The sequence below is a fragment of the Physcomitrium patens genome, chromosome 9 (assembly GCF_059467195.1).
Source record: "Physcomitrium patens ecotype Gransden chromosome 9, ASM5946719v1, whole genome shotgun sequence".
NCBI lineage: Eukaryota > Viridiplantae > Streptophyta > Bryopsida > Funariales > Funariaceae > Physcomitrium > Physcomitrium patens.
The window spans coordinates 7,074,325-7,146,413 of record NC_143418.1 but is presented as its reverse complement, the minus strand read 5'-3'; the positions used below and the strand labels follow the sequence as shown (position 1 = coordinate 7,146,413).

The window sequence follows — 72,089 nt, the reverse complement described above, 5'->3', positions numbered from 1 at the left end:
GATTTTAGGTAGGTTTGGATAGTGATTTTTGAATCTTTGTATGTTCTTGCGAGTCATATCAATGTACCAAAGTATACAATGTAGTATTTCTTAGACTATTGTAGCCAATTCTACTACTTACGGCATGTTGGGAATAAATGACTATAGATCTTAATATGTGTTTGTCATAGATGCATCATAATCATATCACAATTACTATCTTTATAGATCAATTCTTGAAGCAACTTCCCTAGACCATAATGCACTTGGATATTGATGCTACAACATTGTTCTATTACATGTTGTCCTATTTGAGAATGCATCAAGCATTTGATTGGAGAAGGTAGAATTTTGTTTTATAAATATCTATAAATCCAAATTTATTTTGTCCTTATAAGAAGAATACAATTTGAATTTTAATTCAAAAGTGCTTGAATCCAATACAAAGCACTCAAAAACACTCTTCTTAGTAGTTTCAACCATACATAAATTCCAATTGTCTTTTTACTTCAATAATTAGGTAATTTTGAACTTTCTTTAAAAACCTTAATATTAATTAGCAAGCTTTAACAAACTGTAGCTCGTGATTTAATCATTCATTTAGAGTAAAAATTTGCACACAAATGCCACTACAAGTCTTTTATGTTTTTAGTAAGAATTTACTTCAATTCCACTTACAAATTGTGAAAAAATGCCCAAAAACCATATTGATGTTACTTTGCTGCCAACTTAAAAGTTGATGCAAATATTCACGGAATGATTTCTCCTTATCGAATTATTAAATTTAATTCAAAATTGGTCTACAGCTTGATCTTTAAGTCTTCCAATGCAATGCCAAGTTCACCTTGATCTGACTAATAGATCTTTAGATATCATAGAAACCCTATTCAACCTAAAACTGCCAACTTCTAATATATTCTTGTATCAAAACCCAGATATCTCTCAATAGCACAGTTGGATTATTACAAAATTTTACATACACTTAGCACACCTAATTAACCAAGCACTTTCAAAATTTGAATTATAGATGTGACACTAATTTTACAAACTAGCCGACAGTGTTAGCTCTAACTTCATTACATAAATTCCATATTGCCAATACAAACTCTCACTTTCAACAATAATTTTTAAGTCTAAACAAATCCTACCAAAATCAACCTTATGTCTTTAAAACAAGCTCTAACCTAACTCTTAAATTCTATTCTTTGATCTTCAAATACACACCTATTTTGTCCTAAGTGGTAGTTTCAATGGCTAGAGGTCTGAGTTCAATCCTATCTTATAAACGGTCGACCTTTGGATATCAATCTAATTTATTTTAAGGATTTTTTAGCCCAATCCTATCCTCAACTTAATCTTAGTATCAACTATATTAATTATTTACCTCTTCTAACTTGATTTTATTAATATATGGTCTTTTTAAGGTAATAAAAGAGTCTCTACAACCTAGAAGGTAAAAGTACTAATCAACCTTGAATCTACTAACTATTAAGAGAAGAAAATAATCTAAGAAGCTTTCATAAAAGCCATGTTTAGATACCTTGAATTATTATTAAATTAAGATAATTAGATATTATTTAATAATTTAATATGATTATAATTTCATTATATAATCATATTACATTATGACATCCACATCTTCTTAACTTGCGCATCCTTCAACATGTGTCAATGAACCATCTGTCATTATTGACATCATACCATCTCTTTATTATTTTTATCAAACCCTTCATTTCTATTGTCTTCTTCAAAAATATTGATATCATCAGTATAATCCTCCATATTGTTTTTTTTATCTCGTCTTTTGAAAATCTTCACTTGCTTCTAAGCAATAAGTATCTTCAACCTTGTACCATCTAACTCCTTTAATGAATATGTGGTATTATTATAAATCATTATTATTATATATGATCCAAATCAATATTTTGAAAGCTTTTGCAAAGTACTATGTTGGTTATCTAGATTATTGTCATAAATAAGTACCCAATCACCATCTTTAATTACTCTAGGTCTCAATCAATATTGCTTATTAAATCAAGTCTTATTTCCTAACCTTGCCTTTTGTAACCTTTCTAATGCTAGTCCCATATCTTCTAATCTTTGTTCAAGTTGTCGAATTCTAGTAGCTAATAATTCCTCTATCGTCAATCTATCTTCCCATAGTAGCATATTCTAAGTTGGCACATGTTCTTTAATTGGCATAATTAGTTTTTGACCTGTCATAAGTTCCATTGGCACATATCCTATCATTGAACTATGTATTGTTTGATCAGCCTATAATGCATAAGATAGAAGTCAAGGCCATTCTCTCACTCTTCCATTACAAGTTTTAACTAATGTTTTTACAATTAATAGATATCTATATTTACTCTTAGCATTCTCCTCTAGATTATAAGCAATATTCAATAATAATTTAATCTAACATCTCTTAAAAAATTCACGAGCTTCATGTGCATCCAATTCTCTATAATTTGCAGTGATCTTTTCTACATATCTATAGCGACAAATAACATCCTCAAGTAAAAACCTAAAAATTTCTTTTGTGGACTTTATCCTTAGTGTCTTTCCTTCTATTTGGTTTGATAAATCTTCACAAGCCAAAACAAAATATCTCATTTGCCATAGTTCTATTGGCATAATAACCAAATCCACAATCTATTTAAAATGAATAGCCAAGGGATATATCAAATGTAACTCATCTTAAAATCATATATTTGAATACATCTAAAAAAATACACAAGATTCTACAAATAAAGCTACATCTTGGTACATATTCTTCTACCAATATCGTTCCTTCAATTTAGTAAAAGTAGCCCAAAATCCTCTATATTTCCTCTATAGACTATCATGAAACTACTTAAGTAGTCTTTGTTAATCTTTCTTGGTACCTACTATTCATCGTGGCATTCCAATATTTGATTTTGGCCTCTTCAATAGAAATCTTCCTTATCATATGAATTTATATGTTTTTTTCTTAATCTATTTAAATTTTTCAATTCACCAATTAGTACGCTTGATTAATGTATTCAAATAATGTTTAATATCCTATAATTCTTTCTCATAATTTTCTTCAAGAAATGGCTTATCTTCTTTGTTCAATTGTACAACCGAATGAAATTTTGTATCTACATCATCAACATCCTCAATCATTTCATCTTTTCTATCATATATTACTTAAGTTAAAATATTTGCTATCAAATTGTCTTTCCTCACAACATGTCTAAATTTTGGAATTAATGACTTGATATAAGCAATCCATCTCAACATTGTAATATCTTGTATTGTAGAATTGGTAATCATTCCAAGTAAAGGCAAATAATCCATTTCAATTATCACCATTGCCCCAAACAAATAATCTTTTTCAGCTTTCATAACTGAAACAACTCTCTATAGTTCTCTTTTTACCTATGAATATGCACATTGTCGAGTACTTAAAATCTTAGCTCTAAATCGTACTACAAATCTGTATCCATTTAAATCATCTTGACCTATAGCCTATCCAATGGCAATTGAACAAGTATCCATTGTAAGAATCATTGGTCTATTGGATTTATTCAATTTTTCTCAACACTGGTGGGGATGTCAATAATTTCTTCAATATTTATATTACTTTAATATGCTTTTTTTTCCCATTTAAATTGATATTCCTTATATAAAAATTCATACAATATATCTGCTATGTGAGCACGATGAAGAATCCAAATATGATAAAATACACATACACTTAAAAATCTACAAACCTCTATTAAAGAACTATAATCCTCTTTCATTCTTCCAATTATATCAACTTTAGTTGGATCAAATTTTTTTCTATAAAATCTACATAAATGTCTAATAATCACGACCTCTTATACTATAAATATAGATTTTATATCCAATAATATAAGATAAACTTTTCCAAGCCAAATTAGTATTTTTTTATAATCTTGTATATGATCTGGAATATATTTGCGACACCCCTTCTTATCTAAAGTTTCATCCTTGTCTTCTTCTTTGCATCTCTTTATAGAAACATCATCTAAAAAAGGTATAGTCTTCTTAGGAATAAAATCTCTCAACACCTTTTCATCATGTTTATCATATGTGCAATTGAGTTAATTGCACTTTGAGAAAGAGTATACATTCTAACTAACCCAAGTGGTGTTCTTATCATTGTCATATCTTAACTCCCTTCTACAAGTTGAAATTAGTCATAGCCCAAATACAAATTATTAATTGAATAAATTATCCATCCTGCAAATGCCTTAATAAATTCATCTACTATAGGCCCAATTCTTGTATTCTTAATAATTATTGCATTCACTAGTTGCATATCTTGAATAAATCATAATGATCCATTTTTCATAGGTACTATAAACTATTGACTAGAATATGATGCAAAAGAAGGCTCCAAAATCTTCATCTTCATTTTTTCTTTTAATAATTCCACTAAACTTGGTAAATGTATCCTTGGTACAAGAATTGGCCTTAAATTCCAAGGTACATGTGGTACAAAGAAAATAACCATAGAAATTACAATATTTGGATTTACACATCTAATTTCATAAGATTCAAAGGTAAATGTTCTACCTTGTTTTGCCAACATTTCTTTGAAGTAAATAATTTCCTCTAGCAATAAAGAACCATCAAAATTAATCTTCAATTCTTCAAAAGTCTCTTTAGTGAATTTGTATCTAATATTCTTTGGATCCCTCAAGCTCCTTTTCCTCGATGCTTCTTCCATTTATTCTTTAAAATCTCATGGCAAAGATTCAACAATGGATTTTACCTTCTTATTTATAATCTTATATTTTATCTCAACTATAACCTCTAGTGTTTGAAAAGATTCAATCATATCATATATTTCTCTTAAATGAATTTTTGAGTGTAAATTTCACTCCTCAATTCCAATTACAAGATGGCTTTAATTAAGATTTATTTGTAAGTGGTGGTGTAAAGTGAAAGAATTGGCAAAAATCAAGAGGAACAACCATAGTACAAGTGAAAGAAATGAAATAAAGTAATCACAATATCCAAAAATAACTCATAGTTTTTTCATTAGATTTTTATTTAAAAAAATAAAAATAAAAAATAAAAAATATATATTTTTAGATAGATAATTTTTTTATACTTTCAATGACATAAAAATCATGTAATTCAAAGTTACTATGAATAAGTTATGATAGATTAAAGATAGAATATAAATAATAGAAAAATTAAGTAAATAAGTTTTACCTCAAGGATAACTTGTTTAAGAAATCAAACGTTGTTGTGTTGTAATACGAGTATACCGTGAAAATATAAAGAAAGGGGACTTTTATTAATGTTCAGTTACCTTGAATGTTAGGAGCAACGACCAATTCTAGTGCAAATATTGAGAGGCCAGGGTCAGTACCCCGTTACAGTCAGCTGGGGCATACTGAAATGCTCCGTTCGATTCCAATAACAGAAGTCAGCAGAAAAGAAAAGGACCAATTCAACGACGGATGAGCCTGGTTCAAAGAGCCAATTGGATCAAATTTCAAGACATCCAATCTAAGTCCTATTACAGGCCTCTTACCCAATATGAGACCTGACTTGGTCGGGCAACCCAATGCGGTCCAATTACGGGAACATCCAGGTCTTACTACGAGCCTCTTAGCCAATATGAGATCTGAATTGGTCGGGCGACTCAATGTGGTCCCGATTACGGGGGTTCCGATTCCATTTCAGGTTGTTCCATCCTTTGTGCCATTTCAGGAACGTCCTTTCAGTAAAAGAATCTCTTAAAGGTAAAAATGGAGGAGAAAGCTCTGACGGCGGGAGCCAATTCCAAATCCAAGACAGAAGATTGAAGAAATTCAGAGGCTAGGGTTTGAAAGAGGGGAGAATTAGGGTTAAAGGGGAGGATAGGTTAAGAAATGGAGAGGAGAGAATAAGGTTTTTGAAGAAGGGTCGGAGAGCTAGCTTCATGCTTCGGGCGGGGAAAAAAGACAGGGAATTGGGATTTTTTTTTCTTCATAGGGTTTTGGAAAGACCGAGGCAATCGTTGTTGAAGTCAGTGTTGTAATGGTGAATTGGGATTTTTAATGAAGTAGGTGTGATTACTCTTGACAGTTTTGTGAAATCAAAGTTACGTCTGTGATTGAAGAATTAAAAGGGTGTCTATAGGATTGAGTATGCGGAGTGAATGAAAATTTTTGGGTTAATCTAACAAGACAGTCAGTGGATATAAGGTCGTGAGTATAAAGCGGTATCAGAGATTAGCAGATTGGGTTGTTCGGGGTTTTTTGTAACGTCTAGAGACCTACCGGCTGGGGCAAAAAGGATTTCGGCGAGTAGTCGAAGGACATCTGTATAGATTTACGATATATTCTTATAGTTGTTTATATTTCAACAGTCAAAAATCGAGAGACTGCTTGAATATTAGCGAATCTCCATACTACCTTCTACAACCAGACACCCAGCGTATTCTCGAGCAGAAAAGTACGTAATATGACATAAAGTGGTGAATCCGACATAAAAGCTTGAGGTAGAAGGTATTGGATTTCAGTTGATTTTATTTTTATTTTTATGGAGAACGAAAAATGAAAATTTTGAAGGATCTTTGGGAGGAGGTTCTAGAGGGGATTCTTCTAAAGGACAAGGTATGCACATGGATTCGTTTATTGCTAGTATGTTTCAAGCCTTCTCATTATCGATGCAGCAACAGCAAAGCAATGATCGAAAAGAAGCTTTGGCAACCAAAGCATTGCAAGCAGTGGTCAATAAAATTAATCAATTTGATGGAAGGAATATTTCAAGGTATTTAAGATGTTATGTTCATGAAATGGAATTAAATCAGATTTCTGAGAAGAAAATGGTTGAATTATTTGGACTTGCCATAATACCGGAGATAAGAGACCATATTACATCGATTACGGATCGTTATGGAAATTTTTGGGAGATTTTTTCACATGCATTGAAAGACAAATATTTCTTCGAAGATGCTGATTGCGTTACTAAGAAGCTGTTTCTGGAATGGATTGAATGGCTTAATAAGAATTTTCAAGCAACAGAGCTACTAAGGGAATTTGAGAGGAAGTACTCTCAATTATCGAAGGTAGAAAAATTGACATTGGAGCCGAACAAAGTTGATCTATTTCTTCAAGCTGCTGATGGAGAATTGCAAGAGAAATTAGAACTCCTTCTTGAAGACAAAGAAGAAGATGAAGGATTGACAACAAAGTGAAAGAACGTTGAAGATGCGATGGGATTGCTTACAAAAAGAGAAAGGAAGAAGGATAGGAGCAATATTCCGAAACCAGTACAAGCATCCAAAGCTCCAATACGTACAACACCACCAACAATGCCTACAGTTCAACCTTCGACATTCTTATCAAAGAAAGCAGATATGGAAATGGAAGAAATTATATGAGGAATGCGAGATCTTCAAATCAAATTGGCAAGACTTGAAGAGAATACTTCTACAAACAATTTGAAGAATGTTTCAAAACAAGGATATGTACAAAGATGCATTTGGTGTGATGATGCTTCACACACTAGGAAAGATTGCAATGAATTTAATAATATGATACGGCAAGGAATTATTTGCTGGAAAGATGGGAAGATAGCATTAAAAGATAGGGAGGATCTTCTTCAAACCAATTTTGGCAAGGGAGGAATGAGAGCATTGGTTCAAGATTATTTAAAGGAGCATAAAACAGCAGCACGAGAAAGTGCAAGTTATGGTGCTAGAGTAGATGATGACCTTGGTAGAAGAACGGAAACTAGCGAGTTTTGGGCTTCTGCCATTTCTACAATGTAAGAAGGGAAATTACCTCGAGAAGCATTACTGAGGACTGCAGCTACAATACGAGGTGCAACAGGTTGAAAGGATGGTGTTGAGTCTCTTTCAGTTCATGCATATATTGCTAAGAGCCAACATGAAGCTTTGATGGAAGAAAAGAGATGAGAAAATTTTGATGATACAAGAGAAGGAAATTCTTCTAAGAGGCAAACTCGAGGAGACAAGGCTCGGGAGGCAGCTTCACAAGAATTGCCTGTAAAAGATACCTCAACATCATTGGAAGAAAAAATAAGGGAGACAAAAGATAAGGGCAAATCAATTGCTTATAAACTACTTTCTGACATTTAAGAGGCAACAAATTTGAAAGGGGTGTTGGAAGAACGTATATTAAATGCTAAGGTGGAATTCACATTGAAAGAAGTTTTGGAAATTGCAAAGAAGGAGTTTCATGATGTTATCATTGACAACATTAAGCGAAAGAGGCAATTAATGGATAAAACTGGAATGAGTAATGCTATTGATGCAAGAATATATAAAAATGAAGAAGAGGTTGATATTGGTTATAAGCAACTAAAAAATGAAAAGAATGGGTATAATCAACGAGTACATTTCGAAGATAATAGTGATAAGAAAATGGAAACTTTGAGCCATTATACTCGAAAGCATTGGACACGGGCAACTATAGAGGTATTGGTGAAAGTAAGAGATATAGAAGAACCAATTGTTGCTTTAGTCGACCATGGTTCTGAAATAAATCTCATGTCTAAAGATCTTTATAAGAAGCAAAAATGGCCAATTGACATAGAACATGGATGGGCAATACGAGCAGGTAATAACACACGGGGCGAATTATATGGAGCTTGTCCAGATGTCAAAATTTGGATTGGGGATGTTGCGACGGAGCAACATTTCTTTGTTCAAGATACAAGGTCTTATTCGTTGATTTTAGGACAACCTTATATTATGGCAACACAGATGGAAACAAAATTACTTGACGATGGTTCTACTTATGCAAGGGTACGTAGCGAAGATGAGAGGAAAGCTGTACAATTTCTAACAGTACTTCCTAACCATGAACGGAATTGAGATAGGTTGAGGGAGAAACCATTGCCAAAGATTGTTGAAGGATTTAAGGATTTTGGAGAGGTACCACTATAAAGCGAGATTATGGAGGTATAAAAGAGGAGGTACTCTCGCCAGATGAAGGTGCCTTTGATGCGAGTTTTATTGGTATTTTGGAGAATGGAAATATCATGTCTAAGAAAGTTAATGATTTTAAAAAAAAAGAAAGAAAAAGATTATATAATATTGAAGGAGAATTATGCAAGTTAGGTACATTGCAAGATGATGAGAGGATTTTAGGTATTTATGAAGAAAATAGACTAGAAGATTCATTGGAATTGATTACATCTATTGAGTTAGGGGATAATGATAAGATTGTTGAGATTCATTCAAGAGAGATTTATACCATACTTGAATCTTTTCAAGCACCAGAAGTCACTATAGAGACAAGATATAAAACGGCAGATAAGAAGATAAAGCCTGTTGCCGGACCATTATTAGAAGATTCTAAAGAACAAACTGAAGAAGCATCAAAAGAAGCAAGTTTAAGAGATCCAATGAGTATTGGACATCAGTTTACTAAAGAGACTTTTGAAGAATTGAAGATTGGTTCTGATGGTTCTTTATTGCGAGAGGAAATTACTTGCTTCAAAAAGATGTTGGCTAAACAAGGTAGATCGTTTGCCTTTGAATCTCATGAAATTGGGTGTGTAGATCCAAATATTATAACACCTATGGTTATCTTCACTGTATCGTATGTACCTTGGAATCTAAGACCGATTCCAGTACCGTGGGTACATTTACCTAAATTGGTGGAACTATTAAAAGAAAAGATAAAGATGAAAATATTGAAACCCTCATTTGTACCATATTCTAGTCGATGGTTTATGGTACCTAAGAAGAATGGGTCACTACGGTTTATTCAAGATATGCAACCGATGAATGCAGTAACTATCAGGAATGCATGAATTGGACCTATTGTGGATGAATTTGCTGAGGCGTTTGCAGGAAGGGCGATCTATTCAATGGGTGACTTGTATTTAGGTTATGATCAATTTCAACTTGCCGAAGAAAGTAGAGATATGACGACGATGAGGACACCACTTGGATTGGTTAGAATGTGTACTATTCCTCAAGGCGCGACCAACTCAGTTGCGCATATGATGAATGGGATGAATAAGATATTGAGAGATTTTATTCTGGAAAAGACTATGCCTTTTTTGGATGATGTTCCTATAAAAGAGTGCAGAGAAGGAGACAAGGATGAAACTTTAGATTCGAGGGGGTGTCGCAAATATATTGTTGATCATATACAAGATTGTGAAAAGATTTTAACTCGGCTTGGAGAAGTTCATCTTACATTATCGGGTATGAAGTCCGTATTTGAAGTACGAGAGGTTGTGATTGTTGGACATTTATGTGGATCTTACGGAAAAAAAATAGATCTGACTAAAATTGATGCAATTGGAAGGATGAAAGAGGATTGTAATTCTTTAACAGAGGTTCATAGGTTTTTAGGTATATGTGTATTTTATCGAATCTGGATCCCTCATTTTGCTCACATAGCGGATCCATTATATGAACTGTTACACAAGTGCTACCAATTTAAATGGGAAGAAAGGCATATTTAGGCAATGCAAAGATTGAAGAAATTATTGATGTCACCTCCAATATTGAAGAAGGTTCATTATAAGTACAATAGACCAGTGATTCTTACTGTGGACGCTAGTCCAATTGCCATTGGATGGGCTATGGGCCAAGATGATTCAAGTGGGAATAGATTTGCAGTTCGATTTGGAGCTAAATTTTTAAGTATTCGTTAGTGTGCATACTCGCAAGTCAAAAGTAAACTTTGGGGAGTTGTTTTGGCTATGAAAGCTGAAAAGGACTATTTGATTGGGACAGTAGTAGTAATTGAAACAGATTGCTTGCCATTGCTTGGAATGATTACTAACTGTTCAATGCCAGATATTGCAATGTTGAGATGGATTTCTTATATTAAGTCACTAAATCCAGAATTTAAGCATGTTATTGGGAAGGATAATTTAGTAGCAGACATGATATCTCGAGCAAGATACGAGAGGGAGGACGAAATGATTGAAGACATTGATGACGTCGGATTGAAATTCTATTCAATATCAAATCTCAACAGAGAAGACAAGCTATTTCTTGAAGAATCTTATGAAGGAGAATTATTGGATATTGGTCATTACTTGAATACCTTGATTAAGCAAGGGAATTGGTCTACAGAAAAATTCAAACAAATAAGAAAAAAAGCATATGGATTTTTGCTTCAAGATGGATTTTTATGGAAGAGACCAAAGAAAGGAATTGAGATGCCACAACGAGTGATAGGCAAAAAAGAAGAAAAACTAAAATTATTAAAGGAGTTCCATGATAGTTTATGGGCAGGACATAGAGGAATCTGGGCTACTTTTGCTAAACTCAAGGAATGATATTGGTGGAAAAATATGTATCGAGATGTGCTCTCATTTGTAGAATCATGTGAAATCTGTTAATGGTATTCTAATATCCGACATCGAGATGGTCTTCATCCTACGTATCCTTTGGCTATTCATTTTAAATGGGTTGTTGATTTGGTTATTATGCCAGTTGGGTTATGGCAGATGAGATATTTGGTTTTAGCTCGTGAAGATTTATCAAATCAAGAAGAAGAAAGTGCATTGAGGACAAAATCTACAAAGGGGATTTGTAGATTTTTGCTTGAAGATGTCATTTGCCGCTACTGATGCATAGAAAAAATCATTGCAGATCGTGGAGAATTAAATGCACAAAAAGCTCGTAAGTTCTTTGAAAGATGTGGAGTTAAACTATCACTGACTACTACTTTTAATCCGGAAAGGAATGCAAAAAGCTAATGCGGTCACCGACCGATTATGAAAGCATTAGTTAAAGTTTGTAATGGGAAAGTTAAAGAGTTGCCACGGCTTTTGTCATTTGTATTATGGGCTGATCGAACAACACATAGTTCAGTGATATGATATATGCCAGTAGAACTTATAACAGGTCGAAAATCAATTATGCCGATTGAAGAAAAGGTACTTACTTGGAGTATGCTACCATGGAAAGATGGATTGGCAAGAGAAGAACTTTTGGCTATTAGGATTCGACAATTGGAGCAAAGATCGGAAGATGTGCAAATAGCATTGGAAAGGTTAAAAAGCGCAAGGTTACAAAACAAGGCGCGATTCGATAAGCAACATCGATTGAGACCTAAAGCAATCGAGGAAGGTGACTGGGTACTTGTTTATGACAATAGTCTGGATAATCAACATAGTACTTTGCGGAAATTTTCAAAACGTTGGTTTAGACCATATGTAGTAACAACTGTTCATGATAATGCGACTTACTCATTACGGGAGTTAGATGGTACAAAATTAAAAATACCAATTGTAGGGAAGCGAGTAAAAATATTTAAACGAAGACACACGGAGATGAATATGGAAGACCTTAATGAAGGTATAGAGATTCCACAACAAGAAGATGAAAGTGATTTAGATAATGAAGGTGACAAAGACGAACTAGACAAAGACGTAGAGGATATATTCTAAATCAAACAACAATTGGATAAATTGGTGTATACCGGAGAATGTATAGGTTTAGAGGGGTTGGATGTCGTGTTGTAACACGAGTATACCGTGAAAATATAAAGAAAGGGGACTTTTATTAATATTTAGTTACCTCAAATATTGAGGGCAACGACCAATTCTAGTACAAATATTGAGAGGCCAGGGTCAGTCACCCTGTTACAGTCAACCGAGGCATACTGAAATGCTCCGTTCGATTCCAATAACAAAAGTCAGCAGAAAAGAAAAGGACCAATTCAACGACGGGTGAGCCTGGTTCAAAGAGCCAATTGGATCCAATTTCAAGACATCTAATCCAAGTCCTATTATGGGCCTCTTACCCAATATGAGACCTGACTTGGTCGGGCAACCCAATGCGGTCCAATTACGGGAACATCCAGATCTTACTACGAGCCTCTTAGCCAATATGAGATCTGAATTGGTCGGGTGACTCAATGTGGTCCCGATTACGGAGGTTCCGATTCCATTTCAGGTTGTTCCATCCTTTGTGCCATTTCAGGAATGTCCTTTCAGTAAAAGGATCTCTTAAAGGTAAAAATGGAGGAGAAAGCTCTGACGGCGGGAGCCAATTCCAAATCCAAGACAGAAGATTGAAGAAATTCAGAGGCTAGGGTTTGAAAGAGGGGAGAATTAGGGTTAAAGGGGAGGATAGGTTAAGAAATGGAGAGGAGAGAATAAGGTTTTTGAAGAAGGGTTGGAAAGCTAGCTTCATGCTTCGGGCAGGAAAAAAAGACAGAGGATTGGGGTTTTTTTTTCTTCATAGGGTTTTAGAAAGACCGAGGCAATTGTTGCTGAAGTCAGTGTTGTAATGGTGAATCGAGATTTTTAATGAAGTAGGTGTGATTACTCTTGACAGTTTTGTGAAATCAAAGTTACATCTGTGATTGAAGAATTAAAAAAGTCTCTATAGGATTGAGTATGCGGAGTGAATGAAAATTTTTGGATTAATCTAATAAGACAGTCAGTGGATACAAGGTCGTGAGTATAAAGCGGTATCAGAGATTAGCAGATTGGGTTGTTCGGGGTTTTTTGTAACGTCTAGAGACCTACCAGCTGGGACAAAAAGGGTTTCGACGAGCAGTCGAAGGACATCCATATAGATTTATGGTATATTCTTATAGTTGTTTATATTCCAACAGTCAAAACCAATAGACTGCTTGAATATTAGCGAATCTCCATACTACCTTCTACACCCAAACGCCCGGTGCATTCTCGAGCAAGAAAACACGTAATACGACAACGTTCGAGCCTCACCAAGGCTCACAAGTAGTATATATTGGTTGTCTAAAGAGGCCTTGAGGCCTTAGTCTTATCTTCCTACCTATATTCAAAGTGCTACAATCCATATGGGAATTGTGCACCTCTCTTCCTACAAGGACTATACTGGCTGCTGGTCTTCCTATTTTCTACTAATAAAACTACTTTTTTTGTATTTTTGACTTCACCATGGTATTTAAAAATATCCAACTAGCCTAGATACTCTATATAGTCTTCAAATCTTGCTTCATTTCTTCATAATGGCTCTCAAGGTGGTAAAACTCAATTTTACCAAGGTCTTAAAATTTTTCTCTAAAAATTCATAAAAAATCATAAATAAATTCTAAATAAATGCTAAAAAAATCCTTTAATATTTCTATAATATTAATATTCATATAAGTCTATATTTTTCTATCTTATTTATTTTTTATAATAATTAAATCAATTTAAATCTACTAAAAATCCTATTTTCTATATACATAATTTAAAAGACATGAAGTTCTTTTTTATGCTTTTTTTAACTATTAACTAATCATTGATAGGATTTTTGTAATTTATACATGTAGGTATGAAGCTAATATAGACATTGGTCTCAATTACTAATTATTAATATTTAATAATGAGTGAAAATACTATACCAACTAAAATAATTACCTCCAAGACTTATCAAGATTCTATTTTTGTAAATTTTCTTTTAATAAGACTTTTATACTTATAAATACTTCTAAATTCTAATAAATATGTAAATAGTCAAAAAGACTCTCTAACCTTAATATTTATCTCATTAAATGACTCAATATTATATTTTTAATCAATCCACCAATTATGATTCAAGGGTGGGACTCACAGAATTGGTATAATTTTATCATTGTTACCTAATTCAATAGAAGTAATTTATTCCAAAAGATCCTCCAATCTATTTTCTTCATAAATACCAGTAATCTTTTTATTATCTTCTAATATACTTAATTCATATAATTCTTTTTTAATACCTCATAATTATTTTCTCTTTTTTCTTTTTAAGTCTTTAATCCTCTTATATATAATACTTTCATTCTCAAAAATATCAATAAATCCTCCATCAAAGGTACCTACATCTCATGAGAGTACCTCTCCTTCTGGACTTCTATAATCTTACTTTATAGCAGTATCTCTAAAAAATCCTTAAATTCTTCAACAATCCTTAGCAATGGATTTTCTCTCAATTTGTCTCAATTCCGCTCATGATTTAGATGCATAATAAAAAATTGTACTACCTTCCTCCTATCCTCACTACAAATTTGTATATAAGTTAAACCATCATTAAGTATCTTTATTTCTATTTGAGTTGCAATAATATATGGTTGCTCCAAAATAAGAGGATAAGACATATCTTGAACAAAGAAATTTTGCTCCATTACAACATCACCAATTCAAATTTTCACATCTAGGCAAGTACCATATAACTCACCTTCTATATTATTAGATGCTCGTATTGCCCATCCATGCTCCATATCAATTGGCCACCTTTGTTTTATGTAAAGATCCTTAGACATAAGATTTATCTCCGAACCATGGTCAATCAAAGTAACAACTAGCTCATCCATATCTTCAACCTTCACTAATGTCTCTGTAGTTGTTCTAGTCCAATACTTCCAAATATAATGACTTAAAATCTTTCTATCTTTATTACTTTGATTATCAAAACATAATCTTTGATTATGACTCCTCTCTTTACTTGTTGATTGTTTGTAATAATTGTGAAATATAACTTCTTCACTCTCATATATATATGCATCAATAGCATGATTCAATCTAGCTTCTCCCATTAATTACCTCTTTCATTTAATATTGTTGATAATGACATCATCAAAGTCTTTCTTGATAATTCCTAAAATCTCTTTTAATATAAATTCAATCTTAGCATTGAGCACATGTTCTTCAAGCACTCCCTTTAAATCTGTTGCAGCTTCAATATCAGAGAGTAGTTTGTAAGTTGTCAATTTACCTTTATCTTTCATCTCTTTTATTTTTTCTTTCAATATTATTGAAGTATATTTTGTGAGCAATTCTTGTGAAGCTATTGCACGAGCCTTATCTCCTTAAGTTTCCCTCTTAGAAAAATTTCTTTATCTTCTATCATCAAAATTTCTTCTCTTCTTATCTTCCATTAAAACTTCATATTGGCTTTTAACAATATATGTATGTACTGACAAAGCTTCTATAAGATCCTCTCAACTCGTAGTACTATAAATTATTACAATTTTTTTCAATAAAGCTTCCTATGGCATCTTCTCTTTTTGCATTATAGAAATAGTAGAAGATCAAAATCCAATTGGTTGAATATTTCCAAAAAAAATTTGTCTGCAATCATTATCCACCTTAATTCCATAACTTGTAGCTTCCATTGCTGCAATCCTATGTATTGCCAAAAAAATCTTAAATTAATGCTTTTATACCTTCTTTATCAAAGTTGGTTTGGAGAAGATCACCAATATCTTTCAATTCAATTTTTTCATCTTTTCAATAAACAATGCCTTGTTATATTACCTCATCAAATTCACCACAATCTTTTTGAAAATAAAAATCATCATGATATGAGATACATCTTTGCACATATCCTTATTTAAAAGTAGCTTTTGAACTAGTTGTAGAAGTCTTCTCTACAAGCCTTGTAAATTTGATTTGAAGATCCTCTATCCCACGTACAATCTCTTGAAGTTCCATATCTTCTTTCTTTGGTATAGCTAGTGGAGGTTGGACAATAGGTACAATCAATTGTATAGTAAGCATTGAGGTCTTTGATACTTATACCACTATTCGAGCATCAATCCTATTCTTTTTTTTTTTTTTTTCTTTTGGCAAGCAATCCAATAGCATCTTCAATAGCCCTCTAGTTTATTTTCAATCCATCATTTTCTTCCTTGTCTTCAAAAAGAACCTCTAACTTTTCTTGTAATTTTCCATCACTAGCTTCAAGAAACAATTCAACCTTATTTGATCCCAATATTAACTTTTCTATTTTTAATAATCAAAAAAATTATCTTTAAATTTTTTTTAATAATTTTGTAGCTTATATATTCTTGTTAGGTCGTTTAATCCATCCCAAGAATGATTTCTTGATAACTCAGTCAGTATCTTTGAAAAAATACTCATCCTTCAACGCATGTGAAATTACCTCCCATGAACTTTTAAATTGCTCTATAATAGACCTTATATGCTCCCTTATCTCTAATATTTTTTTTGTGATATAAAATGGCTAATAGGTAAAAATGTGAAGAAAATATAATATTTTTGAAGATCTTATTTCAAATATATTGTAACAAATTATCTTAGTAAAATAGATAATAGTCAAAGAATAGAAAAATTAAAAGTATTAATACTACCTTTTTGTAAAATAGGCTTCTATTCTTTTTGTAGGACCACAAATAGAGCAAAATAAGGTATATTAGAAAAATAAAAAATATAGACACCTTTGGAAAGAATTTAAGAATAGTTTGTAGTAAAAATTACCTTAAAAATCCAAGAGTTGATACTCAGAGATGACGAGTTATCAACTAGGGTCGAAATCAGACCCCAATGCACAAAACTAAGTCTTGACAATGATTTTGGAGTTCTTTTGGAGATCAAAGAATAAGATCTAGGAGCTGACTTAATAAGATTTCTTTGAACATTGATTTGGATTGAGTTGAGTATATATTGACTTTGTAAGAGCTTTGCAAAGTTGGGATTTGTTTTGGATGACTTTGGATTTATGAAATAAAACAAGTGATACTTTTTGGAGAATTTTGTAAGTTTGAAAATAGATCTATAAGTGAAATTTTTTGGATTTGTAGGTGTAATTATGCTTGATGTGTGCTGTGAATTTTGATTTGATCAAATGGTTAGATTGAAAGGCATGAAGGTTTTTGTGGGTTATAGTCTTAGAATTTAGGATTTTGAATACTATTGAGGTTTTCTTAAATATCTATCAATCTACCGATTAAATTGAGGTATTTTTTTTTTTTTTTTTTTTTTTTTAATAGAGGAAGTCAGCTTAATTTCTAATAAGTGAGTAAATTTTGGAAGCAAATTAAAAATTTAATCAAGAATAATTGGCTTTAATAGATTGGCATCAAGATTAGAGAAGGAGGCCGACTGACATCTAAGAACATTTTTGAGGTTATCATCTATTTAGTAATTTGGATCATTTTTAATTTTATTTTACTTATTATTAATTTAATTTTTAAGAAAAAAATAAAATTTGAGTTAAAATCAATGATTCATTCATTAGTTATTGAAGTTTAAATTTGCTATAGGAATTATTTGGAATTGATTAGGATTTTATTTAAGATTAATATTAGGATTTTGAATTGATTTAAGATTTGGTTAAGGCTAGGATTTGATTAGGATTAGGATTAGGATTTTAGATTTGATTATGGTTAGGATTTGGTTTAAATTTGTTTAAAATTGGACTAGAATTTATTTAGGATTTAGTTAGAACTTATTTATGATTTGTCTAGGATTTGATTAGGATTTGTTTATAATTTATTTAGGATTTGATTAGGATTTGACTAGAATTTTATTAGGATTTTTTAGAATTGATTAGGACTTATTTAGGAGTTGATTAGAATTTGATAAGGATTTGATCAAAGTTTGACTAAGGTTTAATTAAGATTTGACTAGATTTTGACTGAAATTTAATTAAGATTTTTATTTTAATTTTTTATTAAGATTTATATTTTAGTAATTTTTTTAAAATTTTCTATGTAATTTTTTTATAATTTATTTAAAAGATCTCTAGAAATTCTATGTATTTTTTATATAATTTCTTTGAAATTTTAATTGAATTTGATTGATGTTTGATTATATTTGCTAATCTTTAATTATAATTTATTTAAGAATTTATTAGAGTTTTTAGGACTTATTTTTGAAATTTTCCTTTTATCTTCTATGTCCAGATGTTCGGTGCTTTCTCAAGCCAAACACTTTGAAATACGATATTGTACTGTAATTGCTTATAATATGTAAAAATTAGTTAGAATATATAATATGTTCATAAGTCTTGGTATATGTTAAAATGATTAATAGATTAATTAAAAGAGAGTGGATATAAAAAAAATTATTTTAAATTTTATCTATTTTGATTATAGTATTTATAAAAATTATAGGACCTAAATGTTTTGTATGAAGCCTTGAGAGGAGATTAGAGCCTAAAGAAGAAAATCTAAACTAGTAGGAGGCTTATTGGGAGGGATGAAAGCAAGACATGGTTGGATGAAGACAAGAAATGAAGATCTTCATTCCTATTGGTCAAAGGCCATGCCTAATAGGCTTCAAAGAGGCTACCTAAGGTCTTATTAGGAATTAAGATTTCTTTTTTGAGGTCATTCGAGCTTTAAAGGCTAGGATCAAAAAATTCAGGTTTTTGATTATGGATTGGATGCGAATTTTGTGTGATTTGGAGTTCTTATGAAGGAGTTCTTGGCGCTCAAAGTTAAGGTGTCAATTTCATACCTATTGTCACTCTTTGGAGCATAACATATGTTTACGGAGAACAACAAAGGATCGGCAACTAATTTTGGAGAGAACACTTTTTTTACTAAACTTTTCATATATTATTTGATAAATTTAGAGTTCGGATAAAGAAGTTATAGAGAGTTAAAGTCAGTGCATCCAAATCAAAGGCAATGAATAAGTGATTTTGTTCATAGTATTAAATGGAGCCATATCTTGAGTTTTTGGACGAATTTTTTTCTTAAACCTTTTTAAAAAGATAGATTATTATGTGAAGAAACTATAAATATAAATTTTGTGTCATTTGAGTGTTTATTTTGTGAGATATGAAGAAAATTGCACATAAATGTATAAAAACTAGGGTTTGAAGCTATTGTTAGGATTTTGGTGATAACTTAAGATCTGCAATGAATTTGCAATTGAAATTTGTTGTGGTAGTTTTTAAAAGTACATCAATACTTCATGTAAAATTTGAATGTGTTTGAATGGTTCAATTGGAAGATATGAATTTTTAAAGTTCAAGAATAATATCCCATGAGGATATTAAAGGATTTAGAGGTTTTATCATAGTTTGGATGATTTGGGAACTTAAGACTTATATATTTGGTGTAATAGTACCTAAAAGTATTATATATATATATATATATAAAAATTTGGTCTTTCTTATCTCAAGTCTTGATTGAGCAATCAGTGGCAACCAAGAGCCTAATGCTTTCTTATAGCAAACTCTCTCTACTCTGATAACAACACCATAGCAAGCTCAAATAATTGAATCATCTCCTTCTCAAAAATGTGATTCAATTTTATTTCCTGCACATAATATCTCAAATATTTGAAAATAATTCTCCCATCAAATTGATCAATCTTATTAACCATCGCTTGTAATGCTTTGATTGCCAAAGCCTTTTTGCAATCATTGCCTTCTTGTTGTTGCATAAATAATGTAAATACTTGAAATATTTTTGTACTATTTGGATCAAAGTACATATCTTTTTCATTAGTAGAAAATTCACTAGAAGCTCCATTTGAAGATCCTCTTGCAGTTCCATCCAAAATTCCATCAAAGACACCAAATTCAAGCTTCTTGACTTCTTGCGCCATCAATTTCAAATAACCACAAATATAATCCAATACCTTACATCCCAAACTTTCATGTCAGGTTCACTACTTATGTCATATTATAAATCATCCAATTTGGAAATGCACCGAGTATCTGGTTGTAGAAGGTGTAATTAAGTTTTATAAATATCCACAAATCTAAATATATTTTGCCCTTATAAAAAGAATATAATTTGAATTTTAATTAAAAAGTTCTTAAATCCAATACAAAGCACTCAAAAATACTCTTCTTAGTAGTTTCAATCATACATAAATTCCAATTGCCTTTTTACTTCAATAATTAGGCAATTTTGAACTTTCTTTACAAACCTTAATCCTAATTAGCAAGCTTTAACAAATTGTAGCTCATGATTTAATCATTCACTTAGAGTAAAAATTTGTACACAAATGCTACTACAAGTCTTTTATGTTTTTAGTAAGAATTTACTTCAATCAAACTTATAGATTGTAAAAAAATGCCCAAAAACCATATTGATGTTACTTTGCTGCCAACTTAAAAGTTGATGCAAATGTTCAGAGAATGATTTCTCCTTATCAAATTATAGCTATTTTATATGCAAATGTTCACGGAATGATTTCTCCTTATGGTTGATACTAAGATGATATCAACCATATGATAAAATAGCTATCAATGGCAATATATGATCTTCAAATACACACCTATTTTACCATATACTAAGATGATAACAACCATATGATAAAATAGCTATCAACCATATGATAAAATATATGATAAAATATATTGCCATTGTTGAGTGATTTCTTAGTCTTTTCAAGTAATATAAGAGTGTATTGAAGATTTTATTATTGAAGATTCATGTCTTTAATAAAAGAATAAATAATTTTTATGGTAATTTAATTAAATCCTTGATAATCTACACACATCCACAAAGGTCTATCATTTCTTTTTTAAAACATGATAAGAGCTCCTAGTGAAAATTTTGAATAGTATATGAAGTTTTTAGTCAAGCTCTTATCAATGTAGTCCTTGAGTATAGCCATTTCATTTTGCAATTAGCAATAGGTTGGTCCAAATGGTAGTTGAGCTTTTTCTTGAAGATAAATTGAACAAGCATATGATCAATGCTTCAAAAGAATATTTTTATTTTATTTTTCAAAAATGCCTTAAAAATCTTGATAATAATTAAGAATATTTTTTAAAATCTTTTCACCATCAAAATATGCATGGCATTATTATGATATAATACAGTTAATAAATAAATATATATATATATATATATATATTATAAAATATATTATTTTAAAATATTATAGCAATTTATCTTTAAAATATAGATAATAGTCAACAAGATAGTAAAATTAAAGAATGCTAATATTGCCTTTTTAAAAAATAGGCTTCTATTTATTTTTCAAGGCCATAAATAGAGAAAAAAAATAGATTAGGAAATTAAATAAGGTAGGCATACATAGGAGGCAATTAAGATTAGATTTTAGCAAAATTTACTTCAAGAAGCTAAAAATTGATACTTAGAGAGGATTGATTGTCAACCTAGGTCGAAATCAGACCTTGAGGCATAAAACCACACATCTATAGTGATTCTAGAGGTCTTTGGTAGATCAAAGACTAGGATTTGATAGCAATCTTAAAGAGAGATTTTTAGGTATTAGTTTTATATCAATTGAATCAATATTGAGTTTTCGAAGAATTTTCAAAGTTAATAATGTTCTTGATTATTTTAGTTTTTAAGAAATAAAAGCATTTATACAAATTTGAGAGTTTATTAAGTTTACTAGTATTCATATTAGTTGATTTTGAATAGTGTATTGGTGTGCTAGTTGTAAATATGTATGCAAATTTTGAAATCAATCAAACAATAAGATCAAAATGTATGAAGGTTTTTGTGGGTTGAAGTCTTAGAAATTGGAGTTTGAGGATTAGTAAGTATTTTTAAGATCTTTAGTGATTTTTCAATTGGATTGAAGTGAATTTTTTTTATATAGATACTAGACTCAATTTCCAACATTTTAAGTATATTTTGAGAGAAATTTAATAATTCAAGCAAAAGATATTGGCATTAGAAGTTCAATATTTAGATTGGAGTAGGAAGCTACCTAACATCCAATAGGATTATCTTGTATTTCTTTCAATTCGTAAGTATAATTGATTTCATCTTTTTTTCACTTATTTTTAATTAAGTTATTAAGAAGTTTGCAATTTTTGAGTTGATATCAATGACTCAATTATTAGTTGTTGAGGTTCGAATTAGCTATTGGATTTGATTTAGGATTTGTTTGTGGTTTGATTAGGGCTTAAAATTAGGTTTAGAATTTGATTAGGAGAAGGATTTGCTTAAAATTTGGTTTAAAATTTGATTAAAATTTAACTAGGATTTATTTAGGATTTATTTAGGATTTAAGTTTTTATCAAGATTTTACAAAGATTTGACCTAAGATTTGATTAAGATTAACTTAGGATTTTATTTAGGATTTGATCTAGGATTTGAATAAGATTCAATTAAGTTTGTATTAAGATTTTTATTTTTATTATTTCTTTAAGATTATTTTTATTTTTTAAAAATATTATTTTTATATTTTTAAAAGATTTCTTATTATTTTTCTTTGAAATAAATTCTGGACTTTTTTGTGTCTATTTTCTAAATTCTTTTAAGTTAATTTTGAATTAGTCAAAGTTCAATGAAGATTATTGAGGTTTACTTAATGTTATTTAAGTCTCTATTTTACTTAGTAGTATTTTTTTTACATTTCTATTTACCTCCCATAATTAGGTACCTAGTACATTTTTAAATAAGAGTTTATATAATACAACACTAGTACATTCTAAAATAAGATAATATATAATATGATATAAATCATAAATCCAATATGAAAGTTTGAAGTGGAAGATTTTGAATTATATTTGCGGTTATTTTGAATTAGTAGCACAAGAAGGTAAGAAAGTTGATTTTGGAGTTTTTGATGAAGTTTTGGATGGAGATTCAAGTAGAACTTCAAGTGGAGCTTCAAGTGGATTTTCTACTAGTAAAAAAGGTATGTACTATAATTCAAATACTACAAATATTTTTTAAGTATTTATATTATTTATATAATAATAATAGGGTAATAATTACATAAAATATTATAAAAAATGGTTAACAAAATTGACCAATTTGATAGAAGGAATATTTCAAAGTTTTTGAAATATTATGCATGGAAAATAGAATTGAATTGGATTTTTGAAAAGAAGATAATTGAGATATTTGGACTTATTATAATATTAGAAATAAGAAAATATATTAAATCAATTAGGGATCATTTTGGATATTTATGGGAGAAATTTCCACATGTATTAAAGAACAAATATTTTTTAAAGGATATCAATTAAATTACCAAGAAAAAATTTTTGGAATGGATTGAGTGGCTTAATAAGAATTAGTAAGCTATAGAGCTTTTGAGGGAATTTAAGAGGCTATATTTTTTATTATCAAAGATGGAAAAATTAATAATAGAGCCAAATAAGATTGAATTATTTCTTAAAGCTTCCAATGAAGAGTTATAAGAAATATTGGAATTTCTTCTTGAAGATAAAGAAGATGAAGAATTGACAACAAAATGAAAAAATGATATAGATGTCGTAGATTTACTTGTAAAATAAGAAAGAAAGATAGATAAGGTTAATATTTTAAGCATAATATATGCATCTAAAACTCAAGTATATATAATACAATTAAAAATGCTAATTGTTCAATCTCCAGCATCTATATCAATAAAAGAAGATATGAGAGTTGAAGAGATTATACGTGAGATGTAAGATTGTGAGGGTGAATTTTTTTTTCCATCCAAATTTCAAGATGGCCTTTATTAAGAGTTGATTGTAATTGATGATATAAAGTAGAAGTAGAAAGAACAAGAAAAAAAGAAGAACAATACAAAACAAGTAAACAAATGTAATCAAGCAATTATATACTATAAAACTAGTCATGGTTTATTTATTGGATTTTTATTTAATAAAAAGTAAAAATAAAAAGTAAAAAATATATATTTTTAGATAGATAATTCTTTTATCTTTTCAATGATATAAAAAAATATAAATCAAAGTTACTATGAATAAGTTATGATAGATTTAAGATAAAAGATAAACAATAGAAAAATAAAGTCAATAATTTTTATCTCAAGAATAACTTACTTTAAGAGATTAAGAATTCGAGCCTCACTAAGGCTCAGAAGTAGTATATATGGATTGTTAAGAGAGGCTACAAGGCCTCAATCTTATCTTCCTACCAATATCTAAGGTACTACAATCCATATGGGACTTATGCACTTCTTTTTCTATAAGGATTAAATTAGCTGTTGGTCCTCTTATTTTTCTACTAGTAAAACTCTTTTTTTTGCATTTTTTACTTCACTATGATGTTTGAAAATACCCAATTCACTTAAGAACCTTGTACAGCCTGGGAATCTTACTTCATTTCTTCATAATGGCTTCCAAAGTGGAAAAACTCAATTTTACAAAGGTCTTTAATCTTCTATAAAAATTCCTAAAAAATTCTGAATAAATTCTAAATAAATTCTAAATAAATTCTAAAAAATCATGTAATATTTTTATAATAATAAAATCTATTTAAGACTATATTTTTCTATCGTAGTGATTTTTTATGATAATAAAATCAATTTACATCTACTAAAATACTCGTATTTTCTATATAATTAACTAAAAAGACATGATATTTTCTTCATGCTTCTTCTAACTACTAACTAATCATTGATAGGATTTTTATAAGTAATAATTATAGATAGGAGAAAAATAAAGATATTGATTTTAATAACTAATCTTTAATACTTAACAATAAATAAAAATACAAAATTAACTAAGATAATTGCCTCCAAGACTTACTAAAATTCTACTTTTATGACTTTTCTTCTAATAAGAATTTTGTACTTATAAATACTTCTAAATTCTAATAAATAATTGAATAGTCAAAAAACTCTCTAATTTTAATATTTATATAATAAAATAATTTAAAACTATATTTTAAATCAATCTACTAATTAAAATGAATTGATGGAACTCACTAGGATCTTCAAATTAAATTGACAAGATTAGAAGAAAAGACTTCTAAAAATAATTTGAAGACTATTTTTAAATAAGACTATATATAAAGATATATTTGATATAATGATTCTTATCATACTAAGAAGGATTGCAATGAATTTAATAAAATGGAGCATCAAAAAGATGATCATGAATATGATATCCCAAGTACAGCATGAGAGCCAGGTTGGTTAGAGACATTACAATGCGGCACAGAGAAGGTCAAGGTAGTGATAGAGAGCTTACGTTGGATGGGACCATGAAGAGTGGGTTATGTGGAAGAGTCAGTGGCACAGGGTATGAAGGCACTAATAATGTCCTAAAATCCATAGAGAGCACAACTTCCAAAGTGGCCGAGCTAGGGATTGGTTTGATTTTAGCCAAAGAAGAACAAATAGCCTCAAGTGGATTTGGCAAGTGAAAATGCAACGTCAAAGGAGGAACACTAATAGGCATTGATTGTGTAGCAATATGAGTAGGCAGATTAGGGGCCTATAAAGTGGGAAAGGGTGCCATTGCCAAGGGTGAAAACAATGACAAAGGGGCTCCAGTAGTTGGAATTGGCGGCAGGGTGGAAGAAGCAAATAGAAATAATCCGTTGATGTGATAAAAGCTAGAGTTGGCGTGGAGGACAACATCAGGTAAGGGGTTGAGTGGAATATGAATGTAGTGAAGAGAATTCTCTTCTCAAAATATAACATCCTGTGGAACAAGGATGGCACCAAGGTGAACTTGTTGGACTTTGTAGCCCTTGCTAACCAAACTATATCCAAGAAAAATGCATGCTTGAGTCTTTTCATCAAGCTTGACAGAAAGTAGATCAAGGATCTTTGCAAAACATCTACTTTCAAATACACAAATGTGAACTATATTAGGTTTTTTTTTGTGCCATAATTCAAATCGAGTGGTATAAAGAGGAATAGTTTTTCTTAGAAGTTGGTTTTGAAGATAAGCCGTACAAGTGACTGCTTCATTCCAATATGGCTTGGATAGATGAGCCTAGTGAAGCATGCACTGGATAGAGTTGAAAAAGTGTGCAATTCTTGCATGCAATAACACTATTTTGGCATAGTATATAAGTTGTGATAAATTGGCACTAAATTTTGCATGTTTTTGAGTATTGATTGAATTTGAAAGAGGAGGTGTTCTTCTCTTTAATTAAAATAGAAGGTGCAAAGCTTATAGCTAGTTTGATTTTCAATCCATGTGTGAAAGATTTTGAACATATAAAAGTATTCACTTGTTTGACTAAGGAATCAAAGCACTTTATATCTAGAAAAATTATTTATAAACATAATATAGTATTCATAGCCAAAAAATGTTGGTGTAGCTATGTAGCCGCTCAAGTCAAAATTAATTATTTAAGAGGTTGAATGGCTCTTGTACTAGCTTATTTTTCTGATTATATTTCTGATTATATGTTTGCTATGAAGGCATATTGAGTAAACAACATGAGAGATGGTCTTGAGATATAATCCAATGAAGGTGGAGGTGAAAACAAGCTACTATAGGCAAACACTCTTAAGGTGACTGAGCCAAAAATACCACAAGGTAATAAAAAATAGTCATTATCAAAGTATTTTGCCACAAGATAATAAACAATGCTTAATGATAAAGTATTTAGCCATTGACCATTGAAATTTCCACTTTTCCTTAGCCATAGATAGATAATGTTGTATTATTGCCAAGATGGACCTTATTGTCACTATATAAAAATGGTTTGAAGTTAATAAATTGATTTTTATCATATGTTAAGTGGTGTGTGGCTCCAGTATCAATGAACTACTATGTATCTTTTGTGGTTATTAGTGTAGGCAATTTTTTCAAGCAAAAAGCTTATGTATGATATACAAAGGTATAAGAAGCGAGAGATGATTCTGCTACTTGTTCTTGCTTCCACGTAGGTGTATTTTTCCTATTTTCATGATTTGTCGTTGCTAAATTTATAGCAACTTTGATTTTATTTTTAAAACACTTGGAACCCAAAAGTTTCATTTTCTTCCAAAGAAAGCAAGGTATTATAGGTTTATTACAAGGTTTTGAAAGCTTATGGTCTTTTGGATTGATTTGTAAGGTTGCTATTTGGTCTTTCTTTTGAGTCCTACAAAGAAGACATGTCAGTCAGAAGAAGAGCCTTTCATAGTTGTTTCTTCTTGTTGGAGGATTACAATCAATTTTGGAAGTGTTGAAGTCTTCATTGTATAGCATTTGGATCATGGTGCCATATTGTGATGGCATGGACCTCATAAGAGTGAGAATTTTCATTTGAGAGGATATGATAACTCCTACAGATTGGCATTGTTGAAGAAAATTCTTGAAGTTATGTATATGTTGGGTTACTGATTTTCTAACTTTTATCTTTTGTGTGATGAATTTTTCTTGTAGATGGGTTTGAGTGACTTGTGGAGTATGTATTTTCAAGGACTAGTCATGCTTCATTGGCTATCTAGCATGATTTGACATGAAAAAAAATCAAATTTTCTACACAATCCCAAATTGTTCTTAGAGCAACCTGATCCTTCTTTTTCCCAGTAAAGATTTCAGTTCTATTGGTTGGTGGTGATGTTTCTGTTGCATTCATGTCTTGAACTTGTGTTGGTTCTTTTTCTTTACTTGAAACTACATCCCACATATTTTCCATTTCAAACTTCATCTGGATCATTTTCTTCTAGATGGAGTACCATGAGCCATCCAATTTGGGCCATTTTTCTGTGGCAAGTCTGCTTGTTGCCATGTTTCTTTTAAGACAAAAAGGAGGATTTGCTAGTGCCCCAACTTTCTATGCAGAACGTCTTCTACAAAGCCTCCTTTATTTCTTTCACTATTTATTGTGTTTCTGAGTTTTGTACCATAAAAAAATTTCAGAGCTTCACTCTGATACCATATTAGAACTAGGTGAATTAGAGAATTGTTTGATACTTGTTATTAATTGAGTAATAATGAGTGTGTATATTGTACTCCTGTAAAGGAAGGAGCGACTGAAACAGGATACAGAATCCATGTCCAACAAGAATGCCAGCGTCGTCTGTGACTTCATCAGGTGTGTTTGTGGAATCTGATAATCCAGAGACTTACGTCGTTGCAGCAATGCCCTTCCCTTCGATGCTTCCTTTTGGAGCGATCAAAATGCCCCGTATTCTGTCTTCGGCCGACGAGCAGCTCCCAAAGCCAACAATAAACACAACCTGCTACAGTCATTTCCAAGCCCCCGCGCAATCCGGAAAATATCACACACCTACATGAAGCACACGTGATGCATAGGCACCAAACAGTTTGTGAGGCTCAAATCGGCGGAGGGTGGTGTTAAAAAGAGAAGATTAAAATGTGGATAAAAAAGTTGGAAGATCTGTAATATGTAAACCACAATGAGTGAGGTACATTGCTGAAAGATGCTTATGATCGAGCCACAACAGGCACTCGCATATTAATATCTCATTGGAACGACAAGAACACAGGAACGAACAGCCCCAGCAGTGACTTTATTCGAACCTGTATTTTACTTCACAAGATGGTGCACGAGATTGACAACCGTCCAGCGCTCAGTCATTGGACCCTGCTGTGCCAACAGATTCTTGACTACTTCGCCTACGTTGAATCGAATCAGTGAAACCACCTTAACTTTCGTGACAAACTTCGTAATGTACACCTCACACACATATTACAAACGAAGCGGATTACAACGTGTCCACAACACAAACAAAGCCAACAGACTTTTGTTGATAAACCCAGAACTACCCAAACTCCAGATGACCTCGCGCAATGCCAATCAAACTCGAAGTTAGCCAAATGAAGCGAAACATAAATATTATTTTTTTATGTGAAAAACCACATCAACTACAACTACATTTGTTCGATCTATAGCAGTGAGACGATCCCTTCCTGGATACTCGCCGCCTCCTTCATCTTGTGGTTTATCAACTACCTATCGTCTGTGCTTTACCTACCTTGAGGGTCGATTAACTGAGAGAATGTGGCGCTCGCCGATTGGTCTTCAGAGGAGGTCTCCTCCAGCATTCTTCGTTCTATGTGCATCGTCAACGAGTCATCGAAAAGGTTGGGCACAACCAGCGGCACGGAGATCATGTGGCTGTTATCAGAGTCGGTGCTGAAGTTTTCTTGATCAAGGCTGGACATGGCGCCCTTCACAGATGCTTCATGTAGTTGCAAGGCGTACTCCAAATTCCACAGGACGTCACCCATGGAAGGTCGATCGATACCTTGCTCCTGCAGACATTTCTCGACGGTGTCGCCGAATGTTTTCAACGAGTCGGGGTTGATTGTATCCCGCAGCTTCTCATCCACGATCTGATCCAGCATGCCAGCTTTGTAGTACTTGATTGCCCAGTCTGCCAAGTTCACCTCCTCTCGAGGAAGGGCCGGATTGATTGCCGGTCGTGCACTCAGCACCTCCATGAGAACGACACCGAAGGAGTACACGTCTGACTTCTCCGTCAGCTGCTGTCTGCGGAAATACTCGGGATCCAGGTACCCGAAGCTGCCCTTCACGGCTGTGCTCACGTGCGTGACTTCATTCGCGGGCCCGATTTTCGACAACCCGAAGTCAGCCACCTTGGCAACGAAGTTCTCGTCCAGAAGGATGTTCGTGGTTTTCACATCCCTGTGAATGATCCCTTGCGCCGCGCCGGTGTGTAGGTAATGCAATCCTCGTGCTGCACCGATACAAATCTCCAGCCTCTGCTTCCACGACAGAGGAGCCTCGTCTGTTCCGTACAGGTGACCCCTGAGCGGACCGTTGGCCATGTAATCGTATACAAGAATCATCTCACCGTGTTCCTCGCAGTACCCTATCAGTGACACCAGGTGCCGATGTCGGAGTTTCGACAGAAGCTCTATCTCGGTTTGGAACTCGTTTAGACCCTGCTCTGACCTGGGGTTTCCCCGCTTCACCGCCACTTTCGACCCATCGTCAGTCTCACCCTTGTACACCTTGCCGAATCCACCCACTCCCAAAACCAAAGACTCGTCGAAGTTGTTCGTGGCTTCTTGGAGCTCCGCGAAGCTGAAGTACCTGCCCAGGTTGGATGGAACTGAAGAAACATAACTTCCTGCACCACTCTTCCCACTCTTCGCCGAACTAGTCGACACTTTGCTGTGGTCAGTACTGCTGCCGTGCAGAGGCAGCGGGAGCCAATGACTTGGTGCGCCAGGCTTGTCAGACTTGGTCTTCTTCTTGTAGCAACAAAAGATGACCAACGCAGCCGCCGCAAGAACGGCGGCTACGCCTCCGATGGACGCACCGATGATGGCACCTAAGTTGGAGCTCGAGCTTGAATTTGTAGTTTGTGTACCACCAGAGGTAGTGTTTGGCTCTATAATACGGTTGGGACCTGCAAGACTGGAGTTCGCGTTGTTAACCTTGAAAATCTCCAGACCATTCAACAGAACATTCTTGGCATTTGGATTACTACGGTCAGGGGCGATCCTAACATTTATTTTCGGATAGGTATTGATCATGGGCACCATGAAGTCTCTGTACAAGGGAGTGTAGGCAGCTCCGGCTTCTTCTATGATGTCGAAAAATTGGTAAATGGCTACACGGTTTATCTCAATAATGAAAACCCGCTCATAGAGCCGCTGGTACTGAAGCTCGCAGAAGTGCAAACGCACCAAGTAAGTGAAGTTGTTGTCGACTGTGAAATTCCAGTTGAGTGCAGCATTTGCGTTCGCCACATCATTATCTTCCAACGCTTGCCCGCTCGCATAAACGGTAGCAGGAGCAATATATCTTTCTCAGACCAAAAGAAAAGCGCACCCGTCAGAGTTAATGGCTCATGTCTCCAACTGTACAAACTTCTGGCAACTGCACCATAATGATGCAAATCGTAGATACTGTAAACCCACATGTAGTGATAAGACCTGTTACATGTTCATGCAAGGGCAAGCTGCAACTTACTCTGCAACATCGGTGTACGTAATCTTTGTAGCGTTTGCCTCTACCGACACTCCTGGAGTGTTGAGAAGTTTATAGGGTGTGTCTGGAATCCACGTCCTGCTCAGGTTCGCTGAATCATCATCCGGTGCAACGGTGCCTCCTCCAACATTGAGACGGTACATAGTCTGCAGGGCCGACTGGCTCAGGCCAGGGTAAGTAAGACTGCCTCCACCCAGTATAGGCGCGCCACCCTGTACCATTCCATCTGGCGCAGACACAATCTCTATGGCGTTTATGAAAGCATACGAATTTGACCGTGGAATGAAAGTAAGAACGAGGTCCTTTGAAGTGATGTTCAGGAAGTACTCTCGAACAAAATAAGGGCTGTCTGCGGTGACGAAGGTCACTGCGCTGAAGTTGGAGAGAAGACCGACCTCCTTGGTACTTATGTCAAAGAATGAATTACTCGGCTGAAAAGATGAGAACGCAAATGGATAGAAGAACAGGCGAACCCAATGTCTCCCTGGACTAACCGTGAAATTGTAATTAAATGCAGAAGTGAAGAACCTCGCAGAGGTGAGAAGTGGAGCGTACGCCGACAAAGCACCGTTATTCTGATTTGTTCTTCCTGCAACCCCTTGTCCAGTACCTTGAACGTCAGCTAAAAAAACCCGGGTACCAATTTTGACATCGGAAGCTGAGCCACACGCGATACGAATTGCATCAGCAGGTGTAAAAGACGGGGCTGGCGCCGCTACAGGACCCTGCGCCCAACTCGCCCCGCACAAAAGAAGAACCGATAGAATCTGTATACATCTGTCATAGCCCATTTTCCCTGATATGTCCTTTCCGTGGAGCACCAGAGCTGCTCTGAATGTCTGATTTGGCGTGGTCAGCACCGCGTCTTCGTTCTCTTCTCTGAGGACGCTAAATATCTCTGTGATTCTCCACTTACAACTCTGTCGACCCGAAAACACCAACCCCTGGTTGCTTCCATCACATCGTCTCTACTGTGAGATACTTGGTGCTACACCTGGATCTGCAGCCATACAAGGCGTTAGAATTCCGCCTCATCACCTTGATCACCAATTACTCCGAACTGAAACAGCTGGCTTGCTTCAGTAACAGATCATTTGTAGCACGAGAAACAACCCAAAACTGCAGTTATCACATGAACAAGACTCCAGCACATTCAGAGTCTAGGTCACCCTCGTTTCATCCAAATAGCCGAGAAGAATCGGGTGCAGATTTTACAACGAATATATCAGCTGTTGTTACAAGTCCACTTCATTCAGCACGCTACTACCACAGAATCCAGCATGTGATAGAAACGTCAACATTCCGACTAGGAAGATTGTCTGGCTCGGAACAAGGAAGAACAAGCACACTGGTGCAAAACACAAGTGGTCGAGGCATGTAACGCCGAACTCAATCAAGTTCGCAGTATCAACCATCTAGGTCGCAGACTTTCTTGTTCTCATGTTAGATAACGACACTGAGCAGGTGACTTAAAGAACAGCTGAAAGCAGAGTACAAGTGAAAATTTTAATAAACGCAGGGGCCAAAATCATCTATGAACAGTAAAAAGCAATCTCGGTGACACCAGGCTGTACCAGCCATAGTCGTGTCGTGTGGGGCAAATGAAAGTGGCCTATCGCATGCATCGTAAGACACGGGCCCCAACCTCCTATTCTACCAGCAGCTCCCCGCAGGTAACAGGAGCATGAATTGAGATAACTACCGCAATGCAAGGTCATCGATGGCGTTCGCCACCAAGTTCGACGGAATTTCCTCAACCAAGATCCCATGAAGTCAACTTGAAGGACATGTGGTTCGAGAGGTTTTTGTCACACTTACACTCTTTCTGAGAAACAGTCACGAAAAACCATTTGAGGGTTTCAATGTTCCCAGCAAACAGTTGTCGCGAACTCTGCAAACTCGTGCTTTCTCTGTCGTGACCCATGGTCTACCTAAGTTTTGATTGGAACATTCTGTTATTTCAAATGTAACGCAACTCTCCGTCTTGCCGGTGCGGCTCTCTGACACACACATGTAGATCCACAAAAGCCGATGTGTTCGGGGTGATTTTGCGCCGCTGCAGCGACTCAGTCGGTGGAGCAGAGCGGTCAGTATTGTTTTTCTCAAGAATCTCTTTCCCTCCTGCTTCTCAGACTCTGAGCACTTGATGTCAACTTGCCCGTTCAAGTATAGTTTTCTGTCCTTTATTAAGTCTCTTCTTCCTTTTCTAATGTTTCTGTAGAAATATATGGTAGTGACTTTTTGAGCTTTCTTTGCTACCCATTATATTTATAAATATAAACAAATTTTGTCCTTACTATAAAAAAAATTCAGATTCTTCAATGAGAAATTATATTGTTTAGGAAACAGTGTTGAAAGTGGTTGTGCAATAATTCAAAGATCCAGTGAGCAAATGTGTCGAGGTAGGAGCGACACCGAACAAAATAAATGATAAAGAATTAGAGATATGTGCCGTTGAATAAGAAGCGAGCCACAAAAATAAAAATCAAGAGACAAGAATGGGCCAAAGATATACAACCAGAGCAGCTTGGCGGCAGTAGCAGGTATTGAGGGATTCGACCAGCGAAAAAGCCATCTAGGGATTTCAATGACAAGAAATCAGTCAGGAGATAATGTATAGAGTAGCGGAAGCGGGAGTTTCCTCCCACTAATGGATGCGATTGCAGCATATCAACTGTTTCAAAAGGAATTCAAACCTCTGTTAGTGTCGGGTTGGAAACAATCAAGAATAATAATTTCTAATAAACAGAGATAGCGAAAAGTGAAGGCCGACAGCAAAGAAGGGAGAAGAAAAAATATATAATGTGGAAAATTGTATGCAAGGTTGCAATCTAATTATGCAAAGAGACAAGTGACGAGCAATTGAGAGTTAGGGGAGTGAGGGCCACTTCAAAGTGTGGCCATCGGTCAAGTAGACTTAAGGCAACTCCTCTCAGCATTGGGCAAAAGGTCAATGTAAAAGTCCTATTAAATATAATATTTTGCTTGTTTGTTTAATTGAGAATTTTATTTTTATTTGTGTTTCGCACAATTTTTTATCAAATGAACAACTCTTTAGTGCCAAAATTCTTATGAAGTGCTATTATGTAGGTGCTCGTGACCAAAATGCCTATTGGCCATTTACTTCCTATATGAAGGCAAAGCTGTTAATTCTTTTCTCCCACCAGTCACATTGCTAGAATCCTTTGTCTCCTTAATGAATGGCCATAGTGTGAAGTGGTCGTAAGAGTAAGAATAATAATAGAGTTGGAGAGAGGGAGAAGAAGATTTAATATTTACAAATACCGAATAAGAAATAAGTAAAGAGAAGAAACTAACTTAAGGTGATATGTAATATTATTTTGAAGTGAATCCAATTTAAGATTTTAGGCAAAAATTAATTGAGTTGTAGAAAAACTTTTTGTCATTTGAAGAAAAATGTAAAAAATAGTTTTAATAAATGTTTAAGAAAGTAATAATATAAAAAGAAGATTAGATGAATTTATTAAGAGAAATAAAATATAAAGAGTAATCAATTAAATCTTGTTCAAAATTTTACAAAATAAAATATTTTTTTATAATATATTAAAATATTATCAATAGAAATTAAGAATGGAGATATAGATTAAAACTTTTAAAGAATTTGTATAGTGTATCAATAAAAAAGTAAAAATATTTTACATAATAATGAATATTCTTAAATCTCAATTTGGATATTAATTGAGGTATTTAAAGATAGAATGGCAATGTTATTTATGTCAAGTAGTAGCATAAAAAGTAGATGTGTCATAAATATTTTTTTATATATATACAGGATCATTGAAGTTTTTAAAATAACTTTTAAACGTAATTTTGGATTTTTGGATTTAATATAATTTAGTTTTGAAAAGGATATTTTTATCAGAAGAACAATACGAAAATAAAATTATACAAACTTATTTAAAGACTTGTAGTGTGAAAGAAGCGAAGAGGGCATGAAAAAAATATCAATAGAAAATCAATTCTAAACATTCTTAAAATCATAATTATAATACCAATAAGGAAATTTTATAAAGTATTATCTAGAATGTTTCAGATATTTTATTATGATATTAACCCAAGTCTTTATAATAGAATAAAAACCAAAGCGTAATATTTAAAGTGTAGTAGTTTTACATATAGAATAATAAAATATTGGTATAAAGAGAATGTAATTTTACAAGATAAGATCTTTTTTAATATTTATATTGCACGATTAATATGTTTTAAGTAGTGTATGTATTATTTGGTTTATATTTTTAATGGGTAAAATTAAGCCATATATAAAATTCATATAATATTAAAAAAATATCAAAAGAGAACCAACTAAAAGAATGATTACAAAATAGGATAATCATACAAAAAAAAATGGCCTTTTTATCACAACTATGTTCCTACAATAAAACTTGATTTATAAGGACAAGTCAGATATAAATGAATTTATGCTGATTCTATTGAGTACAATTTTTTTAAAAGTACAATAAAAAGAAAAATTTAGTATGATTAAAACCAGTAAAATTGAATGAAAGAAAACATAAATTAACATGAATAAGAAGGCAAAGGATATAAAATCAATTCATTTAGTAGAATAGAAAAAGAGGGTTTTTGTGGAATAACAAGAAATACAAAACACAAATACATTAAAAGAAAAGAAAAAAATGGTGCAATTAATAAGGAGAAAAATAAACATAAAATATGATTAGAAGTTAAAAACAAGTGACTATTTGGTATGAAAAAACTAAGAGAATCTAGCAAAGAGAACTGATTTTTAGAAAAGAAACATAATTTAGAATGCAAAGACTTATCATTGAGCACAATGAAGATAAAAATAGTAAAAGTAAATTACAATATAGAATGTAAAACATTCCTAAAATAAAGAATAGAAGTTAAAGTAAAAAAGAAAAAAAGAAAAAAAGAAAACTAACTAAATCAAATCAAATAAAACCAAACCTATTTATGAAGAAAGATATTAAAGAGATGAAATGATCATATTTTAATTAAAATTTATAAAAAAGTTCTACAAGATCATCATGAGATAGAGTTGTAAAATATTCTATTAAAAATAAGATTGAATTCAATGAAATTAATAAGAATGTGTTGTTGATTGTTGAATCTTTTTAGAATAATTAAATAAGAAAAGAGCACTGTGAAAAAAGAACTAATTAAATAGAAATACATATTAGAGGTGATTTAAAAAATATAAATTTAAAATAATATACATAAAGTTTTTTTAAATAATGGGTAATTTTTTTGAATGTGAAAAAAAGTGAAAAAAAATATTAAAAGCTATAATATAGAAAGTGAAATATTGATGAAATAAAATTAGGATTAGAAAATATGTAATAGCATTAAATGAGTGAATAGAAAAAATAAAAGTATTACACATGAATAGAAAAAATAGTGCACATGAAAAGAAAAGTAGTGCACATGTAGTAAAATTAAAGATTTACATAAAGAGTAAGTAATAAAGAATTTACGACAAATATACACAATTGTATGAAAGAAAAATAAAAATACAAAAATTGGAAATATAAAACTTAAAAAGATCAAAAATTTGGAAATTAAATTAATAGAAATAAATGATAAGAAAATAAATAAATAAATAATTCTGGCATGAAATGAAATTTTAAGACTTCTATTCAAAGATCAAATTTATAAAAATAATTATCTGCACGAGATAAAAGAAACAATAATAATTAAACAATTGAGACTCAAGAAAATAATAGCTGAATTAAGAAAAAAATAATTTATACAAATATATATAAAAAAAAAATTGTTGGAATAAAAAATATAATAAAAGAAAAAATAAATTAAAAAATAATTAAAAAAATCTTTTAAAGCTTTTTAGGAAAAATTAAAGATAAAAACCAAGGAATTTTTTTACTGTTCTATATATATATATATATATATATATATATATATATGTTTTGTATCAAATAAAAACTCAATTAATAGACTAGGATAAGTTTTAGAATGTATTTTTGTTTGATTCTCTTTTTCACTTTTTTTTCTTTCTTTCATTGTTTTAATTATTTTTTTTATTTTAATTTTTTTTTTGTTGATTGTACTTTTCAATTTAAAGCACTAGCTACAATAAAGCATTAATTTAGAAATTTTTGTAACTTGGTCTTAGCAATAAAATTTATCCTCAAAATATTATTTTTAAATTGCAAGTAATAAAATATTTTTTATATTTTGAAACTTTACTTTCATTCTAAAAGAATTACAGTTGTTAGAAACTCCATATTTGGTCAAGGAGGCTTTTTTTTAATACTATAGGAAATTAAAAGAATATGTATGTGGAGTAACTATTTAAACTATTGTATATGTAGATTTTTATATAAAGAAAAAATATATTGGTGTACATATAACTGATAAAATTCTATGTGTAATCTAAGTGATAATGTTTATACAAAGTAGAAATTAAGTTTTATGAGAAAATACTATTTTATAACTTTATAAAAGATGTATAGCAACTCAAACTATAGAAAAAAAATATTGATTGAAAAAAAATTATGCTTTTAAATGCAAGAAAAAATTAATATTAAAATGCATGTAATGTATAAAGAAAGAAAAAAAATATCACTAATAATAATAAAATTTGAATGAAATATAAAACAACAATAAATGCATGACTATGATAAAGAAAGTTAGTTACATAACAATATTTATTACCAAAAAATGTAGAATTTATTTTACAAATGTTTAATATAAACAATAACAACAACAATTAAATCAGAGAAGAAAAAAAATTAAAATAAAGAAATTGAAGATAAAATTAATGAAATTTAGGAATATAAAAATAGAATAAGATTTTGAAATTAAGAAGGATAGAAGAAATTTTCATGGATGAGATTTAGTAAGAAAAGAAAAGTTTTAAAAAAAAATTAGAAAGCAACAAAAAATAGAAAAGAACAAAACATGAATAAGAAAAGCAAGACAAAATTTTAATGTAAAAAAATAATAATCAAAAATCAAGAATAACAAGAAAATATATCCTAAGCCAAAGAAAATAAATAAAATGTACAAAGAAGTGTGAGCATGAGAAATTAGAATCGAATTTAAATATATTTTGATGGCTTGAGTATGAAGGCAAGTCTTATGAGTAAGAAAATAATTGAAATATAATCAATTAACATAAAAATATATAAAGTAAGTAAAATAAAACATCAGTAAATGAGCTATTGCAAACCAAACTGTTGTGCTTACATTGGGCATTGATCAAGAAAGAAGACCTAAGAAAGTAAGAAAAATAAATAGTTTTCGGAAAAAAATACTAAAAAGAATTAATTTGAAACCACCAAATATGAATTTTTGATTTAAGTATTAACAAGAAAATATATTAGATAATATAAAAAAATAAGAAGAAGTGTAATGGTATAAAAAAGAACCAACAAACAAAGTAAATATATAATAATATAAAAAAGAATAAAATATTAAATATCATAATTTAATCTAATTTTAAAATTTCTATTTTTAATATAGTGGATTATATTTTTTATAGTAAAAAATAGGTGCCTTTTTATATTTTTTGTTATTTTAGGTATAATAAGATTAAAATATATATATATATATATATATATATATATATATAAAGATGTTTTAATAATTCATTTTTTCAATGAATTATCTACTATTGAATTGTGAATTAAAAACTTTGATTGATAGAATAGAATAGCATTAAATAATAAAGATATGTAAAAACGTTTTGTCTTACCAAATAACAAAGCCTACTAGTTGAATAATTATAGATGCTTTTTATTTAACATGATAATAATGCTTATGAGTAGACTATATATGGTGGCTATTTGCTAAAATAAACAACAAGACCTTTTAATTAATTACATCTATTTTTTTATTGGAGCAAAAATTGTGGCTTATAATTGCAAAAAAAAAATTAGAAAAAATGTAAATTTCAAGTGAAGCATTAAAAAGAATCAAAACACGTAATTCTAGTGACTTACATATTAGAATGTAAAGTTGAATTTTAATTTAATTAGGATATTTTCTTAGATGAAAAAATATAAATTGATGTATTTTGTCTATCTTTTTCATTAGTCAATAGGAATATGATTTAGATATTAAATATTAAGATAGTTCTTTATGAAGAATTTTTATATATTTTTTTTCTTTACACTTTGTTTAGATATTTGAAGATTATTTTTTATATTGTGTTAATTTTTTTGATTAATTAAACAATACATTTTGACCAATAGGATTTAGACATTAGAAATTTTTTAACTAATAAGATCTAAGCCGGATCAAAGATACAAGCCCCACCTAAGAACAAAGTACTTGAGATAAGATAGTAAATAGCTAAATTAGATTATGAAAAGATAATAAATAGCTAAATTAGATTATGAAAAGATAGTAAATAGCTAAATTTAGTTGTATTCAATCAAGTTGAAAATAGTAGTTGGGAGAGAATTTTTTTTGATATAGATTCTACATACAAACAATCAATTTTAAAACAAAAAAAAATTATTAGATAAATTTTAAAGTTTGATGTATTATTTATTTTTAAGAAAAAAGAATATTCTTTTTAATTAAATATTTTTTAAAAAAATGCTCCTTAATTTTAAAGTTATATGTACTTTAGTAGAAGTTTTTGATATTACACAAAAGATATTAACAGAATTATTATTATTCTATAAAAAAAATTATTTAAGAAAATTTTAATTCTAATAGATATAGAATAAGTTTGGTAAGGTGGAAGAAGAATTAAGTGCATCTATTTGAATGACTTTGAATTGTCACACACAAACTAGTATTAATTAATTAGCCTTAGTTAATCAATATAAATTATAGTATAAGTTAAATTATTAATCTACTCAATAATTAAGATTCATTCATCCAACCAATTTAAATTTATCTAATCCACATTCATGCAATTATGCAATAGATGTCTTTTTAATATTCTTTGTATAAATAAGATCCATCAAAGTTAAAAGATTCATCCAAAGAAGTGGATACATTTTATTTTAATAGCAATAAATCTACTTTTTCCTAATTGGATACCACAAGCTTATTCAAGCTTCAAATCAATTCAACTAAATCTTATTGGAAATATATCCTATAGATACACTACCTTTAAAAACCTCAGCTCCAAACTTTGGCAGTAGATTCCTTCAAATTGGTAAAGTAATAGATTTTTTTCTACTTATTTGACTCCTAAAATTTATTTGAGTATAAATTTCAAAAAAATATATTGTTGTAAAACTAGACCTTAATTTCTTTTTATAATAATAAGTTTTGAGATAATTTCAATTGTGAACAATAAAGAATATTCTTTCAAAGGTAGAATATTAGAATTGTGAAGGGAGAAATTAAGGCAACAAATTCTCTTCTTTTAAAAATCAACAAAATATTTGTTATTGATATGAATTTAATGAGCCTAGGCTAGTTAAAAGCCTAATTTGATAATACATGACTTACTTAAAGCATAAAATCAAATATTTCTTGACACTTCAATCTTACTCTTTAAAATCATAGCATTAAATCAGTGAGACAATATTTTTCTTTGTAATAAAATATCCACCAAATCTTCACCCTTGTTTCAAATCAAGTGATTGTAGTATCTATGAAATTACAACATGATCTATGCTTCTACAAAAATTTAAAATTTGAAATAAAATATTTAGAGATGAATGAATCAAAATAAATCAAAGAAATTTATAGAAGTTTATATATAATTTAATATGGCTTTGTCCACCAACAAAAAAAGAAGAAGTATGAGACCAATTGAGTCATAAAAGCTTTTAAACTCTTGTCCTAAGACCTAAAGTTGGTAGCAACATCTCTACCTTAGAATCCCAAAGAGTCTAAACTAATATCCACATCTCTCATTGATCCAATGGTCAAAATCTGATATTAAGGTTGATGGCCTTCAAATAAGCTTTAGAAGTATTTTTTGGCTAAAATAAAAATATTATTTTACTCAAAATAGATTTTTTAGTAAGAATTAACTACTCACACTTCTTAATCCATAAGAAATTATAATACTTATAAGAAATAAAAGTATAATAATTTGAATTTAATTTAACGTATTCCATAATCACTTCTTACTTACTTCTAACTTACATTTGACATCTTTATTAACATAATAAGATTAAAATTGTACTATAATTAAAGAAATATGATAAAAATAATAAAAATAAATTCTTATTCCACTTATAGCATATTATTATGCTCATACAAGGAATGATGAAATAGACAATTATAAAAAATATAGTATATTTTTACTTATGTTTTTACAATAGAAAATTAAAATGACTAAGAATTTTGCTTATATTCTTATAGCAATTGCATAATAATCTCAAATAAATTCAAAATAAAATTCACTTGTTATGATTTGGAGATAAATTTGATGCCAAAGAATTTTATATAAAGAAAAGATACAATATTGATATAGATCATTATTGGTTGATTTGGATAGAAAACATTTTAGAAGATAGTTTATGTAAAACATGTCTAAATAAGAAGATTATAATAGAAGATGTTTGTATTAAATTATGAAACAAATTATAAAAAAAATCAATTCAGAGTATCAATATTTGTCAACCATATTTTATAATTTCTTAAATAAAAAATAGACAAAAAATATCTTGAATTAGAAGTTTTAGTAAAAAAGAGTCTTGATAATTTGAACTAATTATGATAAAAATATGATATTTCTTTTTAAAATACTTTATTATGTATCTAAAAATAATCTAGAAAATTTTTTCATATAAAAGAAATTAATGGAATATTATTATTAGAAAATATTATTGTAGATGACCTATAAATTTTAAAAAACCACAAAGAAAATAAAATTGTGCTTCTTAAACCAATTGCAACATTAATATAAATACATATTTGAATAAAAAAATATTATTATTATAGTATGCTTAACCAAAATTTATTATTAATTGACTAAAGTTGTTATAACAATTAGCACTAATAGGTGTATAAGAAGCAAAGCTGATAACCTTAGAAATGTTACATAATTATAGTCACTAAAATGGCAAAAGCAACCTCATTTGAATAATTTAGTAAATCAACAAAAATACATAGCAATTGAAAAGACACTGTTATAATTTTCCAATCTAAGAAAATAAGCAATTTTTTAATATAAAAATTTCATTTAGAAAAATCTCTACTTGGATAATATTAATAATCATTAATATAAAAAAAATCTGCAAAAAATAATTTGCAATGCTTTGCTCAAATAACAAAATTGTAACATCTTTGATTAAAAAATTTCTTCTTAAGTTTGAATTCTATTTTAAATTAGATTAAAAAAAAATACTAAAAAAACTTTAATTTAAACAGTAAATAAATATAATTAATCTTTAACTTTTGAAAGTGGTAAAATAGTTTAATTTGTAACACTTGTAGTTTTTTTAAAAAAATAGACCTAATTGTTATAAAAATATAAATAATTTTAAATATTAGAGTATATATATATATATTAAATATTTTAAAATAAATATCTCAAAAAATTTTAATTTAAAAACAACAAGTATAAATCAAGATTATTTGAAGATTAAAGATTAGATGTAAAGTCCTTTTAAATTTTATTGATTTTATAAAAGATAAAAATAAGTTGTAATAAAGGACCTCTTTTTTTTTTAAATAAGAAAATTAGTTAATCCAACTAATATAACACAAATAATTATCTTTACTATTTTATATGTATTATAAAATTTATGACCAATTTAGGTACCACAAATTTATTTGCCAAAAATATTTTTTTATATTCAAATCTATATACTTCAAAAAAAAACTTATGACTATCCTTAAAAAATATATGTTTTTTTAATATATTACTAAAGCATGTAAAATAGTTATAAGTACAAAAATTTACAAGACAATGAATAAAAAGTGAATTGGTTTTTAAAAATATCAAATCAATGAGTTAAAAATACAATTAAAAAAATCAAGAATTAAAATAAAGAATAAACACTTTATTTTTTTAGTGGTGATTTTTATTTAGAATACAAAGAATAAGAAAGAGATATTATATGTATATATAAATAAAATGTAATAAAAAAAAATAGTGTGAGATATACAAAAATATGATCAAATACTAGCAATAAGTGAGAAGGCTATAAACATCAAGAAAACTCAAAAACTAATACATTCATGTATTACTAAAGAAGAAGAAAAAGTGAAGGAAGAAGAAACAGTTTTGAGATAGAATAAAATTAATGTTATTATTTTTGTATACAATAAACCTATAGAGTCTTGAACCAAGACTAGAATTTAAGAAAAAAATTGATAGAATTAAACAAGGCCATAGTCTTGCATCAATATATATTAACTATTAAGAAGTTCTTGTGAATTCTTCCTAGAAACTGCAAGGTTTGTAGTTCAAGTAATAAATTACAGATTGCTTCCAATACAACTTTTTAAAATAAAAAACTTGTCCAACAAGTTTCAATAGTTACATAAAAAACCTAGTACCTAAGTTTTTATGAAGCAACATATTGGAATTACATATCTATATAATAAAACATGATTTGTATATGACAATAATATTTTTAGATATTTTTCATAACTTTATAAGGATTTTAATTGATAAGATATAATTAGGATATATTTACAAGTGATTGCATAAATTTAAGTCTTTTTATACTTAATTTTGGCAAGTTTGATAAATCACTTAGATATTCAAGCCTTTGTCTAAAGTTAAAAGATAATGAGCACATTTTTCAAAATATACAGTAAAATTTTAAAACTTTTTAAGATAAAAATTGTGAAAAATATATAAAAAATATATAAAAACTATCATTGTATACTAATACAGGTGTTTAATGAAAAAAATGTATTACATAAGATCTTAATTAAAAATATAATAGAAAATTACTTTTTAACATAAAAACAAAAATTAGAGATAATAAAAATCAATTTAGTGTTAATGTTTTCTTTTTGTAGAAAGAAATTTTACTCACTTTGTAGGGCCGTAAATAAGACAAAAATAAGTAGGTTAGCAAAAACAATATTATAGGCATCTTTAGGTAAAAGTACAAATTAGCTTCTAGCAAAACATTATCAATATAATCCTTAGATTAATACTTCAAGAAGACAAGTTGCAAACTAGGGTCAAAAATAAACCTTGAAGCACAAAACTACTTACTTACAAGACAAACTTGGATTTAATTTTTAATTAAAGAATCTACTTGGAAAGAAAACTTGATAGAGTTTTTTTAAACATTGGTTTTAGGTGATTTGATTGAGTAATGACTTTGAAAGAGCTTTGCAAAGTTATGATTGTTATAGATGAATTTATTTTTAGTTAAATTAAAAATTAAAAATAAAAAAATTGGTAATTTGTGTAAATTATATAATAGATCTATAGGTGAATTTTTTTAGATTTGTAGACATATTTTTACTGAAAGTGTTTTGTGAATTTGAATTTAATCAAATGATTAAATCAAAGATTATAGAAATTCAAGTCAATTAGATTTTTAGAAATAGGATTTTAAAGATTAGTAAGGAATTCTATGATTTTGAATAATTATCTTATGGATTAAAATTATTTCTTTGTAAACTCATATTGGACTTAATTTCTCAAATTAATGCAAGTTTAAAAAAAAAGTAAATAATGCAAAAAGAAGCAAAAATTGTTAGAAGGTTGACATCAAGGTTTGAAAAAAGAATTAACCAATATCCAAGTAGACTAAGAGATTTTTCTTCTATTTTGAAAGTTTGATTCTCTTTTAATTTATTTAATTTATTTTTAATAAGTATATTGAGGAGAATAAATTTTTTGAATAAAAAAAAATTATACATAATTATAATTGATATTTTAAATTTTCTATATAATTTAGTTAATATTTTATTAGAATTTATTAAGATATACTTAAATTGTGGTTAATATTCGATTAATATTTTTAAAATATAAATACAATTCGATTTAGGTTATTTAAAGTTTATAAATGGTTTAATTAGAATAAAATTGGTATTTTATAAAATATTTCTTTAGAAATGGTTGTAGATAAATTAAGATTTTTCATAATTTTTTTAGAATTTCTTTAAAACAAATATATGATTGATTATGGCTTCTTTAGATTTATTAATTAATTTGTTTTTTTTCATTTATTGGGTTTATATTGTGAATTTGTTAGGATTGATAAATATTATTTAAGGTTTATTTAGAGTTAATTAAGGTATGATAAGATATTTCAAATATTTTTTATAGATTAATAAGATATATTTGGCATAAATAAAAAAAATAAACAAATAAAGTTTTAAGATTTTCAGACAAAATGTTTTAATACCTTATGCATTTTTTTTGGGTTTTAAATCCAACTTTAAGGTAAGATCAAATTCTTCTATAGCCAAATGCTAAGTGCACTCTCAATCAAATTTTTACATACTACAACTATTTTATAATAAGAATGTGATATTTTATGATATTGTGAAAAAAGTTCTAGCAAATATAGAAAAAAAAAAATTCAGAAAGAGAAGAGAACTCGTAAGCCAACATATATGCAAAGCAAAGCAAAACAAAACAAAACTTTAAAGGATATGAATGTGTGTGTTGTATGGATTGTAAGTCATATGAAAATATTCTAATTGGTAGAATTATTAAAAATATTTTAAAATTTATTTAGATATAAGATTACTAATATTAAAAAAATTATAAGATTTTTTAAGTTTATATTAAAACTTAGAAGGTTTTATAAAATATAAGTGTTTTATTAGAGAAAAAATCATGAAATTGATGTCTTAATAAGTCTTAGAAGCAATCATCTTAGTAGGATTAATATTTTTTCTTAGTGGTGAAAATTAGTGTTCATTTATTGAGACAAATGTCTATATTGGTCTTTCATTCACATATATTATTCATTGAAAATCCATAAATTTTAGTTAATTAGCAGACGAAGAATGAAAAATAAAATCATATCATTTTTACTTATTTATATAAAAATTATGATTTTTAATTATTTAAAATTGTTTTATTACTATAAAATATATCAAGATAGAAGAAATTTATAATAAATTAATTTTACTAGCTTAAAAATATTATAAATAATTTTTGAAATTTATTGATAATTTGATTAGAGTTATTTAAGGATTTTGGTATGATTAAAGAAGAAGACCTTGTAGTCTCTATAAATCACATATATACACTACTTATGAGTCTTGGTGAAGCTCATTTTCTAATCTATGAAGTACTTATTCTTCAGGCACACCTATTTAATTTAATTTAATTTTTTTACTTCTTATCTTTAAACCATTATAATGTAGTCTTCATTTAATCTCTACTTGAATGAAGACTTGACATCAAATAAATGATAAAAAAAAATCTTCTTCTTCTATAATTCATATAACATCTTAGCTTCAATAAATAAAATTTTGATTTTTTTGGACATAAAAGATATTTCTTGTTTTGAATTTTGCTTTTGAATTTTTTTGAATAAAACAAGAAGAAACTCAAGACTAAAAGATGTTTAATCTATATACAAATTATATATTTTTTAACCATAATATATCTAAAATAAAATATTTATAAGATATTTTTTAATATTAAATACTATTAGATATAATAAATTTTTAGGAAAAATTATATTAAAAATATTTTATAAATAGCATGTCTTAAAAATAAAGTTTTTTCATCTATGACTTCTAATTGTACTAAAAATATCTTATGAAACTTAGTAAATTTTTTATCAAGAAAATATGAAGAACCATCAAAATCTAACAAGACATACAAAATTTATATGATTTTTGGATTCTCAATAAATTTATAATAATAGATAAGCATAGTATTTAAAAATTAATATATAATTTTTATAAGATAATTTTGTATAAGAAACTAGGCACATGTTTCTTTGTAATAAAAGACATGCTTATTTTCTAAGATATCTTCTTATTTTAGAAATATATTTATTATCTTATAGTTTTGTTTATTTTTAAAAAAATATCAAAAAATATGTTTTGATACTTTATAATATAGAAATATTCTTTTCATTGATATTAAGTTTAAGCTTGTATTATAAGAAATTTAAAATTTATAGTTTCAATGTGTATATATTTTATTTTTAATTATATACCTTTATTGATAGAATTATTTGCAATAAAATTGTAGAAGTATTAAATTTATAGCATATGATTGTCTAAATAAAATCTTTAAAGTTAAAAGGTCATATGATAAAAATAATCAATCACTTAATCAAAAGTTTAAAGATGATGTAATTTGAGCAATATTCTTTTCATATTGTGTTATATGCTATAAATAAATTAACTAATAAGTACAAAATCCTTCTATTTAACATTAATTTTTAATTGTCAAAATTTTAATGCATATGTTAGTACTAATTATTTTTTTAATGTACACTTTGTTGAAATAAAGAGAAGCAAAAAGTCTTATGAATTAAGTAGAAGTAATTTTTTTTTTATATTTAATTTAAAATATTAAAAATTTTCAAAAATAATATTTAAAAAATTATATATATATATATATATATATATATATATATATATAATTAATGAATTATACATCATTATTCATAGAAGTATTTGATTTAGCCTTGAAGTTGGATTTACAACTTAATAACAATACATAAGGTATTTAGAAACAACTTTTTGGCAATCTTGAACAACCTATATAAATTCCTAATTATGTTAAATATATCTTATTTTCTTTAGAAAAATTCTATTAATATCTTATCATATTCTTATTAACTTCATAAAAACCTTAGAAATTCTTAATAACTCTAATTAAATCTTAAAGAAATCCTATTCAACCAAAAGAGATTCTAAAGTAACTATTATCAATCCTAAATAGATTATAAAAAAATACTAAATAAACCCCCAAAGAGATTGTTAACTAAATTATAATTGAAACTTAACAAATTCCATTCAAATCTAAAACAAATCTTAAATCTATTCTATAAATCTTACTTGAAATCTAACAAAATTCTATAAGAAATTTAAAACTTCAATATTTATTAACTTACTACTTGATCTTGATTCAAAACTTTTATACTTCTTAATTTACTAGTTGTCAACAAGTACACAAAATTTGAAGAAAGCCAAATTTTAGATATTATTAATAAAGAAGAATTTAGAAAGAATTTATTACAAATTAAGCACATAGATAGTAAGATATGTGAGTTGGGACTTAATATTATATAATTTTATTCTTAAGAACTGTATAATGAGTTATTAAAATTTATTATTAATTAAGAAATAAAAGAATGTTTTGGTTTAGGATAAAAAAAAGCTATTATATATACTAAATATAAAGATATAAAAAAGAAAGTAAGGATTGTTGTAAGTCAACTATCCTAAGATACCATTAATCAATTACATAAGAAAATTTAAAACCATAAATAAATAAATACATATACATATATATATTCAAGAAATTCATTAGGTAAATTAAAGATTGAAGAAAGTGATTTCTTGAATAAATTTACCATAAAGAAATCTTTAAAATCAATTTTTTTATATGGTTAGGCCTTTGTCTTTGCTCCTGATGAAAATTGAATGTATAAGTGATACAATGTAGTAATAAGAAGGTAATTTAGAATTTATTTAGAAAAAGTCAAAACAACGAAATAACAATGTATTAAGCAAGTGTGGAGAAACGTAAAAATCTAGGGATTGAAAATGAAAAAAAATGTACCATTTGTCAGCGTGGTGGAAGGAGTGCTGGTGCAGGCATGTGAGCATCTGATGAAGCAGTGAGTTCTAACACTGGCGAGGTCCGCTGGTAGACTGGGAGCAGTTTTTTTCATTCAGAATGTTGGCCGCCAGTGTCGCTGTTGCACACTCCCAGCAGCCTTAGGACAATCCATGGCCCTCTTAGATTTTTCACTGTACATGATTGTAAAGAATATTCATATCCTTTCCTGTAGGAAAAGCCTTTCGCTGGTGAACCTACAGACCGCCCGTTGTCCGCACTTTCAGAGATCATCGTGTTCAGTTGAGAGCCATTCTAACTGGTGCTCATGCCTACTAGTGAAAAACATGTCCATCTTAAAGATGGTAAAAGCAACTCGCAACGCATTTCGAGGCAACAGTGATGGAGGTGCGAATCTGGTTTCTCTACATGCTAGACTGTACACACAACATCAGAACACAAATTTTGCATTTGATCGACACACAAATGATAACATGACCCCGTAGAAGTGGCAGACAATTCGGGAAATCATTTTAAATTGAATGTTGTTGGTATGTGTCTTGATCTCCACCAGTAATGCAGCCGGGTTGCTAGGATGTTGCATAAAATACAACGCGAGTCCCATTTCTCACCATCAATAAAAGTGATCTTGATCATCAAATGAGGTGCTTGGAGAGGAAGCATGTGTACCCTCTTGTAAACGGAAAAGGTATGTCAACCATGATTTAAGATGATAACGTTCTCTGTTCTACGAAGGAGAAGAGAATTGCAACTGGCCTAAAAACGCGCGAAGCAGGCGTACGAGTTCAAACGGATTCTCAACGTGCACTGCATGGCCACAATCTTCTACTTCGGCTACTTGATAGACATCGTGTCTCTCAGTCAGGTCGTTCCCTTCCCACGCAAGTGTAGGCCAATCATCAGCCTCTAAAGCCAGTGTATCTTCAAGCTGTAATTTTCTCATCTCTTTGGCGAAAAACGCTGCAAACTCTTCATCTTCTGGTAAGCTGTCCAGGCTCGGAAGAACCATGTTCACTTCCGGAAACTCTTGAACAAAATCGAACGGAAGCCTATATTCTTGAGATTCCCAATCATCTTTTCGCTGTGCTCGCTGTCCTCGTGATGTGTTTTGGGATCGTCGTCTCTTTGGTGGCTGCTGACCTGCCCTTTCGCACATCTTGCGGGCTATGTTCACAAATTTTGTGTCCAAACTGCCAGTAACTAGCAACGTCGGAGAGGAGGACTCGCAAAGTTTCTCCCAAAGAGACCTATGACATGCAAAAGAAAATTACGATTTCAATTTTTTTGATTCGCTAGAAAAACCAAGCATTTCAGGAGCACGAAAGGTCGGGAATCCATGAAATAACAGGAACTTACGGTTGCAAACCAACACTAAGAGATTCCAGAACAGCTGCCAAAGAATCCTTATCTTTGTGGTTCATCCTTCCCCTTTTTATCTTGCTAAAGCTCGGGTGCTGCCGTAAGCTACACAAAACCAAAACAGCAAAAAGTCCTCATATCAGCGATTGCATGCTCCACACCCTCCTAAATAATCGCTAATGAGATCAATGCGGATTGCATATTCACTAGTGCGATGGTTTAAAACCCTCGGTAAACCGGTTACAACAAACAACAGTATTTGTTAAGGAGAGCCGTCCTAACACTTCGGTTCGGCTTTAGTGCGAGATGGGACATCAGAGAGAAACATGGACAAGATAAAGCATCCCAGTACCTCTCCCAAAGCGGCTGCTCATACCACAAGTCAAGAAAAGTTTCAAGAGTCAATTCTTTCATGGTTTGAGCCAGCAATGCATCTTTAGATGCTCTCGTCTTCCTAAGTTTCTCGTCCTCCAAACCCGGACTACCTGAAATTGAAACCACACCCGAAACCTGCACACATGCACCAATAAAAACATAACTTGCGATCCATGGCTAAATGATTGTCTATTATTACAAAGACGTGCATGATGAACGACTCAAGCTCAACTTCAAAATCCCACCAAAAAATTAAGCAACTTGTTCGTTTCTCCTAAACCCCCCAATAGTGGTCAGATTGTATGGAGACCTTATCAACTCAAGAATTCAATGACTGCAAAATAGAATACTTACCTTATTACTATGATACAAAGAAAGATGAAGGGCAATTCGAGCACCCATAGAATACCCAATAGAGACAGCATGAGTGATCTTGAGCTTGTCCATTAGTTTTGACAGCGCATCCGAAACCAGGTCCATCGACATATTATTATCTCCAGGAGTCCCGAATCGATTTTTCACTTCGCTTTGGCCATGACAAGGAAGGTCAACAGCAATGCACCGGAATGATGAAGACAGTGCTTTCATGATAGGAAGCCAGTCTTGTCCTGTTCCAAGGAAGCCGTGCAAGAAGAGTAGGATTGGGGAGGATTCTTTCGCCTGAAAACAAAAAAAGACATATCAAAGAAAGAAGCGTCACTTCAATGATGTATAGCAACGTTTAGACTCATATCGCAATCAAATTTGACTCTGAATATTATATGAACTTCTAACGTAACACACATAACGTATAACATACGTTAAAAATTCAATGCTAAACTCCAATTATCACAAGGTCCGTTTACTGCCAACATCTTGAATTTCCCAACAAGTCCGTCATGTTTGAAAGTTTCAGGAACTTACAGTCACAATCTGAGTCTGCGTATCCCAAACGTGAAACTCAAATATTTTATCGCCTGTTGTAATCTTCACTATACTGCTTCCGATATCACCTACTCTTGTTGAAGTAACAAATTTTCGATTGAAGTTGCCAACATGTCTACAGTTAGATAATTTCAACAATGGCACCAAAAGCGTTCCGTTCTCCCGTAAGACCTCGAACTTCCCGTTCTCAATGATGTCTCCACCAAGCCACGTGTATGTACCCAGCCCATGGGCAATAGCACCATCCTGTGAGGTTTTCTGCTGATTCGATTTGCGCGTCTCTACCCACCTTTCATCAACATAGCCAGCTAGATGGGCATAAGCAGTTAGGCCAATACTGGTTTCGAATGCTGAGCTGATAACAGCTACCATGCCTCGGCTGTGTGCCCACTCCGCAATAGATACAGCTCGTTCAAACCCTCCCACGCGACCCGGTTTAATTACAACTGCGACTACGCCATCTGATGCAATTCTTTCAAGCATTTCATACGAGGTCGAAGTATCCTCGTCAACGCTTTCATCTAAAGCAACAGGTATCCCACTCTCCTTGCAAAATCGCGGTATATCTTTTATCTCAACAGGTTCCTGCGTAATGCCACATCCTGAGAAAAATTCGAATTCCTCTGAAACGAACATGCTCTCTCAAAACTGGCATAATTGCTTCAGATTACACAGTAAGATGAGTGTTATCCACCTGCGATCCATGCTCGTACACATTGCGAGTACCATGAAAATTTCCAGGCTTTCCAATAAGTTTAAAATGCTAACATTGCTAACACTCCAGGATCAAACAATGAAACTTGTGCAGAGGAGATAGTAACATAAATTACGCATCGCTGATTCGCATGAAGTAACTCGAACAAAGGATGTCGAAGAGAAGAGCTACAAACATTTGCTGAAGTTTCGAGCCAGAATTGTTACTGCAAAGGGCTCTGGCAATAACTACCGGAAACACATGTACTTTCTTTCAGCCAAGGCACGAATGTGCAAGTGCAGTTCTGTGGTAGAATATTCTTCATATGTAAACAGCTGCAGTGAACGACCATCTTATGATCAAGAGTTCGATTCCATACCTCTAAATATTCCATGTCGCACTCCTTAACAAGATTTGCAAACTCAATGGCCTGTTGGTAAGACCACTTTCGATTTGCGTCTGCTCTGATCTTCACATCAGCTCCTACACGCTCTCTAACTGCCTGAATGACTGCTGCATCCTGTTGTGGAGTAGCACGTCGACCAACCTGGATAGACATTCAAGTAGCCATACCCTATCAGAAACACATAAAATCACCCAAAGGCGCAGCTGACAGAATGCGTCAGCTGAGCATCTCCATTCAACAAAACAGCATGCCGTTGGTCTGCTGATGTCATTGGGGTGTGAGACCCATACCTGTTCCAAGTGTCTATAGTGTGGACAGGACTATACCTCGTACATATCCTGTTCGTAAATCATTACTTAAACCGAAGTTCATCATAGTCTGTCACGTCTACCTTTAGTTTCAGGGTACAAAATCCTTGTCCAACAAGAGTGCCAGCCTCATCTGCGACCTCATTAGGTGAGTCCGTGGAATCAATTAATCCACAGACTTTCGTCGTTGCAACAATGCCCTTCACTTCGATGCTTCCTTTGGAGCGATCACAATGCCCTGTATTCTGTCTTCGACCGACGAGCAGCTCCCAAAGAGAGCAATCAACAGAAACTGCTAAAGCCTCAAGTACAGCCATTTCCAAGCCACAGCGCACACTGGGAAATAGTGTATTACCCTGCATGCAGTACACGAGATGCTTAGGCACCATCTTGTTTGTGAGGCACGAATTGGAGGGTGGTGTTAAGAAGAAATGATTAAATGTTGATGAAAAAGTTGGAAGATCTGCAACACGTGATTTACAATGTGTAAAGTACAACACCGAAAAACTCTTGTTATCTCCAAGACAGTATTTTCTTACATGTATACCAACGGCATCGAGTAACCAAGATTTAAAGCTGCCATCGAGAAGCGCTAAAGTTGGTGGTAGAGTACAACCCTTCAGTATTGGCAAGAGAAGTTGAAGCTGCTCTTCCACGTCTTCTAAGCTCTCTTTGTGAAGCCCTTCCAGAGGTGCAACCTACATGATCATTCTGAACTTATTCCTCCATCATAATTAAATTGATGTGCAAAAATGATATACTGAGATGAAGGTGAAACCATGACTCTAGTAATAGTAAATAATTTACTAAACAAAATCGACCTTTATCTCGAAGACAGTATCCTCAATGGGACAAAGAGAAAAAATGCAGCTGCTGGAGTACATTTTTACTTAAAACGAGAAACAAGGATAACCAAGCAGCTAATTTACAAATGCTCAAAATAAGTAAGCTACGAAATACTTGAATTAGTATTAAAAAATACGACTTTAACATTGCGCATACTGGAGGGTAGGGATTACCTCTCCAACACCTGATACACCATTGTGGAGGGTGATACACAGTAAGAACCCGTGTCTCCAAATACTTTCTGAATCACCTCGTCTAGCACTGGTGGATGGTGGTGCGGATAATGGGATCCTACAATGGAATTCGATAATTAGAATTCAAGCACATAATAAAAGGTCAATGTTCCATGTTTCTAAATTTAGTTTAAGTATTGCTTACTTGCTGGTAAGTCTTACATCAAAAGACTTTAAAATGGTATCCAAAACTTCGAGAATGCCAGTCAAATGACGACACGTATATCTATTCAAATCATTACAGAGCATATTGAAGAACTGATGAGTTGGACGTGAGCCAATGGTGGGCCCATCATATAAACAAGAAAAGTCGAGTTTTTTCTATCGGTAGCATAAAGGTTACAGTTGAGTGAGATAAAAACAGGCACAACTCACTTGTATCGAAAGAGCTCAACGCCAGAGATGTTAAGTTCGGTTCCAATGTCTTCTCTACATTTACTTGGAAACAAGGAAGTTACTTGGAAGGCCCGATTTGCAGCCTGCATTACGGAGTTCTGCAAAAGACGGTGGAACTCTGCGTTGCGTTCGATGTTGCTTTCCACTTCCACAACCCAGTTTAAAGGGCTTTCTTCAACCCATCTAAGCGCATCCTCAAGCTCTCGTTTTGTCCGCACTAATATATGGTTCACCCTATAGTAAGATGAACAAAAATATAATCTGAAAATGATTTCCTTTGACAAATATGAAACTGATGGGAAAAACACAAGTTTTAAAAAAGGTCTTACAGCCTCTCATTTCGATGTCTAGGTAGTGAGGATTCCCATCAGAGCCTTTCGTGTTCCGTGCTAAATTTCTTTCATATACAATAAACTACACCTGTAAAACGAAGCCGTACTTTGATGCATAGCTTCTGTGAACGGATACTTTCGTGGAGAGCATGAATTTAAAGAGAAAATCTCCAATGAGTCAATCATGAGCAGAATTCAAATTAAGATATCAAAAAGTTACAAAAAAAAAGTTATTGTGCACGACAAACGTTCAAATAAGCGGACATAAGAGGGGGAATATGTTACCTGTGCGCTCGGCAAAGATTAAGAATGCTGACGTTATGCTCAGTGGACCAGATAGTTGCAAAAGTCGCTGATGGGACAGTCTTCGCAATTGGAAGCAAGCTAAAAATACCACCTCCCTCATTGTTGACTACCACAACTGTCACAGGTGCCTGTCCTACTCTGTAGCCCAATCTCGTTAAATACGTCAAATTGATATTTCCCGAGATAAAGAGGAGTTGCATGAGGAATAATCCGGAATCAAAGTGTCACTTTCGAGATTACAGATCATCATTCAAACTGGGTATTTGATGCTCTATCAAAAAAACTACTCAGGAAAACCGATAAAACTTGTTTTAACAATAGTGCTTAAAGGAGAATAAAGTGCAAGGTGACGTGTGAAAATTCATAGTGACGTAAGACACGTCGAATCTTTGGAACACGGAAAACACATGACGATCGGAGATTGAAGCTTAAAAAGCACATGACCAGTGCGGCGAAAAAAGTTCCTAAAAAAAGATCTACATACCTTCTGACAAAATGACACTGTTTTCATAAGTTTGAAAGATAAATACCTCTCTTTCAGCAATGTGAGACCGTTGGTATCATGTAGGAAAGAGACGTCACCCACCAGCAGGGTTACCTGAAGCAGCAACATACCAATTGTGATCAAAGAAATCCTTCCGGTTATGATCACTGTATTTGTGATAAAGGTTACGACAGCTGCTTTACAGTTCTGCTCGTGCTGACGCACAAATATTCAAGTAATCAATGGAAAAGCAATGGTCTCCAACTACACACACCCGACGGTTACTGCCAGCTCCAAAGCCAATAGCAGTGCTCAAAACTCCATCGATTCCACTCGCACCCCGATTTGAAGCTGTTAATTTTACTAGCCCCACAAATGGCGAAGAATAATTATAGTTCATATGGCTAGTAGCATACATCTCCACGTCCCGAATTGGCATACTATTCCCAAGAAATAACGTTGAACCAGGAGGTGTTGCTGCGGCCACAGCACGAGCAACGTATGGCTCAGTGATTGATGTTCCAATGCTCAGCTTAAACTCAATATCGCGTCCTATCTGCCAGCAAAATCAAATGAGTACTTATTACGAATATAAATTAAAACACGGTATCTAATATTGTTTCGGAACTAAGCTACAAGTTTACCACAGCTCTTCACGTATTGAACAAAATCAATAACGGTTCAAGTGTCACGCACCGCTTCTGAGAGTGTTTGTAATGTGTGCAAAAAACCATGCACTTGGGAGGCCTTCGGTAATAATTTTAGAAGAGAATCAACTAACGCACTTGTGTTCGATTGAACACGATGGGTTACAACGTGGGAAGGATCAGCCCGGATCGGGTGTTCCTCTACCAATATGTATGCCCTTGGAGTGGAGGCCCCTAAAAAGGTTCCAACACGTTTGCTTGTTAATCTGCCACCAATCTATGCATCATAATCAACCATCCATAAATTAGCACTTTTGTCGAAATTCTTAAAGTGCGTCATAAATATGTAAATGCACCAAATATTCCAAAGTGGTTTTCACAGAAAAGAAATGCATGTCTCCCAAGGTCGAATATGGTAGAGACAAACGTGAATGTAAGATGCATTCAAAGCTATCTCAAAAATGCAAATAAGTTTACAACTACCCCTCCTCATCATACAAAGCAAAACATCGCCATGGCAATAACGTTAAATAAATCATGGTCAATTCACGTCATTCACTCTGCCAAATGAGAAAGAGGTGCTGCTTCACAAACATGTACCTGAAGTATTACGTCAGGCTCGATTACATCTGCAACCGATTTTTTCAGAAGTATTTGATCAATATGCTGAATTATATTCAAAGACAATTTGTTAGCCTTTCCGGAATGAAAGACATGACCAATTCGAAGACCTGATAATACGTCAGGAAATACTGGCCAACCCAAGTGGGAAGCAAGCATAGCGACAGCCCAAGTCTCCTCAGCAGTGTGGAGGCCCCCAACTACTAGTAATCCTCTCTTAGCACCCTTCATTTCATGAACTATTTCCAAAATATCTCTAGTCCCAGTTTGGTTAACGCTATTCATGTAAGTCGTGAAAGGAGAAGAACTGAGGATCCATCTGTCCAATCCCTTTAAGCAAGCAGTACTCCATGGGTCCGTCAAACCAGCAAGAGGCTCCCGAAACGGGCAGTTGATGTGAACAGGCCCAGAAGGAACAGTTTTAGCTCGAAAGACCGCAGAGTCTAGAGTAGTGAGAACCATCCGGGCAGGAATTTTATCGTCAGCTGGAGGTAAGTCAAAAAAATATCGTACAAAACCTCCAAAATGATTGACCTGGGAACATAAAGAGCGTTAAAATTTCAGCACACAGCACTGGTGCCAGCAAGCTGATACCACATTTCAATACTTTACTGAACAGGGGGAAAACGGTGTGACAAAGGAAGAAAAAATAAAATAAAGAATATACACATCAAAAATATTTTAAATAAACATGAAATTCCATGATTATAACGTGTCGAAATTGTGTTGCCCATTAGCATCATGGAACTTGCACGTTAACCTATCCAAGTGTACCTGGTCGATGGTTTGGTTAGCAGATGTGTCACGCAGCTCATGTGGACGATCTGCAGTTAGTAAGAGCAGAGGAATATGGTCTTGGCTGGCCTCCACTACCTGTGTGATGCACCACGTAATGAAAAGGTTACACTCAAAATACCGTTGTGTAGTGATAACGCAAACAACCTTGAAAAGCAAGTAACACTTCGTATCAACCATTATTTTAAAAAAAACAAACAAAGACTTAAGAGAGCCATAAGTTGATGCGACAACTAGAATTAGTTAACAGCAGCCCAACAATCTGATGACTGGAGTGTCACGTACAGCAGGCAAAAGGTTGGAGACAGCAGTTCCAGATGATGTGATTACAGCAGCAGGTTTATTGGCACCTCGACCATATCCAACTGCATGAAATGCTAGGGACCTCTCGTCAATGCATGAAGTACACGTGACTAGTGAGTTTGCTGCAGCCGCTGCAGCAAGAGGAGATGACCTTGAACCTGGTGCTATGCAAAAATACTGCATATATCACAAACACAGCCACCATCTAAATCATCAAAATGAAAAAAATACCTCACATGAATCTCAAAATTTCATCTATCCATCGGTTCGGTGGCAGATAGAAATCAGTTGATCTAATACTAAAACTCCTTCGTTTGAAAATCACAATGCACAAACACACCACATCCTGTCTTGGAGCATGTTTAGTTCCAAACTAAAATATCCTCTCCGCTACAATCACTACTACTGAAGATCCAGCTTTTGTTTACATGAATAATGAACAAAAAAAAAAAAAAAAAAAAAAAAAAAACACATCCACTTACTTCAATTGTACATGCGATTATCACCTACCAGAACAATAGAGAACCATTTACTGCATCGACTGCCAAAAGATGGCTGCTGAAAAATTAGTTCACGTACCGTGATGCCCAGACGGCAGCATTCTTCAACAATTAGCTTTGCCCAAAGAGCGTTTATATTGACAACGTCTTTCAACGCGCGACTTGGTTGTAGGAGCGATTCGAACTGCAAACAGAAGTAATATTTCCATAAAAGTAAACACAGCATGTAAGCTACTGCCTTCCACTAGAAAATCCTGGCGTATAGAGTAAGTCAACTTTTAGAGTTTGACGTCGAGAACCTGAAGCAAGATTCACTAGAGATGCCATAAATGGCGGAGGATAAGGATACATCCCCTCCGATTTGGGAAAGCCTAATGCTTTTTTAAGTAGCCGTGAAGCCAAAGATATAGCGGTTGATTGCCACTCGCAGAAGTATGAGATAAAGAACGAGCCAGAAAATGTGAGCAAGAGAACATCAATGGGAAGCGATTATTTCTGTGATTAACACAATGTACCTGACTAACTTTCAATTCCAGCTCTTGCCACTCTGAAGAAGGATCAGAATCCTTTACAACTCCGACCCCAGCATACAAGAAGATATTTGCTCCCTGAACAATGGTCAATTATTACGTGAATGAAGAAAATCAGAAAACAAGTGATCATAGCTGCGTAGCTTTTTGTCGTGTGAACTTCAAAAACGCACAACAGTATACACAAGTTCAGCTTCTAAGCGCTCGACGTGGCTGAGGTCATTATCACCTTGTGAACTATATTCGCACCATTATTGGTATGATTTGACTTGGATTCTATGAGTGAAGATCGTATTCCAACAGCAAATTCCGAACCCATACCCCCAAACCATCCCACCGGTCCAGCATACATCCCTCTGTCAAAAGATTCTGCAAAACGATGAATCGAATAAAAGTTGAGCACACACTATTATCCAAGATAATCTGAATGATGTCGTTGACTAATAGAGCGATACACAGCAATCATAATTTCAAAGAGCTCAATAAGGAGCGAGGTCATTACCGCTAGCAGTGATGGCCTCCCTAGCAGGAGCCTGCGGGTGACCACATACAGCTGGCGTTGGATGCAGAACTCTAATTAAGTCGAACTGAAAAATTGCGATGAAAACGTGTTAGACACACCTTGTTGGTGTCAACATCGAATGAAGATAATACAGGCATGATCAATATAAAGAAAAACAAAGACTTCCACTAAACTAAGACAATATTAATATTTAATTTTCCACAATCAAGTTGTCCCTTTTAACATACACGCAGGCAGCACCATGAACTACCAAATTATTTCTCTCCACATAATATTTTAAGAGAAATACATGCAATAAAAAACGGGATATGTGAGACACTTGTGCCTGGACATGTTGAACATCACTTTCGACGAAGTAAAAAATTAGGTCGGCACGTGATGATAGTAGGTGTTGGAACATCATAGAGCGCCGAACACAACCAAAAAGGTTACAAATACAGAGGTTCAAGGAAAAAAAACCTACTTCGTCAACCTCGCTGTGCAATGTTCCAAGAAAACGACCATAGAGATGTTGAACTCTAGCTTGCTTGATTATGCTTTTATGAGACTCAACCTCGACTTCCTTGCAAACTTTCTGCAGATGGAAATTTATAAAAATAAAATAAGAACTTGGTCTCTTTTTTTGAATTCGATTCACTAGAATAAAGTAATCGTCCTATAACATCTCAACCGACCGAAAGTTATCGACGTTGAAAGGATGAAAACTTATCTCCATGAAAGCCCAAAAGTATCATACTACGAATACGATTAAGAGCAAATAATAGAATGATCGCTAGTAAAGACACTAGTAAAAATCGAAACGACTAACCAAATTACAGACTGGACAAACAGTACCTCCAGGTTCTGTCTAATGCTCTCACGCACAATTTCAAACTCCTCGTGGTCCTTTGAGCTGCCACAATGGAAATAACAACCTTAAGGGTCTGGACCGTTATAGAGTTCAAGATTTGCAACAGATAATGTAAAAATACTTTTGCTTTTAGACCATCAGGATTGAGTAAAAGAACCTCAAAATCAGGTCAAGGCCAGTGTCGAGGTCAATGGAGCTGGTGTATCCTCTAGATCGTGTTGCTGCCACTGCTTCACTCGCCACAAGCAGACCCCTACGAGCAAACAATCGTTCCGGCTGCCACATGTTTGAAAATATGCCACTTGTCAGTGTTTACTTGCAGGTTATAATGAGTGCACGAACGAGCATTTAATTTTCGAAAGGATAAAAAAAACTTAGACAAGAATAAGTGAAGACCAAGATGGAGGGTAGTGGTCGAAACTTGCAGGCTTACACAACACCACTTGCATACTACAGATTTCATATAGAGAGTATCACGCAAAAACATTAACTTGTTGAGTCCTAGTTGAGCCAAAAAATAAAAATATAGAGATGAACTTACGGTGCTACCAATAAAGGAGCTGCCTTCTGAGAGCTGGATAGAAAATTGGTAAGCACTTGGGTCCTTTGCCTGCATTGACCATGATCCAGTAACAAGCCTAAGAATTGATTTTCACTAAAAGACACATTCACACCCACAAGCCCGAAGAGACTAAAAGACATCATTGACAAGTAGAGAATCATCAAAGCTTGAGCTACACACCTGCAGTAATGCAAGTATTGTGAGAGGGTCAACGTCGTCGCTTAACTGGAGTTTGGTTCTCCTGGCCATTACAACCTGCAGACGAGCAGTCATGCAATGCATGTCACTAAATGATCATGAGGTAGACCCTTACACCTAATTTTTCCGGTGGGTAAATTATTACCTAAAAACACTTCAACACCTCAAATATTGAATCCATTTAAGATATGTTAGGCTTGATCAATCTAAGTCAGATTTTATTTTGCATTGACGTTGACATTGACGTTTAACACAAGGCCATGGACGTTCCATATCCTTTGCACTTTCGAACAAGCGTCCTCCTTGTTTCCAAATAGGTGATTGAGTGCGACACTCAATTGATATAAATCAATTGGTCATGAGATTGATGCAAGAGGTAAAAAGAATGAGAAAACCTTGGAAAGACCGACGATAGAATCGTCTTGGTCTGATGGCTCCTCTTCGGAGAAGCCCTCGGACTTTTCACCTTCTCTGATTCTTTGCAACGTGTTACACACTGCCTGATGCCATAAACTTTCAGAGGGGGCATGCTCTTTACTTTCAACCGATAATATTTGTTGCCTATTTTGGCTTCCTACATGACAAGACACCTAACCCAGATATGGTATCAGTATTTTAAAGCGTCATACAAGCATCAACACTCGTAAACAGATAAGCAACCAAGCGAACACTCGATCAGAATTAGAACCCAAAAAGTTTAAATAACGAAAACTTCATCCTGAAGCCAATACGAAAATCGCTAACCATGAAGGACTTCAAACGAAACTTGATGACAAGAAAAATCCAGATACTAGGAGTCATTACCTGGTTTAATGTCTCAGACGCCATCTTGACAGCTGCTTCAAAGGATCGATGCAATGCAGTGTCCCAAGCTACTGATACTGCAAGCATTGAACAGCCTTCACACTCACAAAACTCAACCTGTGAAGTGATGCACATCATAACGAATCTTGTTACGAGTATGCTTCGAACGTCATAAAAATCTCTGAAGTTATTTCAGACCTCAGTCCTCCTAAGGCTGAACTCATTCAAGTGACAATAAATATCAAAGGCAATAAACAGATAACCTTAGCCATGACTTGTCAGTGTTGACGACAAAGCAGAAACCGAGCATATTGAGAAAAAATAACTCTGCGTATCCATCGCAGATGCTAATGAATATTCCAGTGTGCAGCACATTCTTGAATGGTTTAGAATGCTTACGCTGGAATACGCTACTGTACAAGTTAGTTAAAAAGTTCCTAAATATCTACCTGAGGAATCAGAAAATAAAACGACCCAAACGGTTTCCATTCTTCTGCCGGCTCCTCCTGGGGATTGAATCGCATGGCCCCATACACTTTAATCTCGGGGGCTGCCTTTCCCAAAAACCTGCACGAGAATAGTGATAAGCATCCGAGGATGGTATACATACTCGTAATGTTGATACATACGACTGATTCCCTCTATGTATAGGCTACTAATTCACTTTCATTGTAATTTTCTAGTTGAAATTCCGGCCACCAACTGACGTCCTAGTCGTGAATTACAACGTTGAGCCTCTTAATGATGCGCACAGAATTCTGATTAACAGGGGCATATGTAAGGTATGTAAGGTATGTAAGGTATGTGATTTGGAAGGTATGAAAACAGCTTGTAGATAAACAATTAACATAAATCCATACAAGGAATTTAGTACCTCAAGTTTCAATTTCCTGAAGTGGCACTACAATTACTACTCTTTTGAACATTGACTTGCTACGTAGAAACTGATATCTTGAACGGGCTGCAAATAAATTGAGCGTGAGATATCATGTGAAAAAATTTCGACCTTTCAGAACGAGAAAACCAACCCATAATTGTTTCCTTCTCCAACATAATCTGGAATCGAGAAGCAGATTTACAAGCGTGATTCTGCTCCTGCGGTCATTATTTAATGTAACCGAGACGTTGGTAAAAGAATTCCTCCAAAGAAGAGGATAGCCCTAGTGCTACATGTGAGGTACCTTTGAATGGATGTCCATTGATTCTTACAGAATGGTGAGTTGTCCTGAAAGAGGACTGCTGCACCAACCCCAGCAACGGCACGAAAATCGCAGTCGTCAATACCTTTATCATGATTCCCACAAGTACTCGAATTCTTTGAGCTTTCATTCCTGTCCCCTCTTGGAGCGCGGGAAGAGAAATATGTTCGAGGTAAACATTTGAGTTGACCTTGGAGCCATTCCAACGCTTTGATGCCAGGAGGTAAAGGTACCTACCGTCCAACAAATGGCAGCAGCATGAAGAAATATCAGAATATAACCGTGACAGCCGTAGCCAGCCTCAACTGATACGAGAGAATAAAACTCTGCCATAATTGATATCAGAAAAATGTGTAATACTCTGCTACGTGCAACAAATCAAGAGAATGTGGTTGTTCAGAGAGAACAAGATACCGAAGGGTCAGGACCTGAATGCGAATCACCCCGCTTTTAGAACATGAAAGATTCTCTAAACCGTTCAAAGCCGCCTCGAGAACAGGCAGCGCATCGTTTAGAGAAAGTACTGGGTCTAGTGTCCGAGTCTGGCAAATGGTAACAGGTACTTCTGAGACTCCCAAACCAGAGAAAATCCCACTTTCGTTACGGAATTGCCCGAGATCCGCAACTTCCTGTGGGTTTTGCACTACCTGTATTCAACATCGAACACAATTCATAAACTGAATACGATACACACTCAGATAGGATTGGTAACAACTTCAACCGCGGGTCTAACGTTGATGCGGAGAGGTTCATTTCAATTACACTCGTATAATGTTACTCTGAAAAATTTCTAATTTGTTGTGTAGTGGTTGAAACAAATCGTTGCTAATACAAGAGTAAGGTTGCTGACCAACACAAAACCCGAACTCTAACAAGCAGTGAGAAAGTTGAAACTTGAGGTAGAGTGAAAATGATACTCAAGAAGACAAATCTCAAAAACAAATTAAAGTTCATGGCGACCAAGATTGAGCCCTACCCTTGTGAAACCCTTTTCGAGTCCCATGCGAACATGAAACCCATGCCTGGAGGTCAAGCGACTTCGACCATCTCTCAGCCCTGGAGCCCATAATGTTTCCGTCTCTCTGGGAAGGCTGGATAGATAGGAAACCCTGCAGAATTTTGGAACAGGGTTTCTACTACGAGGTTTCACATTACCTAGCCATGAAGAACTAGTTAAGCATTTTCCTTTAGTTACAGGAACAGGAACACCCGCCCTTTCCAGGCGAGAGATGTAGAGCGATTGCATGGTGCTGGGGACTGATCAGCTCCTAACAGTCCAATCCATCATGCAATTACCTTCCAACTCAAGTTGAGAGACATGACATCACGTTGAAAGATGATAGTCAGTACACCAATCACAGATGATGAAAGGGATATCCACACTGCTTTCAAACAATTTTTCTGATCAATGCAGATAAGCAATTGGTGTTGGCAAAAAAAACACTAAACTAAAAACTAAAAACTAAGCTAAAAGATTCGTTGAAAAACCAATTATGATTAATAGGTTTCAATAAGAGGCACAAGCAGCCAATTCATCAGTGTTCATGAACTCGAATTGTGTAAACATTACGAGCTTACAATCGAACCGTCCAGGGTGGTTATATGTAGATTACAGTATCAAGGCAAGACTATCTGTAGCACAATCGCCACGAAAGGAGCTTCACCATACGAAAGGAACCAAAATTCTCACTAATTTGACATAGAGCAGAACTGCAGAGAAGGGTGATTTCAGTCCTAACAATCTCTGGTACACTGTTGCATTATCAGAAGCAGCAGGCGCTCTCTTTCTTACGAAACCAAGTCTTCTCCCTACAATGCGGCAGAAAATTCCAATTAAAATCATAAAAATGGAAAACAAAACAAAACAAAAAATATATAAAGTTATACCGATATCAACCCGATTACAGAAAATTTGGAGAACTCTAAATCCAGTTCAAAAGGGAGCCAAATTTTGCCGAAGGCAACAGCCAAAATCCACAGCTAAAATGACATGGCATTACAAAACTAAGTCAAGAAGCTAAAAAGGAACAAGGAACAAACGGTGCATACTGCACCGAAGGCTCTATGAACAAAGCGAGGAGAGCAAAAAGCGACATGGACCAAACTCCGCTGAATCAGCGCAGAGAAAGAGTAGCGCAAGAATGGAACGCAGAGAGGCCAACGCAAGCTCACCTAAGAAGCTTACGAGGAGAGAAGGCGGGCATGAGGGCGACAATCCAGAGCAAGACAAGCTCCGCCGGAGCTCAAAGGAGGAGCAGGAGGAGCAGGAGCAATAAAATCAACAACAACAACAAGCCCTTCAGCTCGCTTCCTGTCTCCGTCTGTGGATATGGTTGACGCCATCGGATGAATGATAGACGGATGAATTAATGACATATCGACGTCTCCTCATCCCATGATGAATGCTGGAGCTCATCCATGTCCCGTCATCGCTTTTCCTCCTCCTCCTACTTCTTTTCTTCTTCTTCGTCGTCTCTTCTCCATTTCCGGTTTCTTTTTCTTTCACATGTGATTTCGTACTTTTCACTACCTTCTTCTTTTTTTTCACTAATGTTGTCTTTTTTTTCACTAATGTTGTCTTTTTTTTATAAGAAAAAGGGTTTCGTTAAACTAAATAAATAGTTTTTGTTGTCTTTCCTTGTAGTTCCTGAGAAATGGTTAGACTTTCATTAGCATTTGGATACATAAGTTACATTCATTTTTGAATTTTAGTGTGTATGTATGTATGTATGTATGTATGTGACAAATAATGTGTCACATTAGTACACAAAAATTAAAAATTTCTGTGAAAAAATTATAATTTTTGATATATAAGACTGTGTGTGTGTGTGTGTGTATATATATATATATATATATATATACATTCAATAAATGTTTACAAAAGTTTAACAAATTGTTTTCTTAATTACTTTTGCCAAAGTACGATGATTGCAATGAGGTCAAATGTGAATTAAATTTGTAACACAAATTAGAATGATTTGCAATGAAGTCAAATTTGTACATACTTTTGTGAAATATTTGACAATTCTACCTTTCATAATGATAAAATTTAATCAATTATTTTCATTACATGACAACATAAATATGTAGTATCATTATTTATTTATTTTCCTCACTTGTGAACATAATTTTTATAGAAAGATTAGTAGATGATTAGATCTTGAAAGGTTGTACATTTCACATTCATATTTTCTGTTCATGTCAAACATCTTTATTTTTCTACTTGTTTTCTCATGTTTAATTTTTTTCCACTTATATTACTTATTCAATATTTAAAACGAAATTTATATAATTTATTATCATCTAAATAGTTAGTAGTTGTTTTAATACACACATAATCATTTTTTTTCAGCATCTGTTTATTTTTCTCATATATATATATATATATATATATATATAAATACACACACACACACACACACATATATATATATATATATATAAATATATGATTTATTACTTCCAAAATTTATATTAAATTTTACATCTTCTTTCTAAGTATATTACATCAAAATAAACCACCATTATCATATAATAGTAATCATCAACTTCATAATATAGAAATATGTTTTGTATCATAATCATGAAATCATTGAGATTATGATAACAATTTTATTACTGTTAAATATATATATATATATATATATATCAATCAAGAGAGAGAGAATTTAAATAAAAAAATAAATTGATTTTAATAAATGAAGGACAATGATAAGATTTATAGAAGAATGTTAAAGAATCTCAATGATTTTATTTATTTTCATGATTTGTATTTATTTCAGTCATAAATTTTAGTTCTGAAGATGAATCCAAATTGTGGATACTAATAGAATAAAGTTTTGGAAGGACTTGATGGAAGAGTAAAAAAACACACTACAATGTTGTTGTGTTGTTTTTTTTAATAAATATTTTTGTTACAATTTAGATTTTTTCCTTGTAAATAAAAATTTATATGAATTTTTAAATATAAATTATGGTTTTAGATATAAAACTAAATTAATTATATATTTTAAATTTTAAATTTCAATAAGAAATAAAGCAATATTTTCTATACTTCATATTAGATATCAAAATCTATGTCTATTCTTCTAAATATTGATATGTCAAGAATAAGAACTCAAAGAATGTAAATGAACAAGTAAGATGTTTATCAAAGAAAGAATAATAAAAAATAAATAAGTGTTTATATATATATATATATATATATATATAAGAAGAAACTGAAATAATTATTGCTAATGATTAAAAAACTTACAACTCTTGAAACTAGAGTAGAAGCAAGAAAAGAGCTGACAAGAGTGAAGAAGGCCTCATTCTTGTTGCTATATATATTATCTAATTAGGAGCTAGGTCAAAATATTCTAAAGGACTTTCAACATGTATCAAACTTGCAAGACTTGTGTTTAACTTACAATCTAAGTTTTATGTATGTATATCATATGGCTAATTTATATCACAAGTGGTCAATTTATTGAACAAGTTTTTAACTTACCAAATACCTATATAAAATCAAATCTATGACTATAAAGCTTTGCAAATTCTTATAAATAAAATATTATTAATATTTATCTATTTTTACTTATTTTTAATCAATTAATCTTATTTAGATGATTTTTATTATTAGTTATATTTTTGACATTATTCTTCTTTTGGAACAAGTTCTACAAGAAATAATAATCACATATTAACAAAATCTAAGATGTGACAAATTGTATTTGTTACACACTTTGATCTTTATTTTCTTCAAATGTGGTTGATAGATCCTCTTAGCTAACAATAGTATCTTGTGTTAGAATAAAAATATCATCTTATGATTTTATCAATGGTAAGGCCTTCATAACTTCTTTCAAATAAAACATTTGAAATACTACTAAGAGTGGTTCCTACTTCTAATGTTATTACAAAAACATCAAGAATTTTTTTCAAAGTTATGATATCAAATACATTGCATCTTGCCATCTATTTAAGAAAAAAATATTATTATTAAGAATATTTGACTTTATTTGCTTTATAACAATGAATTGTTTAATTCTTTATCTTGGTTTGATGGATGTTGTTAATAAAAAGTATTGCCTTTTTTTCTTGTATCTGCAAGATTTTAGGATGGTTCTCTTCTTTAGTTACTAATATCTTGTTTGCATCAATGTATAAGATATTCTAACTTATGTTGTCATTTTCTTGAATCTAATATACATTTGTTTTCAAATTCTTTATTGTTGTCAACTTCTATAGGAAGAAGTAGCATATGTCTTCTTCTTGATGTTGTATAACATGTTTTCTTGCTTGAAAATGCACCAAACACTTGGCCATTGAAACCAAATTGGAAATTACAATAAATAAAGGTCCTAATAATTCTAATAGAATTCTAAATAAATTCCAATTGAATCTTAATAATTCCAATTAAACCTTAATCAATTATAAATAAATTTTAAAGAAATTTTAAAAAGAGTCATAAAAAAATCATAATTTCTTAAAAATAAATCATAAAGAATATTTTAAAATATAAAGATATAATATAAAAATTATTAAGAATACTTAAAATAAAAATCTAAAGAAATAATAAAAAAAACCTTATATTAATACTAAAAAGAAGTTCTAAATAAATTCTAAATTAATTTTCACCAATCCTAATCAAATCCTAATAAAATCTTACTTAAATCTTTATCAAATCTTATAGTAATTTGGAACCTCAATAATTAGTAAATTAATTTTTTATTTGACATAAATTTTATACACCTTAAATTTTCTTAACTGAAAACAAATATAAGAAATCTAGAGAGATTCAAACATATCAAATAGGAGATAAACATCATAATTCACTTAGATATCAACCAACTTTCTTCTCCAATCTTGATGTTGTTTTCTTGTACTAATATCTCATGACTAAAAAGTCCAATTGGTCTCAAATTTTGCAAAGATTTTAAAAATTAATTTTACTATCTATACATAAAATTTTGTCTTAATCTAAATAGCATATTTTTGTAATTCTTTAAAACTCTCATTATTCTTTCAAACCTCAATTTTTGACATGCCAATCTTATTGAGATTTAATAATTTTAAATTTAAAAATTAGATTAATCTAAAATTTATAATATACATAAAAAAAACTATTATTATAAACCTACAACTTTTCATCTATAGATCTACTAAAAGGCTTACAAAATTTTTCAAAGTATAATTTTTTTTTTATCTCTAGAAAACCATAGTTACTCCAAAAACAACTTTAACTATATATATATATATGATTAGATTGATTTGCTTAAAAATAGAAAATGATCCAAATCTATGATAATCTAACTTATTATAAAAATAAGAAATGTTTATATTACAACAAAAAAACCATATTTTTTCATTAACATAAAATTAATATTGTTGTTTAGATAGACACTTATGTTGATCTCTATTGTTTTTAAGTTTTCTTAAGTTGTACTTTTATTGTCATATGTAGCTTTAATAAACTGTTTTTTAAATCTTTTTTTGTAAGATTATCAACTTTTGAAAAGTTAAAAATATTTAAGTATAAATAATAATCATATGTAGAATAAATTGGTAATTGTTAAATAGAAGAATGTATTAGATTACTATAAGAAAATTTTATTGATGGCAAAAGAATTTTTCAATCATCATAATAGTAATTAATGGTATATATTAGATATTTCTTCAATATTTAATTTATTTAATTTATTTAATTATTAATTTAAAGATAAAAAATCAAGGATTATTTTATGACCATCTTTAATATCTGGAAAAAGATTTTTTAAAACCTTGATACAAATTGAGTCCATCTATCTAATGATACCTCTTGGCAATTAGTAATAGTAATAAATATTATCAAGAAAGAATTTAGTTGATTCTTTTCTTGTGATAGATTTTTTACATGGTACAAAATAAACCATCTTAGAGAAAAAATCTACTATCACATATATAATATAAACTTAAAATTAAAAAATCCATGATAAAATTTATAGAAACAAAAGACTATAATTATTTAGCTATAGATAGTGGTTGAAAAAATCCATAATATTAATGACAAAGAATTTTTTTATCATAAAAATATTATATGATTGTATAAAGTTTTTAACTACTTTTTATAATTGAATCAACTAAAAAACTTTTAAGATTAATTCTAAGATCTTATTATATCTAAAATGCCATATACCTAGAAAGTTGTGATGAACTTGAAGAACTTATAAATGCCTTTTATTTTCCAAAATTAATATGGATTTTTAAAAATAAAGTAAATTATTTTTAAATTCAAAATTAGAAATATTATAAAATTTAAAAGAATTATTATTAATATTATAAATAAGAGAAATTAAGAATATAATTAATTTAATTTAATCAAAAAAAGTTGAATAAAAAATCAACATAAATTTCATTACTAAAAGTTTAAATTGCTTTGGCTCAAATAAAGAATGACAAAGCCCTTATCAATTAATTTTGATATGGGTTGAAGAATAATGTCAAAGATTTACTATTTATAATGTCAAAGATTGATTATTTGAAATAATTTATTATTCAAGATATTAGATGTAATAATTGATTATTTGAAAGATGTCAAGAACAAAGACTTAGCTAAAAAAGAACAAATCAAATAATGATGACAGCTTCCAAGTTTTTAGAAATTCATTTATCAAGACCAAAAATAATGCAAATTGATACAATATATTTTAAACTCCTCAGAGAGCAAGAAAAGATTTGATAATGTCAAGAGAGCTTATGCTTATAATGTAGAGAAATTGAATACATTGCTCAATATTATCTTCAGAAACAATTCAACTACAAAATAAGAAACATAGTTGCCAAAGAAGACAATGTATCAAAAAATGAGTTTCTCGAGCTACAATAGAGACCGTGCAGTAGAAATCTTGTGTAACTTCTAGAAAAGATCCTATTCTCTCTTCAGACCCCTCACCTTATTTTATAATAAAATTTTATTTAGGATCAAAAAATAACAAAATCTTAGCTTTTTTAGATTTTGGAGCCTTAGTCTGTTTTATAGACAAAGATTTTGTCAAAAAATAAGAAATATTATTAATCAAATAAACTAAATTTGTATCATTGACTAGTTTATTTGATTAATAACATTTTTCATAGATGGTCATTTACTATCTTCTAGAGATGTTATGTATAAGATCATTCTTTTAGATGTATCAACTAAAGATCATAATAACATAGTATTATTTAATGTAATAAGATTTCTATCCAATTCAATTATTTTAGAATTATCTTGGTTAAAAAAGTATAATCCTCAAATAGACTAGATTTCTTATAATCTTAATTTTTTTGATAGTTTAATCCAAAATTTGATTAAAGAAGTAAAAATACACAAGTCTAGTACATCCAAATCTTTACTAGTAGGTGCGAGAGCTTTTATACATATTGTAAAACAAAGATTATCCTTTATTTTATATGCCACATCCATTTCTTATGGTGAAAAGATGTCAAATGGTATTCTTAGCTAGTATTAAGATTTTCAAGAGGTTTTTGAAAAGAAGAATGCAAATACTCTTCTTAAGCATTGTCCTTATAATTCTTTCAATGATCTTCACAAAGGAATTCAACTACCATTTGGACCAATTTATAGCCTATCATAAAATGAGTTGGCTATTCTCAAGGAATACATTGATGAAAACTTGGTTAAGAATTTCATATGTCATTCTAAATCTTTCGTTAGGACTTCTATCTTATTTGAAAAGAAAAAAGATGGATCTCTATATGTGTGTGTGAACTATCAAGGATTCAATAAGATCACCATCAAAAATAGGTATCTCCTATCTTTGATTTCAGAACTTCTTGATCAACTAAATCAAGCAAAGATATTTATAAAAATAGATCTATGAAGAGCATATAATATGATATGTATGAAAAAAGGAGATGAATAAAAAACTATATTTTAAATTAGGTATGGGCATTTTGAATATAATGTCATGCCTTTTAAATTCATAAATAAATCAGCTGCTTTTCAACATCTAATAAATGATGTCTTTTGTGAGTTTCTCAATAATTTTATAGTCTATTATTTGGATGATA

At 31.6% G+C, this 72,089-nt stretch overlaps 2 protein-coding genes across 8 annotated transcripts; both read right to left on the bottom strand.

Moving 5' to 3' along the window:
- Nucleotides 1-29,075: 29,075 nt before the first annotated feature.
- On the bottom strand, nucleotides 29,076-32,886 carry LOC112286292 (receptor-like protein kinase THESEUS 1). Its single transcript, XM_090253052.1, has 3 exons — nucleotides 32,445-32,886; nucleotides 31,212-32,229; nucleotides 29,076-31,043 (listed from the first exon to the last, which is right to left on the bottom strand). The coding sequence occupies exons 2-3, from the start codon at nucleotides 32,018-32,020 to the stop codon at nucleotides 29,234-29,236; spliced, it is 2,619 nt and encodes an 872-aa protein (XP_090109178.1). The 5' UTR covers nucleotides 32,021-32,229; nucleotides 32,445-32,886; the 3' UTR covers nucleotides 29,076-29,233.
- Nucleotides 32,887-49,349: 16,463 nt separating this feature from the next.
- On the bottom strand, nucleotides 49,350-65,357 carry LOC112287061 (protein PHYLLO, chloroplastic). 7 transcript variants are annotated; one of them, XM_024529684.3, is made up of 34 exons: nucleotides 65,229-65,357; nucleotides 64,670-64,865; nucleotides 64,033-64,352; nucleotides 63,485-63,703; nucleotides 63,039-63,289; nucleotides 62,307-62,424; nucleotides 61,858-61,974; nucleotides 61,449-61,643; nucleotides 61,036-61,110; nucleotides 60,835-60,903; nucleotides 60,451-60,569; nucleotides 60,278-60,335; nucleotides 59,907-60,017; nucleotides 59,423-59,507; nucleotides 59,150-59,289; nucleotides 58,906-58,998; nucleotides 58,470-58,574; nucleotides 57,873-58,067; nucleotides 57,567-57,665; nucleotides 56,772-57,326; nucleotides 56,221-56,448; nucleotides 55,799-56,080; nucleotides 55,571-55,638; nucleotides 55,020-55,178; nucleotides 54,382-54,636; nucleotides 53,947-54,064; nucleotides 53,467-53,625; nucleotides 53,011-53,283; nucleotides 52,593-52,760; nucleotides 51,499-52,104; nucleotides 50,950-51,255; nucleotides 50,573-50,730; nucleotides 50,218-50,325; nucleotides 49,350-50,108 (listed from the first exon to the last, which is right to left on the bottom strand). In XM_024529684.3, exons 3-34 carry the CDS (start codon nucleotides 64,300-64,302, stop codon nucleotides 49,589-49,591), a joined length of 6,282 nt encoding a protein of 2,093 aa, XP_024385452.1. In that variant the 5' UTR covers nucleotides 64,303-64,352; nucleotides 64,670-64,865; nucleotides 65,229-65,357; the 3' UTR covers nucleotides 49,350-49,588. The 7 variants fall into 7 exon arrangements, with proteins under 7 accessions (XP_024385452.1, XP_024385454.1, XP_090109177.1 ...); XM_024529686.2 differs by having other exon boundaries at nucleotides 64,796-64,865; XM_090253051.1 differs by having other exon boundaries at nucleotides 61,449-61,627; nucleotides 64,796-64,865.
- Between the last annotated feature and the right edge of the window lie 6,732 nt (nucleotides 65,358-72,089).

What these genes read in the sequence shown, in the direction of transcription:
- LOC112287061 (XM_090253048.1), bottom strand. Translation starts at nt 64,302, where the DNA reads ATGCAATCGCTCTACATCTCTCGCCTGGAAAGGGCGGGTGTTCCTGTT. An exon ending in CAATACTTGCATTACTGCAG is followed by an intron (nt 60,904 to 61,035) that starts GTGTGTAGCTCA and finishes TGGTCAATGCAG; the next exon opens with GCAAAGGACCCAAGTGCTTA. An exon ending in CGCAGACTCAGATTGTGACT is followed by an intron (nt 51,256 to 51,498) that starts GTAAGTTCCTGA and finishes TTTTGTTTTCAG; the next exon opens with GCGAAAGAATCCTCCCCAAT.
- LOC112286292 (XM_090253052.1), bottom strand. Translation starts at nt 32,020, where the DNA reads ATGGGCTATGACAGATGTATACAGATTCTATCGGTTCTTCTTTTGTGC. An exon ending in ACGTACACCGATGTTGCAGA is followed by an intron (nt 31,044 to 31,211) that starts GTAAGTTGCAGC and finishes GGTCTGAGAAAG; the next exon opens with ATATATTGCTCCTGCTACCG.